The sequence below is a fragment of the Neomonachus schauinslandi genome, chromosome 7 (genome assembly GCF_002201575.2).
Source record: "Neomonachus schauinslandi chromosome 7, ASM220157v2, whole genome shotgun sequence".
In the NCBI taxonomy this organism is placed as follows: domain Eukaryota; kingdom Metazoa; phylum Chordata; class Mammalia; order Carnivora; family Phocidae; genus Neomonachus; species Neomonachus schauinslandi.
The window spans coordinates 97299610-97371698 of record NC_058409.1 but is presented as its reverse complement, the minus strand read 5'-3'; positions in this window follow the sequence as shown (position 1 = coordinate 97371698).

Below are 72089 nucleotides of genomic sequence, written 5' to 3'. Positions count from 1 at the left end.
AAATGATGTGTTTCTTTAGTTCTTTTGTACATATGATTTATTTTAACAAAATGAAACTCTATACATTCCATTCTGTAGATCACTTTGAAAGTTTTTTAAAATTTAAAATTTTAATTTTCATGATTTTTTTCAAATATCTGGAGACCCAAATACCCATCACCCAAACTTAGCAGATGTTGCCACCTTTCTATATTTTCTTAAATGGGTTCTCTCATTTTCAAGCAAATGTAAAGCCATAGATACTATTTAAACACCATAATCAGTAACTCTCCCCTGCTTCCATTATTTGGAAGTTAAAGGTATCAATCCCATAACTCATATCTATCCTCTTCTAGGTTTCTTAATTGCTCTTTCATGCTTTTATCTATTTATCTGCATGGACATTACTTGGGGTGAATTCTTTACTTACTAACTATATGTTTTTGAGCAAGTTAATCTCTTACACAAATCTTCCTCATTTGTAAAATATTGATAATAATAGTATACCTCATAGGGTTGTTAGGAAATTGATTCATTTATGAGGCACTATAAAAAGAACTTGGGGGCACCTGGGAGGCTCAGATGGTTAAGCGTCTGCCTTCGGCTCAGGTCATGATCCCAGGGTCCTGGGATCGAGTCCAGCATCGGGCTCTCTGCTCCTTGGGAGCCTGCTTCTCCCTCTGCCTCTCTCTGTCTCTCATGAATAAATAAATAAAATCTTTAAAAAAAAAAAATTGGTATAGCACATATAAATGTTTGATAAATTACTCATAATATGTTTCAATTCATTATGTCTTTCTTTGTCTCCAAATTAGAGTTTATCCCATCTGTTGTGATTTTCCTTATAATTTCAGTATTTTCTTCAATCTTTTTCACATCTATTTTATTTTTTCCTGTTTCACAAATTCTTACCCTTTTAAAATAGATGTTATCTTTTAATTTACTTGTTCATAGAATTGTTCAGCAGGTTCTACAAATTTCATTTCATCTGGAATAAATTCCTATTCAGATTTTTACCTGTTGGCTGCCTTTTTTGTTGACTATTTTATTTTGCTTTTACTTCTTTTTTTCTTTTTTCTTTTTTTTATTTTTCTTTTTTTTTTCTTGATTCCTTGCTCAGCTTCTCCTCAAATCATCTACCTCTCCACAAACCTATGTTAACAACCTTGTGTATCTTTTCTGTATTTCACTTAACACACATACATGCACACGCACATGCACGCACATGCACATGCACACACACACACATGACTGGAAGACATATTTTTATAAAATAACACATCTGTGTTTTGTAGAATACTTGGGGAGGATATTAATAGATCTATGAGGAAAGTATCCTGTAATCAAATAGTTTTGGGAAACACTAGATACAACAAAATTGAATAGGTTTCTCTGCTGCCAGACTTCATAGTGCATTTATCATAGAAATGTGAACAAACTGTGTATGCCTCCAAATCATTTGACAACAGAAAACTTTCTTAACAGGGAAATTCATATACTACTATTATGAGAACAGATTTTAGGAAACTCTGGCCTAACCCTTGCAAAAAGTATCATTTACTCTTTAACTATAAATTCAGCTTTCATCTATTTGGAGACCAGATGTATTCTAGATCAAGAGGCCAAGCAGCTGTTACTCTACTCCAGCTTATTTTGCATGCAGAACCTGGATTCTTATCCCTTTGCCTGGTAACCAAGCCCCTGCCTAAAACCTAAGGATCAGAAGCAAAGTATCTGTCTTGGTTTCCTGTCCTAGCCTTCGACCTAAATTGTCCTTCCAAGATCCAGGGTACTGACTCTAAACCCAAGCAGTCTACTTCGTGGTCCTCCTACTAATGAACTGTCTCCTCATTATGTGACCCAACTCACAAATTGCTATAATATCCAGATCTTCATTCTTAGTTTACCACTTATCAATACATAAATTCAGAAGAGAGTATAGATTACAGAAGAAAAATAAAGAATGTAAAAGAATCATAGAGAAAGTGAGTTTTGACTTGGGCATTTATCAAAGTCGGGATGCACAGGAGTTAAAAGGCTATTTCTTTTTAGCCATCTTTAGTTTTCCCCATACATTGTGTTAAATGAGTTAACATAAAATGAATTAAGTGAGTTAACATATAAGAGTATGTAGCATTATGCTAGTGCAGTATAGGCAATAAATGTTAATTCACATTCTGTTCTTCAAGTACGATCACATAGCCAGGAATTCTTCATTTATAATATGAAGAATGTCTAACAAGCATAGTGGGTATCACACTTTTATGGATCAGTTCATGTATCTTAAAACATAATTGCCACAAATTACTAGACAATAGTAAGCTATTTTCTGGTGTATATTATGATTAATAATATTCCTATATTATTAGGATATTTAGGTAACTTTAATAAGTTTGCACATAACTTCCTTAATGGGTAATGGGGAAAAATGGGTAATATATGAGAGGTAGGTAGAATTATTAGCATAGATACAAATGAAGAAACTCCAAATCAGAAAAGTTTAACAACTTGTCCAAAGTAATAAATTTAGTAAGTCAAGCAGCTGGGTCTCTAACTCTAAAGCTCATGCTGCTCCCACTACACCATATTGTTTTCTCACATTGTGGTTAATTTATTTTTTAAAATTTGTCCCTTTACGGGTAATTTGTTATTTTTGTCATTAATAGGCATCTTGCAAATTGTGTCAATATTTTCTCTGCTTTTTAAAGTTGCTAAATGTATATTCATCATCAAGGCTGCTCTTTTTGTAAGTAAGCAGTTCCACAAATATACTCTAGTAATTATATAGTTAGTGGTAATAGCAGTAGTAGTTACAGAGTGTTATGTAAGCATGTGCCTTCTGCATGGTTTGAAATATAGATTATGGTATATTCATAATTTTTTTCTTGGTACATAAGTAAACTGAATTTATCATTATAATGACACCTTCATCATTGTGTATCATCTTATATAAATAAAATGTTCTTTAAAAAACATAATTGTATTTAGCAGTAACTTAATATACCCCCAAATAGCATGAAAACTATAATGGTCAGGTGTTCCAGCTCTTATGGATCCTATTTTATTTATTATTACTTATTGTCATAGGTACCTTATATGCTTATACTATTTAATAAATACAAAAATCCTATGAAGTTCACCAGGGTCACAGAGCTAGTACATGAAAGTGACTGGATTCAAACCCTGGCAGTTGATAAAAGAGCCCTTATTTTACTCCGTATGCTACACTTCTTCCATATCAACTCTCACTGAGTAGGGGATGTATATTCAATATGAGGTTGCTTATAATTAAAATAAATGGAGGGGCACCTGGGTGGCTCAGTCAGTTAAGAATCTGATCTTGGTTTCAGCTTAGGTCATGATCTCTGGAGTCATGAGACCAACCCCCATGTCGTGGGCTCCGCATTCAGTGGGGAGTCTGCTTGAAGATTCTCTCCCTCTGCCCCTCCTCCCAGTTGTGCTCTCTCTCTCTCTCTCTCTCTCTCTCAAATAAATAAATCTTAAAAAAATAAATTGAGGGGCGCCTGGGTGGCTCAGTCGTTAAGCGTCTGCCTTCGGCTCAGGTCGTGATCCCAGCGTCCTGGGATCGAGCCCCGCATCGGGCTCCCTGCTTGGCGGGAAGCCTGCTTCTCCCTCTCCTGCTCCGCCTGCTTGTGTTCCCTCTCTCGCTGTGTCTCTCTCTGTCAAATAAATAAATAAAATCTTAAAAAAAAATAAAATAAATTGAAAACCAAAATTAAGAGGAAAGTTGTATCATATTATAGTCAGGTAGACGATGCTTCTCATCTCATGTTGTCTCCAATCTCTACAAGAGTGACTAAATCAGATACCTATACAATTCTTTTTTCAAGAAAATGTCAATTCTGATTATATTTTAAGTTTGGCATTTCGTATGGCCAACATTTTTTGGAGAATTTCCTCTTTAAGCAGAGGAGAGATGGAGATGCTAGAAAATTATCTAAGCAGAAGGCAAACACTTTAAATGTATTGCAGAAATTAGAGTCAGTAAATACTTGAGAGTAATTGTCCAAAAAGGGAGAAATAGTGACAAATGCAATAAATTCCAAGAAATGAAGTCTGGTCAGATACAAAATCTGTTCCTCTGCCAAGAGTAGAATATTTCTGAGCATTGAACATGAGATTCATGACTACAAGGAATCAAGAATACAGTTGACCCTCGAACAATGCATGGGTTAGCGGCTTTGATCCTCTGCATAGTTGAAAACCTGCTTATAACTGTTAACTCCTTAAAAACATAACTACTAACAGCCTACTGTTGACCAGAAGCCTTACTGATAATACAGTCAACACATATTTTGTTTGCTTTATGTGTTATATACTGTATTCTTAGAATAATGCATTTTTCTGCATTTTTTCAGTATTTCTAGGACACACAGATCATCTGACAGTTTTTTCAAATCATTACAAATGTCCCAAAATTATTCCAATATAATTATCGAAAAGAAATCCATATGTAAGTGCACCTGCCAGATCAAACCCATGTTGTTCAAAGGTCAACAGTACTAAAAAAGATAAATAACAGTCAATGGTAGAGAAAATAAATAATATTTCAGTGGCAAATCATTTACACACAAAAAAATCAATACAAGTTTTGTCACAGATGGTGAGTGAACAGTGACTACTGATACAACCAAAGGATGAAGCATTAAGTTTTTGTCATTGTTGTTTAAAAGTCTGGGGATGAAGCAAGAAGGAAAATGGAATGTTAAAGGCTTGAACTCTGCATAGTGGTAGGAGTCTTATATTCCGCAAGATTGTTACTCCCACATGATTATATCTACATATAAACCTAGCTGAGCTGTCTTCAAAATGATCAATAAATCTGACAGAGATGCATTTGCCAATTATTCCCAGTCAATGCAAGGAAGAATGTGTTAGAGCACAGCAAGCAATCAAAATTCTCTTCTCTCCTGAATACCACAAGTACCTCCAGTTTTTCAAAACAATTCTTAATTTGTTCTCATTCTCAAATGAGAGTCTTTCATTTTGTTATTTAGTGATAAAAATTGAATATATGCTAAAACAATGGAAGTTTAAAACTAACAGTTACCTAAGAAATAATCTGGAGTCTAAATTCTAGACTAACATCCTCGTGAGGAAATCAAAATCCTTTTAGGCTGTGACTAATTGAAGCTCATGAAGTCAGTTACTTACTAGGTCCTCAGTCTGTAGTCAGATTCTTGTATAATATTAGAAGTTAACTTATTCAATTATCTGGAGCTAATCTCTCTCCCTCCTTTCCTTCCTTACTTTCTTCCTGCTTCCCTCCCTTTTTCCCTCCCTTCCTTCTTCTCTACCTTTTTCTATTCTCTACACCTCTCTCCCACCCTCAACGTAGAAATTAAGGGAAATAACTATGCAATGAAATGGAGGGAAAATAATTTTTCCAGTGCTTTTAAAAAATCTTTGTATGTATTCAAGTGTACCGTAATCCAAGTTCTATTGACATCTCTTGAACTATGCTCATATTAAAATAATATAGACCCCAAACATAATCAAGACATGATAATAGTTATTTAAAATTATGGAGATTCATATTTACTTCTACATTTAACCATCAGATAGTTTAGTTTTCTTTAAAGTATGTCTGTGGTCTTCACCATGTATGTAAAATTTATATTAAAAATGAAAAAAGGTAATGGAACAATGTTATAGAAAATAAGATGAATTAAAACAATTAGTGAAGTTTGAATAGATCTTCTTACACAGTGATTTAAAACAGCATTGGCTTAAACCTGAGGCAGAAAAAGTAGAATCTGAATATAGCCTCTTTAGATGGGTCTCACCTTGGTGGTTAGTTAAGGTTTTACACATGTAATTTGGAGAGGTTCGGTGGTTTATGCTTATAAATTGAAAATCAGTAAACCTTCAGCCCCACAGGTTTATTTCTTTTTGCTCAGCATAGCAATAATGGGAATCCCCAGGAAGTATTTGACTTGAACCTTTTGACCTATCTTGAACTCTAGTTCAGTGTTCACTATGAATATCACTTGATCACTTTTTCTCTTTTGCTTCACTTAGCAGCCAATACACTCTAAGATAAATTTGAGGAAAAGCCATTTTTATGTCATAAATTCCTTTGACTTTAATTATACAATATCTTGGAAAACTTTCACATTTCTTTTCTCCATTTACTTTCCCCAAATATTCACTCTGTCGTTTATGTTAACCAGGTATTTAGAAAGGCTCCATTATACTTACATGTCCTGCTTATATTTTAGAAAGAGTGAGACATATTTGTGTCCATTTGTTGTATACCAAGACATGGAAAATGAATAGTATTTTGCTCGTTGGGGTTTGGCAGTGTTGTGTGAATTATAACATAAAAGCATTTTCATTTGCTTAATCTTTCTCTTCCTTTCCAATGCCCAGTACATTCAAACAAAACAAAACAAAACAAAAATCCAAATAAACAGAAAATGTCTTGTTGAGATAATAGCAGAGTGACCTCATTTTTATTGTTACCTTCAGATTCAGCTATGTCATTTTTTCCTATATGAAAGCAGACTGGATTTCTTGGCTTTTCCATTGCCCAATTTTTACAGATGTTTTTTGCCTCATTTTGAACTCAGCTTGAGAAAACAATGGTTTTCTAAGATTTTCTTTTTTCTTGAACCCATGATAAAAATGAGTCAAACACATCTGGAATAGTGATGCTGTTTACAGAAATAAAGGTAATCAAGAGAGTTTTAGATTTTTTTTTTCATCTAGTAAATGTTAATAAGAAACACACATTTTTCTTCTTATGGTTACAACATCACTAATTCATTGTACAGACTGTGACCTGAGCATGGTCAGTATGTTACTTTAATATCAGTAACCACCACAAAGCAGTTTGGCCAAATTATTAGGACACTAAGACACAAGTCAAAGTTTTTTTAATATAAAACCAGTGTTCTTACTCTGTCCTATGAAGTTTGATAATCCAACTGCAACTTGTTTCTTGTTACTGCTAATCAGTCCTTTTATTTATCTCCTGCTGGCTTCTCAGTATGTACCCAACCTAAGTTGTTTCAGACTTTTTCTCTTCTCTTCTAGGATCTAATATCTACTTGCTCTTCTCAATATGTGGTCCCACTACTATCTGCCTGGAAAGGCTGAATTCATGAGCTTCAGCTTTTATGTTTGTCCCAATTCAATGTTTTGTTTGCACCCATCGTTTGTCTCTCTTTCAAGCCTCAGAAAAATCCTCATCTGTTTTTGTTGTCTAAAGCTAAACCTTCCTTTCTGAGCTCAGATTCCATCATGTCCCAACTCCAGAGACACTTTGCTACCATTTGTAATTCCTCTGGCTTTGAGCTGAAGACTGATGTCTTTTAATTGGATCTCTTTTCTCAACTTCATATACACACTCACTCTCCCTGATGTTCTTACTCTCTTATCTGTGTGGCATGTGAACTGTCTGTAGGACACCTTTCCTTTAAAACTAGTTGACAGGGGCACCTGGGTGGCTCAGTCGTTGGGCGTCTGCCTTCGGCTCAGGTCATGATTCCAGGCCCTGGGATCGAGCCCCGCATTGGGCTCCCTGCTCTGCGGGAAGTCTGCTTCTCCCTCTCCCACTCCCCCTGCTTGTGTTCCCTCTCTCGCTGTGTCTCTCTCTCTGTCAAATAAATAAATAAAATCTTAAAAAAAAAAAAAACTAGTTGACAAGGGCTCTCTCCTTTATCAATAACTTGACTTCCTTGGTTGCCCATATTTTTTCTAAGAACTACATATGGGTCCTCTTGTCTCTTTTCGTAAAATATTCCCTAAATATCCAATATATTCTGATCCCCAAATCGGTGTTGCCCAAATCTAAATGTCTAATCTGTAGTCACTCAAGCTCCAGTTCATATCCCCATAATCCCTCAGATATTTCAATTTTCTGTGATTTCTAAATCAATATACACACAGTTCCATCATGTAAAATACCTAGTTTAGTAATTATAGTAGTAAATAGGCAATTTATTTTTTATTTGGTATTAACCCTATATTTTAACATGTTATGGGTAGGTGAGCCTTGGTTTCTTCTAGGTTTTGAACTTCCAGGTTTTCTGTCCATATCATTACCTTTAAAAGATGACAGAGTTTTCTATTTATATTCGTACACTTACTCTGAAAGTAATAAAATAGTGTTGGACATAATGAGGGTTCAGATCCCTCTTACCCTATAATTCTATGATTCTGTGTTTCTCAGCACTGTGTACTTAGCTATGAATTTAAATGAAAATCAGATTCATGTGAAAGAAAAAAAGGGCAGGTTTTTCCAAGATTCTTAACTCAGAGTTATAGATTTTTCATAACGTATAAAAACATGTAAGTGCATTCTGACAGGTTAATATACATGGCAGTCATATCATTTTTTGAGACACTACACTAATCTGAAAAATAGTTTGAAAATAAAAAGATGCACATACAAGTTTAACCATAATAAAACTTTTCATTGATTATTTCTAATCTACTATTGTTAGCTCTATTTTTATATAATTTCATTATGTACATTTATTTACTATAAACTACTTCCTTTCAGTAAGATGATGCATTAGTTCTATTTTGACCCCAAAGTTCATTACCTTTCAGTGCTTTTTTACATTGGGTACTTCCTCATATTCTTGATAATTTTATTTAAGAGTTTTCATAAGAAGTACACTTGGTCCCAGAGTCAATGGAGCCAAAGAATATGGACAAGGAAATTTTCACCATGCAGGATACAGAGCCTTACCACTATCACTTATGTACCCTAAATCTTTTGTGCCCATCCTGCTAATGAAGGACCTCAAGGGTCAGCAGGCATTTCAAAACATGTTATTCCACATAAGTTCACATATATTTTTATAGTATTAATTTCTTCATTGCTGTATCCCACAAAATGCACAAATCAATTGTGGTAATATAGAGATGCAGAATCTCTTTTTACAAAAAGATTTTCTTATAAAGGTAGACTTAGACACTGAAGTGTATCTTAACTTTTATCAGTTACTGCCTAATCTAATTCTTGTCTTCTCAGCAGGCTTGAATGTGGAATACTTTTTTAAACTTTAATCTTAGATCATTATATCTAGAATAACATTTAAATGGAATTTGGTATTCAAACAGAGGTATAGTTTTTTCATCTCAGTGGGCAAACTGCCCTCATCGTCCACTTTTATCACTTTTCTCTCTTCCTCCCAGAACTGAATCTTCATTGTTTGCAATTCCATTGTATTTCATAGTCTATACTTCACAATTTAGGAATAAAAAAATGTGGCTTTACAATGATGATAGTTATTTCATACCTAGTCATGTTTCTCAACAGAACTAATAATCTACTTTAGGATGGAATTTATCTTTTATGTCCTTATAAGAACAAGAACATGGTTGAGCTTGCATAATATATTTAAGCATGTATGAAGTGTCAACAATAACAGGTCACTCAACAAATTATGTGCAAGTAGCCACTTGTATTCCACAAATGTCAAATGCCGGGCAAATTTCACTGGTATATGCCACAATGTTTCAACCAAAAGAAGAGCAGAAGTTTGGAGCCTATAAAACATGACCTTCATTTGGCAACAAATGAGGATTTTGTGTTCACGTGAATTGTATTGAGCCCAAAGAAAAGAAATAGGTATCTTGGCTTATGAAGAAGTATAAACATTTAGTCTCCTTGTTTTGAATGGACACAGGTCTTTCCTTTCATGTCTATATGGGTTTAAGACCTTGGCATTATTCCATTCTCTGTCCCTGTACCTGTCCAAACTCAGGGGTATGCTAAACTAGGGAGATTCACTTAGGTCAGTATGGGAGGGGTGATGGGAACACATCTGCTGAATGGAAGTAAAACAGAAATGGACCAGATGGCAGGAGTATTGAGGGTGAAGAGCAGAAAGGAAAATTCCCCAAAGATCTACCAATGGTATTACTACATCTGCTGAGGAAAAGTTGACTAAAAAGGGAGCCAGCATGGTCTCCAGACATCTGAATGAGCTGACTCAGTCAGGGGTTACTCTGCAGGGGTAGAATTAGAGTTGTTTAGGTACAGGGAAGGAATGGAACAGAAAGAAATGGACATTTTGCCTGATTTCTTTTGTAAGAACATTTCTCCATCTTTGAAAACTACAATTATTTACCAGCAGTTAATATGCTTCTGATTCCAATCAACATTATAAACTCTGTAAAAAGTAATTTTCTTTAAAAAGGCCCACTGCTACCATCACAACCAATGTAAGCTTTTGCCTTCATTAAAGCTGTCTACAGCAAAATTTCCTACAATTTATAACAGGGAAAGAAAATAGCTTACTTAGTTTCCCACAGTCTGCAAAAATGAAACAGAAACAGAGATTCTGAAGATATTTAAAGATTAAAACAAAGATATTAAAAGATTATTGGTTTTGCATTGTTTACTTGATATAAAATTGACAGGAAACAAACTCTTTTTTTTTATTATGTTATGTTAATCACCATACATCATTAGTTTTTGATGTAGTGTTCCATGATTCATTGTTTGCGTATAACACCCAGTGTTCCATTCAGTACGTGCCCTCTTTAATACCCATCACCAGGCTAACCCATCCCCCCACCCCCTTCCCCTCTAGAACCCTCAGTTTGTTTCTCAGAGTCCACAGTCTCTCATGATTCATCTCCCCCTCCGATTTCCCCCCTTCATTTTTCCCTTCCTGCTATCTTCTTCTTCTTCTTTTTTAACATATAATGTATTATTTGTTTCGGAGGTACAGGTTTGTGATTCAAAAGTCTTACACAATTCACAGCACTCACCATAGCACATACCCTCCCCAATGTCTATCATCCAGTCACCCCATCCCTCCCACCCCCCACCACTCCAGTAACCCTCAGTTTGTTTCCTGAGATTAAGAATTACTCATATCAGTGAGATCCTATGCTACATGTCTTTCTCTGATTGACTTATTTCGCTCAGCATAATACCCTCCAGTTCCATCCACGTCGTTGCAAATGGCAAGATTTCAGTTTTTTGTTGATGGCTGCATAATATTCCATTGTATATATATACCACATCTTCTTTATCCATTCATCTGTTGATGGACATCTTGGCTCTTTCCATAGTTTGGCTATTGTGGACATTGCTGCTATAAACATCGGGTGCACATACCTCTTCAGATCCCTACATTTGTATCTTTGGGGTAAATACCCAGTAATGCAATTTGCTGGGTCATATGGTAGCTCTATTTTCAACTATTTGAGGAATCTCCATACTGTTTTCCAGAGTGGCTGCACCAGCTTGCATTCCCACCAACAGTGGAGGAGGGTTCCCCTTTCTCCGCATCCCCACCAACATCTGTCATTTCCTGACTTGTTAATTTTAGCCATTCTGACTGGTGTGAGGTGGTATCTCATTGAGGTTTTGTTTTGGATTTCCCTGATGCCAAGCGATGTTGAGCATTTTCATGTGTCTGTTGGCCATTTGGGTGTCTTCTTTGGAAAAATGTCTGTTCATGTCTTCTGTCCATTTCTTGATTGGATCATTTGTTCTTTGGGTGTTGAGTTTGATAAGTTCTTTATAGATTTTGTATACTAGCCCTTTATCTGATATGTCATTTGCAAATATCTTCTCCCATTCTGTCAGTTGTCGAGACCTGGCGGGCCAGAAAGGACTGGCATGATACATTCAGAATACTAAATGAGAAAAATATGAAGCCAAGAATACTATATCCAGCTAGGCTGTCACTGAAAATAGAAGGAGAGATAAAAAGCTTCCAGGACAAACAAAAACTAAAGGAATTGGCAAACACAAAACCAGCCCTACAAGAAATCTTGAAAGGGGTCCTCTAAGCAAAGAGAGAGCCTAAAAGCAACATAGACCAGAAAGGAACACAGACAATATACAGTAACAGTCAGTCACCTTACAGGCAATACAATGGCACTAAATTCATATCTTTCAATAGTTACCCTGAATGAAAATGGGCTAAATGCCCCAATCAAAAGACACAGGCTATCAGATTGGATAAAAAAACAAGACCCATCAATATGCTGTCTGCAAGAGACTCATTTTAGACCCAAAGACACCCCCAGATTGAAAGTGAGGAGATGGAAAACCATTTACCATGCTAATGGACACCAAAAGAAAGCTGGGGTGGCAATCTTATATCAGACAAATTAGATTTTAAACCAAAGACTATAATAAGAGATGAGGAAGGACACTATATCATACTTAAAGGGTCTATCCAACAAGAAGATCTAACAATTGTAAATATCTATGCCCCTAACATGGGAGCAGCAATTATATAAGCCCATTAATGACAAAAGCAAAGAAACACATCAACAACAATACAATAATAGTGGAGGACTTTAACACCCCCCTCACTGAAATGGACAGATCATCTAAGCAAAAGATCAACAAGGAAATAAAGACTTTAAATGATACACTGGACCAAATGGACTTCACAGATATATTCAGAACATTCCATCCCAAAGCAACAGAATACACATCCTTCTCTAGTGCCCATGGAACATTCTCCAGAATAGATCACATCCTTGGTCACAAATCAGGTCTCAACCGGTACCAAAAGATTGGGATCATTCCCTGCATATTTTCAGACCACAGTGCTTTGAAACTAGAACTCAATCACAAGAGGTAAGTCAGAAAGAACTCAAATACATGGAGGCTAAAGAGCATCCTACTAAAGAATGAATGGGTCAACCAGGAAATTAAAGCAGAATCAAAAAAATTCATGGAAACAAATAAAAATGAAAACACAACTATTCAAAATCTTTGGGATGCAGCAAAGGCTGTCATAAGAGGAAAGTATATAGCAATACAAGCCTTTCTCAAGAAACAAGAAAGGTCTCAAATACACAACCTAACCCTACACCTCAAGGAGCTGGAGAAAGAACAGCAAATAAAACCTAAACCCAGCAGGAGAAGAGAAATAATAAAGATCAGAGCCGAAATCAATGAAATAGAAACCAAAAGAACAGTAGAACAGATCAACGAAACTAGGAGCTGGTTCTTTGAAAGAATTAACAAGATTGATGAACATGCATTTTTATATGTGTATGTATGTAGGAAGGAATACAGTTGCCAGGAAAAAAGGAAGCCAAAGCAATAGTCTTATTGCTCACTCATCCCTAGAATTTGGATTATAAAAACTTAGAGGCTTCCAATCAGGATAGCTTTGATACTTAGGAAGTATTATTTCAGTGTTCTGCCTCTTTCACTCTGAATACAGGTTGTATTTCCCAAGGTTAATCTGTGATGTAACATCAAAAATTCATGTATGTATTAGTCCAGTGAATATTTATTATCATAATCATAGCCATGTCGTAAATGATACATGCAATAAAAATAAAAGATTCTAAGCTAGCTAAATACAAAGATTTAGATTTATCAAATGGAAAACCAGAGTTCATAATAATTTGTTATAAAATATAATTGATAGAATAAAACTATTAGTTTAAGATCCAGTAGCAGAAATATGTAAATAGGAAAGAACAATTTTTGGCAAAGCAGTTTGGATAAATACTTGGCCAGATAAATAGCTTGGCCAGATAGGCTAGATTTAAGGCAAAGAGACAGTAATAGCTTATGTGTTCTACATAATAAAAAATGAGGAGTTTTGAGTTTCCCAAGTCAGTCCTTCAGAAAGAAGTGAGGGAGCCAGAGAAAGAGGAAAGGAGAAAGAGAAGGGGATGAGAAGACCTATTCCCTACTTGGAATACAGCTACTGAGAAATTCCTGAAGATGGAAATGGTTAAGGGACTTTTTAATTAGGAAATCTATTTTTTCAATTTTAAGTTATCTTCATAGTAATGCAACCCTTCCCTGACCCTACCTTATTACTCTAAACAAGTGGTTCTCAAAGTATGATCTGACCAGCAGCCTAAGCATTATGCAGGACCTTGTTACAAAAGCAATTCTCAGGAGCCATTCTTAGGAGACCTAGTGAATCAGAAACTCTGGGAAAAAAGTTTAAAAAAAAACAAAGAAACAACTGGGTTCAAGCTCTCCAGAGGATTGTAATGTGTGCTAAAGTTTGAGAACTTCTGACCTACATATAGCAGAAGTCTGCTGTTTCTTCAGTGTTGTTGAAGTGGTACTTCAGAAAATAAAGAAACTGGGTCATAGTCCAGCAGAGATGTTATGAGCAAGAAGTGAGATGCAAAGTGAAGAGAAAAGAATTCATTCATCCTGGATCAGGAAGTGAGCCAACAGCAATAAGGTGTTCAATTCAATGAATACTTGTCACTCCCAAGAAATTCCAAAGATATTGTGAGAGACACTAAGTTTAACAGATTCTGTGGCATAGGGATTTGAGACAAGTTTATAAATATTAAATGATGAAGTGACTAATCATAAGTACATAGTATGAAGATTTGGGGAATATACATAATATCTGATAGACATTCAGGAAATTCCCTATTTGGAGAACTATTTAGATTATTCATAAATAAAAAATAATTATCACTTTCTTTATGGTTTCATTAAAAAAAACACCTGGGGCGCCTGGGTGGCTCAGTCGTTGAGCGTCTGCCTTCGGCTCAGGTCATGATCCCAGGGTCCTGGGATTGAGCCCCGCATTGGGTTCCCCGCTCTTGGGGAAGCCTGCCTCTCCCTCTCCCACACCCCCGCTTGTGTTCCTGCTCTCGCTAACTTTCTGTCAAATAAATAAATAAAATCTTAAAAAAAAAACAAAAACAAAAATAAAAAAAACCCACCTAACTCACTGGAAAACAATTTTGTACAGGAAGAGTTTTTGAACTTAGGCATATTTCTGAGAGTAGAAGTAATTCACACATGGGTAGATGGCCTCTTGTGCTTAGTTTAATACAATTTAATAGTTACGGAATTTTAGTTTTTTAAAAAATGTATTGACAATGATGTGTTTTAAAACAGCTTAAAATGGTTGTTACAATTTGGGGGGTGTACAAATCCCATTTTAGTTATGTGAATTAAAAAATATTCTCTTAATGCTTAAGCCATTCCAGTTGCATCTTCAATATTTGAGAATAAAAGAAACATAACTGATAGGCGAGTAAGGAAAGAGCAGCACAACCACTGACAGGTTGACTAGGAAAACATCTCATATTGGGCTCCAAGAAATGTGGGAAGAAAGTTTTTTTTTTCACTCAAAATAGGTTGTGTGAATAGGCTACAGAGTTTGAACACCAGTTTCTGTGTTTGCTCATTAGGGATTGCTGAATACACTGGGCACATTTGTATGCCTATTGTTGGGCTAACTGGAAATATCAGCGGTCCAGCTCTGTAATATCTAGAAATAAAAATCAGTAAATTATCCTAAGTTACTTCAAGCCAGATCAATAGTTGTTGCTTTATACTTTATTGTCAAAAACTTAAGAGCCACAGTTGTTGAAAAGGGAATCCTAGTATTGGTAACTACTGTGAAGCTGTCTGTGTCTCCACCCATTTCTGGGGTTAGCTGGCTTTAGCCCCAGTTGTCAACAACATAATAATTATTTCCTTAACTCATCCTTTTTTGGCTGCTTTCCCTTCTGTATCTCACTTTCCTACTTCCCTAAAATTGCTCCTGGGATCACCTCAAAAATGAACTTCTTACTCTCAAATCCTTGCCTCTGGATCTGATTCTGTTACTAATGTGGGTAACTAAAATAAATGACTATATATGAAATCAGAAAAATAGGAGACACAACAAAAGTTTAAGGTAAGAAGAACCTGAGAACAACATAAGCTGAAAAGTTCAGAACTAGTCCACGCAAAGATAAGGTATGTCTTTTAAATGAAAATATGTACTTAGAAGAGCTTCAGTCAACAGGCACCCAAATATACAGCCACCCACATTTTAATAAACAAATTATTTTCCAATCTTGAGGGTCAGTATGATTGCATTTTTCTCCCTACCCAACAAAGCTTATTTGGATATTCTGCAACTTAGTCTCTGTAGATAATGAGCAGATACTCAAAGAAATTGACAGGCAGCTTGTATCTTTGCAAAACCATCCAATAATATTTTCTGTAGTGGAACACTATAGTTTTTCCAGTAGACAATAGAAAAGAGTTACAATAAATAGGAAAACTTTGCTATCAGAAATCTGGAAAGAAACGGTCAAGAAACTTCACCCTGAAGTTTAATAGTTTGTGAACCATAACTTGTTTCCAGTAACTAGTTCTGTTGGTAATTATCTGCTATAGGACCAAAGAGAACAGGGCCTTCTGAATTCCCAATTTTGAAGAAGTTATAAAGAAAATCCCAGAGGAGTAAAAAAGCCTACAAATATCTATGCTTGAAATAAGCAGAGATTTGAATACCTGTTCTCAGGAATAGTAGGTTAAATCCTAGACGAGAAACATTCACTATGGGATAATAATAGAGCTAGCAACAGGCAGAAAAAGAAATGCATCAGACATAAACATATTACCCACAGGAAAAGATCATCTTTATTGGGCAACTGGACATTAACTAGTACAATGCTTTCCTACCCTACCCCCAACCCTTTAATATTTTAATTTAATTTCAAAAAAAGGACCAATGCCACATCTTAAGCCCACTGGAAAAAAATAAACATAGTAATAAAATCTAATTTCAATAGCCAGTGACCATTATACTTTCCACTTTGTAACCCCATTATATCCATCTTTTTTTTTTTTTACTCTCTGCTCTCTCTTCAAGTTGGCACATTGATTTGAAATTCAATGAAAATCTCATTAAAAATATTTTTGGAGGCAATTCAGATAGCAAGAAGGAGAGAATGACCTGTGGGTGGTCTAGAATGCACTGGATATAATGCTGATGAGGACTCACTCTTTCTGAACACAGCTGCTCCTGATCTGTAGTTTATGTACATCATTATTCCTGGGACTTGGCTGACACATCTATCTCCTGAAAGAAAAGGGAAAATCTTAAGCTCCCAAAGTCTACATGACCATTTCTTGCAGTGATCAGCAATAAACGCCCAAGACTTGCCATAGTAATTGGCCCCGACCCTGGGATGATACAGGCAAGGTTCCAAGTTGAAACCCTGCCTCCTTACAGTGACTACATTGAAAACACAAGTATATGTCTAATAGGTTTGTTGGATCAGCCTGATTCCATAGCATACAATCTATGTACACATGATAAAAAAGATGAAAGAACCTCAATTCTAAGTTAGAAATAAATACACAGGAGACATATTTCACCTAATTCATATAGGCTTTGTCGGAAAGTAAAAGGTAACAATTTCTCTTTTTCACTCTTATAAATTATATTGTAGAATTACTATAAACTCATGTAAAACACACACACACACACACACACACACACATCCCTGGAAGATTTTAATCCAAAGCTAAATCCTTTTAGAGGAAGGAGAAGAGGTTATATTGAAGTGCAGAAAAAACAGTTTTGAATTTGTTTAAAAGAAATTATGGGACAATAACAAGGTATTATAAATTCGCTCTCTTTTAATGGACATGAGACATAAGAAGGTAAAGGTGATATAATGCAATTCTTCATGATTGAATTTATACTCTTCAGGATTGACAATTCATGCTCAGGGAGTGTGCATTATTTTTTATTCAAAAATGATTAGAATTTTTCTCCCATTTTAAAAGTGGAGAAAATGAGTTGCAAAAGGTGGTGTTGCCAGATCATTATCTTTCAGGAAAGAACTCAGAATAAAACTCTTGACCCAATTGTGGTACAAGGTTTTATAAATTTGGAGGTTTTTGAATTTGTAATTCTAATGTTGGGATGAGAAATTGATTTATCATTTTCAGACTAATTATCTGGCAAAAATAAGATATATTCAGATAAATTCAGGAGATAGTGAAAACTAACTTTAAGAAAGCACATCTTAAGATGTTTAGAGCATACTTAGTTCAAGAAATCTCTAGATTCACTAGGAATTAGAACCTTAGTTATATAATTAATTCTACCACTCCTCTCTAATATGCTATCACACAGTGCTCTTTCCATTTATCATGCAAATTTTCTCAAAAATAATGGATGTAAGAGCCATATGGCGAACATTAGTTTTAGGAGGTCACCATCTTTTGATTTAGTTCATGATGCCATTGGTAGAGCTCTATGTGTAAATATTTTCACAAAATGTATCTTGTTTAACTTATATGCTTCGTTTTAATACATTTTGTTTCCTCTTCGATATGATCATCAAGGTGCTCAGAAATGTTTTTTTTTTTCAAGATTTTATTTATTTGACAGAGAGAGAGCACAAGTAGGTAGAGAGGAAGGCAGAGAGAGAGAGAGAGAAGCAGACTCTTTGCTGAGCAGGGAGCCTGATGCGGGACTCGATCCCAGGACCCTGGGATCATGACCTGAGCCAAAGGCAGCCTCTTAACCAACTGAGCCACCTAGGTGCCCCTCAGAAATGTTTTTAATCATTTATAGTTTCAGCTTTCTATCTTTCCTTTGCATACTTTTCCTCCCCTATCCCACCACAACTAAGATATTTTCTATCTTCCCTGTTTAGTGGTGTTCTTAGTTCTTAATATTTTAATATAAAGTACCTTATATCATCTTGAAACAAATATGTACTCTATTTGCTACTGATACAGTCATTGATTATCTCCTAGTTTTCATATATTGGACATATATTCATACCTTATCTTGTTATTTCTATAGCATTTCTTTTTCTTATTCTGTAGTTATTCCCTCCCCTAATTTTTCTTTTAATTGTCTAGAATCTGACCTCCAGTCTCCTTAAACAACCATTTTTTCTACTTACTTTACATACTGGTATTTCCAAGTATTCTGACGTTAGCTGTTATTCTTTCTTACTTCATAGGTGTAGGTAATATCATAATATCATACCTATGCTGTTGGTATCTATTCTCCCACTTTATAAATGAAGAAACCGACACAAAGAAATTAACAAAATTGTTCAAGGATATATATTTGATAAGAATCAGAGCTTTAATTTTAACGATGTTTATATTCTACCATTTCACGTATGTCTCTAGGATGGGTTGCCATAACAAAAGCCACATTAGCTCTGTGACTTGGATGATATCTGTTTCTTGTTTTTGTTACATGTTCTACTTTAGTAGAAAACCTCTACTTTCCTGTGTCGTGGATCCCAATTAACAGAGGCTCTACCATCTGGAAGGTTGCTTCCAGATTTGATGGTTTTAGAGGTAGGAAGAGGAGAATTGGAGAGTTGAATACTGTAATTAAACACTTAATGGAGATATGAAACACATCACTTTTGCTCACATGGCCAAAGAAAATCACATGACAATGATTCCAGTGGATGAAACGTTAGGAGAGCCAGGTAATTGTGGAAATAATGCTGACCACAATTTCCCCATGAGGTAGGCTACTCCTTGTGTATATTATAATTGTAGTGGAGTCTTTCAGTTTTAGGGTACCAATTCCATTACTTCCTTTTCAACAGCACCATAATTATTAGTGGGGGAGAACTTCCTCTCCCCCATTTTGTGTGCTCCTCAAGGGTGGATGCAAAAGTGGACAGTTCCTTCCTATCACTCTAGCACAGCAAGCAGTCAGACACAGAACCTAAGGGAGTCAGTCAATTAGATGATGTGCTACTGAACTTGAAGCCTGTGACTTGATAGGAAAACAGGAAGAAGAATGAAACAATTCTGACAGAGCAAGCTGACCCAACCACTGCTATTAGAATGATCACTGTTCCATGGGGACCTCTAGAAATCTCTTATTTTATGTTTCTAAGCCTGTTCCACACATTTATACTGTGAACTTCCTTATAGCCTTTTGATAAATTTTTTTTTTTGCATAAGGGGACAGAGTTAAAATCTGTTGCTTACAACCAGAGAACCCAAACTCATACATACTACTTACTAATATTCTGAAGATATGCTGAGGGTATTTAGGAGATCCAAATGTGAAGTTATAGATGTATGTGTTAATATATAAAATTTATAGAATAAGATTCAGGAATAAACTAATAGTGGTGTTGATATTTACATAACTTTACAACATAACACAGTAAAAGGTGTCAAGAAACCATAAGAAAGCCAGTGAGATCCTGCTAAAGAAGTATGAAGACTCCTTTGCTACAAGATCCTCCAACTCAGATTGCTTAGCACCTAGGTTAGAATCAGTTTAGTGATAATAGGATAAGCACTTCACTAATGTGATTCTGAATGAGCAATTTTCATATTAATGGCTTTCTCACTGTATTAATGAAAACACAATTTGCCACTATAATGGGAACATCACTTAAATTAGATCAAAATTGCTAACATGAACAAGGCTGTTAATAAAGCAAAGCTATTGTATGTGCTAATGGTTCTCCTATTGTATTAAGAATGTTCTTATATTCCAAAATTTGTATTACATTAGAAAAAACTGTGCCATTTTATTGACTGCTTGGTAATGTCTCTTACTGTATATACAAGCCATTGCCATCACATTAACTTTGTATAGATATGCCAGGAGCTGAGTAGAAGTCATATAGAAAGAATTCCACACACAGCAACTAACAATAAGCATTCTCCCTTAACCTGGGACTGTTGTCCTCAGTCATTTGGTATACATTATAAACTACTGAAGAGATAGAAAACACTGTAAGAAAAAGAAAAATTTAAACACTAGAGTCATAAAAATAATAATGACTATATTAGTTTGCAAGGGCTGCTATGTAAAAAAATAATACAGATTGTTGGCTTATACAACAGAACTTTGTTCTCACAGGTCTGGAGGCTAGAAGTTCAAGATCAAAATGTCAGTAGTATTGGTTCTTTCTGAGGGCCACAAGGGAGAGATCTGTTCGAGGACTCTCTCCTTGGCTTATAGAGGGCCATCTTTTCTCCATGTCTTCACTTAGTCTTCCCTCTGCATATGTCTATGTGTCCAAATTTCCTCTTCTTGTAAGAACGCTAGACAGATTAAGGCCTACCCTAATGACTTCATTTTCATTTAAGGATGTCTTCAAAGACACCGTGTCTAAATATGGTCACATTAGGAAGTATTAGGGGTTAGCATTTCAACATAACAACCTCAGGAAAGGAGACGCATTTCAGCCCATAACAACTTCCTGAAGTTTTAATTTTCCATGCATATATAAACACGTATTTATGAAATGTTTATATGCAAAGTTTGGCACAGGTAGGATTACCAGGTTATTTACAATTATTTAAATGGTTCTGATTTATATGATATATAAATATCCCCCAAATTAAACTTGAACATGAAATATAACTAATGGTGGAATAATTATCTCACTACTTACAGCAAAAGATAACTAAAAGATAGTAGTAGAAGTAGCAGTTGTACTATATGTGTACCTAGGAAAGGAAACTCAAAAAGAGGAAATATTTTTTTTTAAATTTAAATTGCAGTTAGTTAACATACAATGTAGTATTAGTTTTAGGTGTACAACTTAGTGATTCAATACCCAGTGCTCATCACAAGTGCACTCCTTAATCCGCATCACCTATTTCACCCATTCCCCCACCCACCTCCTCTCTAGTAACCATCAGTTTGCTCTCTATAGTTAAGAGTCTCTTTCTTGGTTGGCCTCTCTCTCTTCTATTCGCTATGCTTGTTTTGTTTCTTAAATTCCACATATGAGTGAAATCATAGGGTATTTGGGTTCCTCAAAAAGTTAAAAATAGAACTACCCCATGATCCAGCAATTGCACTACTATGTATTAACCCAGAGAATACAGAAATACTAATCTGTAGGGATACACGTACCCTGATGTTTATAGCAGCATTATTCTACAATAGCCAAATTATGGAAATAGCCCAAATGTCTATTGACTGATGAATGGCTAAATAAGATTCGGTAGATATATGCAATGAAATATTACTCAGTCTTCAAAAAGAATGAAATCTTGCCATTTGCAACAACATGGATGGAATTAGAGAGTATGCTAAGCAAATTAAAAAAGGAAACATTTAAATGATAGCATCATCTCTGTTAGTTTTATAGATATTTATATGTTCCCTGGTATATAACTTTTTACTGGGTTAAATTTAAAAAAAAATTAAAACTCCTAATGCTCTTCATAAGGACTAAAAGATGGTCTCATCACTACTAGCTGAGATTAGGCATGCATTTCTAACACAATGTAATGCCTGGTTGTGTATTGCAGACCCAGCCTGAACTTCCAAAGGAGTCACTTTCTCATGATAGGAAGTAAGTCATATTTACTTGGCTGTAGTCTATTCATTCATTCAATTAAACAAATATTTAGTAGGCATCAGTATGTGCCTGATGCTGTTGTCAGTACTGGGTGAAAGGATTCAGTAAAAGTCCACACAAGAGGATCTTTTAAATATTTAAATATATGCAGATATTTCTTCATATTGGTAGGATTAAACAGAATCACCACAGGACTATTTAGTTAATTTTAAATATGTTGCCAATAAAATAGTCAGTTTGAAAGTAATTCACAAGACTTAATTGCTATTTAGCTAAAAAGACCATATGCCTTAAATATTTTTATTTCAAGTATTCTCTTCCATTCTATTCCAATAAACTTGGAACTATCTGAGAAAATCTCAGTGTACTGGTGTTTAATATTTGAAATCTTGTAAATGAAAGCAAAGAAACCTAATTTTTGCCTCAGAATGAGTGGTTGAATAACCATCTTTTCCCAACACCTTTTTACCTAAAGCCATGAAAGATGAAATCAATAATTAAGAGACTTTAAAACCATTTGTTTAGCTCTTTCCCCTCCAGTGTTTTATCAATCCTAATGAAAATAAGAAATAAAATGGTTTTTAACATTATTTATTTTTACTTCTTTTTATTATATATATAAACTGGGGATATCATCCAATAATAGAAATGGCACACAAACAACACCCAGGTTGAAGAAGAGAAATGAGAATTTTAGTTGATTTAAAACTGAAAAATCAGAACAATCATAATAAATTAATTTTATAGATACAGATTTTTTCATTAGATCTTAGATTGTATTTTCATATAAATCAACAGCCAACATACACCTTTTTCATAATGCAATTGATTTTTAAGAAAATTTTCATTGATACCTGTGGAGGATCATTTTTGTGTCATCCTGGTTCAAAGGGAAGATCTTGGTTATTGATTGGACTGAGTAACTTGTACCAACTTATATAAAACAGTTGTAATTTGAGAAAACTGGATGCAAGGTGTTTAATTGTGAAATGATATAATGTAACATAATCCTCAAAGCATGTACTTGAATATAGTGCATATGTATTTGCATAGTAATGAATCCTCAAAATAAAGTATAAGGAATTAGGTGAAAGCTAAAAATGAAATAAGATATTGCCAGAAAGAAAACATGTGGCTGCATCACATTAAATTTAAATGGAAACTCTTTCTTTGAAACTCATTCTCAATGCATTTTTGTACTTAAAGAAAATAGTATTTGGGGGAAATATTTTCTAATCTTAGGGTGTGACTGATTGTATTATATTACACATTATATTCCTGACTAGAATAAGAATCAATAAATGTCTTAAATAATAATGTTTTCATTAATAAAGTCGTTTCTTTCATAAAGCATTTTCATATGTAAAATGAATCAAAAGAAAAGAAATACATCTACTGAACATTTATTATATGCTAGAAACTGCCTTGGCATTTTACATGCATTACCTCATTTAATCTTCACAACTCTGTGTGATAAAAACAATTCTCAATTTCTAGATGAGAAAAATCAGGTACAAAGAGACTAAGAAACTTTCTCAAAGTCACACAATTAGTAAGTTTAGAGTAGAGAGTTGAATCTTAGCAGCCTCACTGCAGAGCCGAAGCCCTCAAACCATCAGACCATGTTGTCTCTATGCTATATTCATGTACTGCCCTTATTGATCTTTGGGAAACGCCTATAACATTGTTATGAGTAAATATTAAATTCTTTCAGAGAAATTTTGAAGCTTCCCTATGTCACATAATTAGTAAATAGTCGAGTCCATTTTTGGTACCAAATCTTACTGGTCCAGATCCTTGACAAAGTAGCCTATTGAGACAGCATGACTCTTTCTTCCCTTATGCTCAGGGCTCGATGTACAGGTAATTCCCTAAAATGTGTCATCTTTTCCAGGTACTTCGAGATCTGTATTACAGAGTGATCTATATAGCCTACCATTCCAATCCTCCAGAATCACTTCAAGGCATTTTAAGTTTTACATGAAGGTAAAACAAAGGGATGCTTTGTACTGTCTTAAGATACCAAACACTGAATGGGACACTGTAAGATCCTTTTCTTTGTATCTATACCAGTCTTTGTTCCATACTCCCAAGGCTTTCAGAAATACACGTTAACAAGGCTTGAGCAGTAACATGAGTAATAAAAGTGATCTGTCAAAATATATGACTTCTGGCCATGTTGGCAATTTCTGTCTCAATTAAGTATCATCCATCTATCCATTCATACACTCAACAAACATTTATTAATTCACTGTGTGAAGGAATTTTTCTAGGCACTTGGTTTGTAGCATTAAAAAATAGAAATCTCTATTTAAATAGAACTTATATTTTAATGAGAGCAGATAGTTGATAAACAGAATAAACAGGTACAAAATATAGAGCATCAGATGGTAGTAAGAGTTAAGGAGAGAAATAAAGCAGGGGAATGTGACAGATATATCAGGGACATGACATTGTTAAATACTGTGATGAATTCCTTTCCTACCACTGTGTAACATCTTACCACAAATATATTGGCTTAAAGGAACCCCAATTTATTATTCCACAGTTTTTGTGGATAAGAATTCCAGGCATGTTTTAGAAGGGTCCCCTGCTCAGAATCTCACAAGGATGAAACCAAATTGTTGGCTAGGCTTCAGTCTCATTTAAGGTTTAACGAGGTAAAAATCTGTAACTAATTTCCTTGCAGCTGTTGAATTCACTGCAACTTGCTTCTTTGAAGCCAATAATGGAAAGATTCAGAGAGTCTCTACTGCTTTGAGTCTCTGACTTTAGAGAAGGTTTAGGCCCTTTTTAAAAATCTGGCTTGATTAAGGTCAGGTCAACCCAGTATAATTCCCATTGTGACTACCTCAAAGTCAACTGATTAGGAACCTTAATTACATTTGCAAAATCTCTTTATCTTTACCATTTAATATAACAATAACAGAGGAATAGCCCATATCCTTTGCTATATTCTATTGGTTGGAAGCTGATCATAGGTTCCACCCACCCTCAAAGGAAGAGGCCTGATCATCCTCAGTTATGTCACCACCGGTAATCAGGGAAGGTCTCTGAGAAGGTAATGTTTGAGCTAATACTTGGAAAAGATGAAAGAGGCCTATGGATATCTGAAGGAGAAAGAATACAGACAGTAGAAACAGTATGTGTTAAGTTCTTGAGGCTGTAGTTTCCCTTGTGCATTAAAAACAGCAAGAGGGCAAGGTGGCTGGCTCAGAGTGACAGGAAACATAGAAGGGGATAAATTCAAAGTGATAACAGATCATGCAGGGCTTTGGTAAGGATTCTGTATGGGAGATAGGAAGCCATAGAATCTTCTTAGTGCAGGGATGACAAGATCTACCTTACAAATTTAGGAATATCATTTTGGATGCTAGTAGACATAAATGGTAGGAGTCATGGGTGAAAGCAGAGTGGCTTGAAAGGCTATTACTATAATGTTCGCATGCAACACAGTAGTGGTGGTGAAGGTAATGACAGTTTGTAGTTTCTGATATATTTTGAAGGTGAATACAACAGGATTCCTTAAATGATTGGATGTAGGAAATGAAAGAGCCAGAGATAACATCAAGGTTTTTTCATAAACCCTCTGTCACAACTGTTTTGCTTAATAAATTCTCAACACACAATAATACATACTATCGACATGATATCATTTATGATGTTAATTTTGATTACCTGGCCAAGTTGGTGCCTGCCAGGTTTTTCTACTCTAAAACTATTTCTTTCCCTTCTTTCCATACCCTCCTCTTTGGAAGCATCTTACTAAATGCAGCTCATACTCAAGGAGTGAAGAATTAAGCTCTATCTCATTGGGATGGTGGCAGATTTCTTCTACACTGGAGATTTGTATCTATCCTCTGTTCATTCATTAATTCACTCAGTCAGTCATTGATTTATATTTATGTGCATTCATAGATATTTATGTTATGTTTTATATTTCTTGTATAATTTGTATATAAAGCTTTATGCTTTATAATCTAATACTACTTTATTGATTTTATTGCTCAAATTGTCCCAGCTTTAGCTACTGGGAGAGCTTTCCAGTTTACTCCTGTGTCCCTTTGACATGACCCTAATCATTTGTTTTTTGAGCATTTCCTTACTTTGGGACATTACAAGATGCTTCGGGTTTATCTTGTATATTCCTTGTCTTAGCTCTAGAATCAGCTATTCCTCCAAGGAATCCTAATTCTTTTTTTAAGTAGGCTTCATGCCCAGCATGGAGCCCAGTGCAGGGCCTGAACTACAACACTGAGATCAAGACCCAACCTGAGATCAAGAGTCATATGCCCAACCAACTTAGCCACCCAGGTGCCCCCACCCAATTATTTTTATTGGACCGTGGTATTAGAAATGAAGATTCCTAGTACTGGGTGCTGTGTGTATTCATTGCTACACAGGACCATTCTTTTTTTTTTTTTAAGGTTTTATTTATTTATTTGACAGAGAGAGAGAGGGAAAGAGCAAGCATAAGCAGGGGGAACAGCCAGCAGAGGGAAAAGCAGGCTCCCCACTGAGCAGAGAGCCCGACGGGGGGCTTGATCCCAGGACCCTGGAATCATGACCTGAGCAGAAGGCAGACGTTTAACTGACTGAGCCACCCAGGCGCCCCTACACAGCACTGTTCTTAATAGGAAAATATTTTTTAAATGGTATACATGACCATTTACAGTAAATTAATTAAATAAATATAATAAATCTGTATATCATGGAATATTATGCAATATTAAAAATAAGAAAGCACTATGTTGATATTAAATAAAATTTAGCTATAGCATTACATAAAAAAAAGCAGTGTGTGCATAACAGGTTATGTATATGCATGTATGCTAACATTTGTATAAGAAGAAAGTAAAAAATAATTAGGTATGTGTACATACACAGTATCTTTAGGAGAGTACACATGAAATTACTAAAATAGTTTCTATAGAAAGGAAAACTTGGTAATTATGGGGTCAGAGGAGAGGGAGGAGTAGCACTATATACACACTTTCATACCTTTTGAATTTTAAACCTATTACACATTCAAAAATATCTTGACTATACTTCAAACATGGGACACATATTTTAGATGGAGCTGTGTGCCATACTATCCAATATACCAAGATACTAGGTAAATAACAGGAGACCAAATCATGGTCAACCACACATCATTCTTGGTTATTATCTCTCCGACTAGATTATACATTATTTTATAGAATGGCTGCCTTAATTTATTTTTTATGCACATCTCAGTTTCCTCCTTCCATATCACAGCTTCCATGAACTGAGGCCAAATTAGTTGTCTTGCCTACAGTAGGCAGTAATTTCTTTTCCCTTGTATTTAACATGAAAAGAAAAGTGTGAAAATTCCTTATAGAAAATTATGTCCTTTCAATGGTATAATTTGCCATTTTCACTGTCCAGAAGCATCTCATCTTGAACAAAAATATCACAGAATGTTATAAACATACAGATTTGAGGGTCCTTGGGACATGTAAACTAGTTATAGGGAGAACCATATTGGACATAAGAAGACAGATTATCCGTAAGGGAAATGTGGCTTGTAGTAATGCAGCTTGGAGTTGGCAGCCAAATATCAGCTAAGAAGGATCTCAGACCCAGGAAAATTTTGCAAATGTTTTAGTTACAGAAGCAAGTAGGCCTCCAAGATACAGTACCATGAATGAAAGCCAAGAGAATAATTTTAAAAGATGAAGGCATCCAAACCCTCTTCGTGGAAAGCTTCTACTTAAGCCTTTAGCATCAAGTGCACTGTTACCTGCCTCAGAGTGTTGCCAACTCCAGTTATGAGTGTCTATGTGTTTGTTTCCTTGAGGTCTGACCACACTGGATTGCGATTTATCTATCTATATGGCCATGTCCTTGCCAGATTGTGAACTTTCACAGCCAGGGGCTATGCTAGATCTCCTGTTACAGACTTAGAGCTTAGTACATGACTGGAAACATTTTCTAAAAATGTGAAGAATAAAGAAATTTAAAAAGGAGAGAAGAAACCCAATACACAGTTTCAAATGCAATTGGCTTTGGGAAGAACAGTCTTTGGGTCATGTACAACTATGCATAGAAAAAAAATGCCACACTTAGGCTTACAAAAGATAAGAAAAAGACAAGAGGAAAAAGAAGAAGTATAGACACAGATGGGAAGTTTAAGAGAAAAAAATGTGGAAAGGTAATTGGGAGAGAGAAAAAACTGGAAGAGATAACTGTGTGGGAAATGGTAAGATTTATTTTTCAATTCCCTTTCTTATTTAAGAATAATCAAAAAAATAAGCTAGTAAGTTTAAATATAGTGGTTAACATTTTTAGGGCACTTACTATAGGAGAGCTTTACCTAAAATAACATCATTTGGTTCTCACATCAGCCTTTTCTGGGAGTAAATATAACATCTTATTTAACAAAAGGAATATGCCAAGAGGAAGTACAGCAAGTCACCATCCTTCCCAATTTTCCTTCTGTACTCTTCTGGATGAAAGAGGATTTGATATTCTAATGTGTACTAATCAGTACTTCTACAGCTTCCTGTTTTAATTTCAAATCATGATTACCTTTTTCATCTATAGCTAATAATAGTTCCTTGGTGTTGAATGTATATATCTTGGGCAACGAACATACCACTTTAGTCTTAGACTTTTATGCCTATACATTGCATCTAAATTTCTTAACTAGACCTTCACATTTTCTGAATTGGTTCTAGGACTGATTTCAACCTAGTTGTATTGGTATAACCAGTGTCTACTCTGATGAGTTGCTGACTTAACTGTACTTGTCACTGTATATTATATGACCCCAGATCTGGCCTAATACCATCTCCTTATTCTTATGTCCCATCACTTGGAATACAAACCCTTTTATCTTTTTACATGCCTCTAATACTCTGTTAACTTACTGTTCTATTTTTTGCTGTTGGCATTCCCTGATCTAGAATGTTGTTCTATTCATTCCCTATTCATATCTTTCCAGGATTATTCAGAGTTTTCTATAATCTGATATGGATTGTATCCCCACTCCCAAAATTTACTTGTTGAATCTCTACCGCCAAATACTTCAGAATGTGACCTAATTTGGAAATAGAGCCATTGCAGGTTTAATTACTTAAGATGAGATCATACTGGATTGGAGTGGGCTCCTTATCCAATATGACTGATGTCCTTATAAAAAGAATTCACACGGGGAGAACCTCATAGAAAGACTGGAGTCATGCTGCCAAAAGCCAAGGAACTACAAGAAGCTAGGAGAGAGGCCTCTAGAGGTAGCATGGCCCTACCAACACCTTGATTTCATGTTTCTGGCCTCCATAACTTTGAGATATAGTACAGTGAGACACAATACATTTCTGTTCTAAGCCACCTATTTGTGGTAACTTGTTTCAACAGCCATAGGAAATGAAAACACCGTCCATGAAGCCGTATTTTTGGCCCTTCCTTCCTTCCTTCCTTCCTTCCTTCCTTTTTTAACCTCATTTGTTGCCCAATGGTAATATTACTTAAAGAGCAAAACAAAACCAAAAAAATTTCATGAGTTTTACTGAATTTCATACTTTTCATGAATTCCAGACACTATGCCAAGAACTTGACATACACATTATTTCATTTTATTCTTATACAGACCTGTAAGACAAGTACTATTATTATTCAAATTTTAGTTATGAGAAAATAAAGCTTCAGAAAGCTTCAGTAACTGTGTTCATAGAGGTAGAGGTAGGACTCAAATTGACATTTCTCTGACTTTACTTTCTAGACTATTGTTCGATTTTTCTTAATGCCACATAACTAAGCATTTACTTATATATATTTTTTGTATTATTCTCAAGATATTTACACATCTCACACCAAAGGAAATAACAGCAATGAGCCCTGTAATCTACATTTACTTTGCTAAGTGTACTTTTTACAACAACCCTTTGTGGTAGGTTCTATAATTCTGTGTAGGTTCAATTTACAGATGAGGAAATTTAGGTATGGTATTTTAAACAGCTAGCCTAAAGCCAGACAACCTTGGAATGCCAAGGCCTGTATCAAACCCCAGAGTGTCCACTCCTAACCATTACCTTGCTCCAACTCCTTATTGGTATCTCTGAGGACAAGGACCATGTTTGATGTTTCAGTTGTTTCCTTCTAGACCTACCATAAAGCTGGAAAGAGAATAAGTTCTAAATAATTTTTTTCAGTAAGAACAGAAGAGAACCCCAGGGGCAGTATGACTGGAACTGCTCCCAGTGCCTTTGGAAACAGGTCTGGGTTACTCACTATAAACTCTATGGATTGCCTTTTCTCTCATTTGAGAATCTCGTCCAAACCTGGTATAATATTCCACATGAAATGCCATTTAGTCAGTATTTATGGTTGACGGCTTCTACGAAAGTATTGCCTTTATCAGGAGAGTCCTTTCAAACAATAGGGAAATATTCATCTCCAAAAAAGATTTACTAAAATCAACAAGTTAATCGTTAAAGAAGTTTTTTTTATGGCATCACCAGTATAAATGAAAAGATACCATAGATATTTTAGAAAGGGAAGCACCCATTATAGATTTTGATTATTTAGATATTTAGATTATTAGATATTAGATTTTGACAAATGGACACTCAGAACTGCATAGAAAATTGTGAGTATCTCCTACTAAAGTGTGTGTGGATATATTTCTTAAATGAGTTCTGTAAGTATGCTAGCCCAAGGAGCAGGAAGTGTTGTAAGTATTACATAAACTCAAGGTGCATTTCTTTCATTCAACTTTTCCCCAATAAAACTTTTTTTAATTACTATACATGTGACTCCCATGTACTCCCTAATTTCATTTTTAGGCCAATGGGAAATATATTTTCTACTGTTGTTATGAAACCTCCAAAGTTAATTACTGAAGATAGCTGGATTATTTTTTTGCTTATCTTTATTCTATTGGGACTATACACCATTTGCATGTAGCAATGTAGGGTGAGTTCACTTCCGACACAGTCAATTATATAAGTCTATCAACTGCTATTTTATTATGAGAACAATAGAGACAGACGGCTTGGACTCTGTGATGAATGTAGATTAGAGAGAGGTCACCCTGACATACATAATTAGTTTTAGAATGTTAAATTAATAGGTAGAACGCCCCTAAGGCAACCATACATTAAGGCTGAAGCTGCAGGATCTGGAGTCCAGCTCCTGTCTGCTGTTGTCAGCACTGACATGGCTCAGCGCACTGCTTGTGAAATGGCATAAGGTATTATGGCAAAACTAAATGGCTGTAAAAACAAAATTTGCATAATACTATGGTCATACTGCATATATTTCCCTCTAGAAACATTTATGCAGCTAAATTATTATGCAGATTCCTAATAGGGGGTTGGCTTAAACAGATAAATCTTTGGGTGCCTTATGAGAACTAAATAGATGTTAAACAAGGATTCGATAAGCAATCAATGATAATATTCAGAGAAATACTATATTTCTAGTCTGTACTTGCTGTAAATATTAGCTTAAAATGTGAAGGTGAAATAAAAGATTTATTTGTTTTTCCATCTATATGTAGGTAAAATATAATATCTGTGGCAGAACTCATCTACAAAAGAGAGATGAAAGATGATAACCAAATTTGACTTTTGTTTTAATCAATGGCTGACAATTTTATAATTTTTATTAACAATAATATATTAATAATAATAGTAATATTATTATTGTTATTAACCTGGCTGAATGATGAGAAGGATGATTTTTATAGAGAACAAACAATAGGATTTTCTAGATACTTCTAGGAGAAACTTGAAGCAATCCAGAGGCATATCTGCAGTATAATTTATACCATACATTATACTATTTTTCGTCAATAGTGTAATTTATTTGTTCACATTTTAGTATTTATTATGTAGCAAGTACTAGAGTAGACAGCCTATTATGCTATCTACATTAATATGCAGAGCATACCTTAAGAGATCGATACTATTACCCACATTTTACTGACAAGGTAAATGAGATACCTATTGGTTGTGAGACCCTGATCACACAACAAAATGATGACAGATCATGGACTGCCTGAATCTGAAGCCCATATTCTAATGGCTTTATATGATATTTTTTTCTTCCTATCATTCAGATCCCAAATGATTGAGCTAGGCCATACACATTTAGGTTTAGGTTAAGTAAACAATGAGTAAGCATATTCTTTGTTTCCAGCACCAAATTAGATACTTTCCTCAATAATTCTATGGGATGTTTTCTGAATCTATAGCCCAGAGACATTAAGCAAGGTCACTGATCAGAGTCCAAAGATCACGCTTAATTTGTAAATGTTCAAGTTTATCACAGCCTCTGAGAATTCAGTGGATACCCACCAGTGAAAGCTTCAGTGTTTCTAATGCTACCATAAAAATATCAGGTTTGTGTTTGTATAATTTAGGTTGATTTGGGGTAGTGGTTTAAACAGACCAATACACTCTGCTCCAGGCAATTATGAAAATTAAAATAAAAAGCTGATCATTATTTTCTCAGAGATAATGACAGTAAAATAAAATAACAGAGAATAGCTATCCCCTGATGTTAGATAAGTGCCAAGGTAAAACCAATTATTTATTTGATAATCATTATCTTATGGAAAATAAATATTGGAAAAACACTGAGGTATTTTCAAAAGCTGAAGATTCTAATTCTATAGTAACTGAATATCATGGTGAAGCCTTTCATCTTATACTAAATGATTGATCAACTACAAATTAATTCGTATGTTTTATACATATATATATATATCTCAACAGTCACACTGTTCTAGTATTTATTTCAGTTCTTTCCTTCTTTAACAAAGTTTTTAGAAGAACTAATTCTCTGAAGTCTTATGGACCTCACAAAATCTAAGTGATCCCTAAATCAACCATGTATTTCTTAGCAGAAATGAAACTTTTGTTTCTGTTTTTCCAAGGAGAGATATACAAGAGGATTTATGCCTGTGTTCAGTCAATAGGAATTGAGTAGCATTTTTGATATCCCAAGTTTTGCCCCTAACTTATTTGTGCCTAACCCGAGAGCTACCACCACCACAAAAAATTAAATTTAAAAAAAATGCCCGTGTTGCTTCTACATACAGGTGTGATAAATCAAGCACTTGAAATGTTACCATGTAGGAGATGACACTTTTGCCTAATTTTCAAATCTGCATTTGCAAATACAGGATTTTTTTTTTTTTTTTTTAGTGAAAAGGGCAAGCTGGCCCTGATTTTCTTCTTAGCAAATTGCTGAGCTTTCATTTTAGACAGAGTACTGAAATGCTATATCCAGGTTATATACCCAGATATCAGAGTTTGGCATAAGGATGGAGTCATACTGCAAGAGCAAGAAGTAATATTTTAGCAATAGCTCTGAGGATAAGATTGAATGTTTTAGGTAAAGACTTAGAATCTAGAATAAGGCTATAGAGAAAAAGATACGTGTACATGCATGCACACATATGTGTGCACACACATAAAGGTAAGAGCATTTGAGGTTTCCCTTCTATTGTAGGTATAGGGGTGTTTCTGGTCTAGACAGAGTCAGGGTTCATAGCTTGGTGAGTGGAGCACAGAATGGATTTCAACCCTAATACTCCTTTAGTACAGTTTATGATCCTTACAACCCTATATAGTGTCTATTTTCTCAAACCATGAACCTTCAACTATAGTATTTTGTCAAACACTATTTTCTGCATGATTAAAACAATATATTTTCCCCATATAAAATTGTAACACTGAATAAATCTATTTAAACAATACAACACTCTGTCCTCCATGAAATTCAGATATGTCCAACCCCCTACCATTCCAAACAGAATCATAATAAAACTGAAGAAAATAATAAAGCTTTCAATAGAAAAAGAATAGAATCATTACTGTAGAAAATGCATTAGAATATAACGCTAAAATATTGAATCTTCTTGACTTCCACAAAAGGTGTTTTTTTTTGTTTGTTTGTTTTTTCCCTTAATGTAGTTTTACCATTAGGTGCTTTCCTTTTATTATGATATGTTTGGAGAACATCTGACCCTGTTAATCTTGTTGATAGACCCAGAGAGTCCTACAATAACTGCTCACTGCCTCTTTTGGAAAGCCTTCCCTTCCTCCAATAGAACATCATGTGTTACTATAACATTTGGCAATATCTCGTAAATTTAACACTGTTTACAACATGCAGCTGTGTTTTATTCCTGAATACAAGAAAGTAATTGTGAACAAGTTTAAACTACAAAGAAAAATTCTTACGACTACCAATAAAATGCACCTATTATTCAATAGGCAATAACCCAATTGAGGGTTCTTTTTTTTCATGATTGATCTCATTTTCTATTTTATAGTTCCAAGAAACTAATGGAAACATGCACAGAGCTGTTTTTTCTCTAATATCTAGATGTTGCGAAAATTCTCATCAAACACAGTAGGTTGATGACAGGTACAAGGAAATGGCAGACATTTAAATGATCCAAATTATAATTGGTAATTAGCTCCCCAAATTATTCTTGTCTTTTTCAGTTGAAAAGAAGACATTTTTTACAGTTATGTAATTACCACAAAGAAATATAAATATCCTGTTTGGACCTAATATTCATGTGGATTATAACTTACAGTAGCTGAGAATGTATATTTGCCTCTATTATAAAAGTAATATATATAAAGGCATTTTAATAACCTTGAAAGGATATTTCCTTTTAAAAGTTACACCATCATAAATAAGCATCCTTAGAAAAAACTAACATCAAAAAAAAAAAAAAGAAGAAGAAGAAGAATATAGCAGGAAGGGAAAAATGAAGGTGGGGAAATCGGAGGGGGAGACGAACCATGAGAGACTATGGACTCTGAGAAACAAACTGAGGGTTCTAAAGGGGAGGGGGGTGGGGGGATGGGTTAGCCTGGTGATGGGTATTAAAGAGGGCATGTACTGAATGGAGCACTGGGTTTATACGCAAACAATGAATCATGGAACACTACATCAAAAACTAATGATGTAATGTATGGTGATTAACATAGCATAATAAAATTTTTAAAAAAAGAAAAAGAAAAAACTAACATCATAAACTATCATTATAAGTTGTTAACGTTATCTAGAACATCTCTGTACTAGGGAAATTTATTTCTTCTGTGTGATTTCAGCTACTGTACGTATTTTTTATTTTAGTCACGATGTTCTGCTAATCAAAACTAGCAATATAATCTAGAGAGATCTGGGGAATTAATTAGGTACATCTCATTTCTACTCTGCTAATCTCTGTGTCTTCAGCTTAGGGAAAAGGAGCCCATCATTGACTGATAAACCAAGGAGATTCTATTTGCTTTATAGAAGGATCTGCTAAAAATGCTGGCTATGGTTTATAAATCTTTTAGTCCCATTCTGATATAGCAACGTTTGAATGCTGACCTTAAGATGGAAAGCATTGTACTCTGTGGAAATCAGGTAGAGGTATTACCATATTAGCTGATTTTATTTATATTTTTTTGTCTGTTTTGACCAGAGAGAGACAGAGGGAGAAGTATTAGTTAAAGCTGGAAAGGGGGGCACAGAACCTCAAAGGATGTGGAAGGATCCTTCATGACCATATACCACTTTTATTTGCGAACACTCTGAATGAAGACATGGCAAATCTATCTGCCTGCTAACTGCAATAAAATGAATCTTATCAAGAGGAAAGTTTGAAACATAAATCCAGGTTATAACCTTTTCATTTGAAGGGGAGTATTTGAAAAGGGAAAAGGACAGTTTTTTTCTTCCTTCCCCAAGTGGTCAGAAATATCCCAGCAATCAAAGACGTTGCTCTTTCTAACTCAGATTAGAGAACTGGGAAGTCATGTTACAATAAATGGATAGATGCCACAGGTGTATCGTGGATCCTTAAGATGACAGTGAGAGTTCAGTGTAATCTCTAAAAGTTTGGATAATTAGGTTTAGGAATCTGGAATCTGTATTCCACTGGCTACACATATCCCCCAGTAAAGGAACCAACATTTTTCTTGATGGTTAAATATTGACTAACTGGTATTTGCAATCCTGTGTGTGGTTTCTTAGCCAAAATACATGCTAAATTTTGTCTTGGAAATATTTACTTTAAGAAATTATAACATAAGCATTTGCAGTTTAAATAAATTACAGTTCTAGAATTTAAAAAGAGAAATTTTTCAAAAAATATATTTCAGAAAGTCAGGACATAGGGCTTCTATTTATAAAATAAGTACCATACTTTCATTAACTATACTAAAATGCAGTTTAGTGTCTTGTGTGTGTGTGTGTGTGTGTGTGTGTGTGTGTTGCAGATGTTCATGTGGAGGGACAGGAAAGAGGGAAAGAAAAAGGGAACATGGCAGAGACACCCAGGAGTGCTAGAGAGGGCCTGGGTCACAGTGCTCACTCCCAGGGCAGGGAGGAGTTCTGCTTTGGCCCATCCTAGAAGGGCTGTGGCTTTCCTCCAGCCAACAGTTTAATGTCTTTAAAGTGGTTCTCAAATACTTCCCTTTCAAACAATTATTAGGAAAACATTGATTTCAATTACTCATGAGTCCAACATGATACAGATATATTTTGTAATTTAAGGTGTAAGAAGTGGCATTTGCCACTGAACTATATACTTAAAAATGGTTAAAATGGTAAATTTTATGTTATGTATATTTTGCCAAAATAAAAAAAATAATTAAAAAAAGTGATAGAATAAATATTCAAGGTATAATAGCAGTTTGATAAGTTACTAGAATTAGTTGTTTATAATGTCTGATTCCTGGGAACTGCCCAAACTCTCATCTCATAATTACAAGGAGGTCTGCAGAATTTCTGCACACAAATGGAATGGTTTTTATTTAAAATTTGTTTTCAAATTTTACCATCTATAGCAGGTTTCGGAGAACTGGTTTTCACATCCTTTTGTTTTTGTTGTCACTTCCTACCCTGCCAGTAGCAATTATATGGCAGTGGTAAAATGAACACAGAGATATTAAAGTTTTGACAAGTTCATTTCATGTTTTTTTTCCTATAGTTGTAGCTTCTTAAATCGAATTTCCTGCAGAATATAATAAAATTGTGAGTCTCATGTCCCCTTCTGAAATTGGGAGTAACTTTGTTACTGGCCCTGAGAAATTTGTTCTCCATCTAGTAATGGATCAGTTTCACCCCTTGACCCTGGATATGAGCAATGTCCCAATCTTTAGTCTGATTTTCCTAGAGACTATTTTTGCATTGCCAGAATAGAAATGGCCCCAGAGCAGTGAATTTATACCTCCATAATGAATATGGTTAGTCCACAATCTCATGCCAAGTACATGTTCATATCATCTTTATGACCCACATAATATATCATGGAGCTACAGGCTGAAAAGAAACTAATTAACCTTTAATGAGATGAGGACACTGTAGGACAGTTGGCACTAAAGAACGGCTGCAATTCCCAGACTGAGACATTCACCTGGGCTCCATGCCATTGTAGATCTGCTACCTATGTTTGGCGCCAGGCTTCTCTACACTACCAAGTCTGTCCACAAAAGCAAAGCAAAATAAGTCAAAACGTTACTCAAGAGAAGCCTATCCAGCTGGGCTAATACAGAGGATATGGAAATAAGTAAAATGTCTAATATAGCTGTCCTCAAAGTCTTCTCTAGTTAAAGGAAATTATACACTTTGTGACCTCATCATAGATCATTCTGCTTTAAAGGACTTTAACCATGCAGGTATGACATTAAAGGAACATTCTCAAACCAAACAGTGACATTAATATGCTCCCTCTTATCACGATGGAACATGACACATGTTCAATACTGTTTGATTCATATTGAATTTCAGTTGAAGATAAAGGTTCAGTGAGTTGATCTATACACAGTTTCCAGGATTCCCATAATTTCTGGAATTACAGATACAGGATTGGTTGTCTGACAAATGTGCAAAAGAATAATGCTCACAAAGTGTCTATTAGCATTCTGAAAGTCAAGAGAGTAGTCTCTTCGGAGTAGTTTGACCTTCATTCTAATTATGAGCTGACAGTTATTCTAGAAAGAAAATACAGAGCCTGTAAAACATCTTTCTGTTCATATTGATCTTTCCATTGAAACCGGATAAACATTTTTATCCGGTGGCACATTAATGTGGGAAACACTTAGGCATTTATCTGGGAAAGAGTAATGATATCATCCAGACTTCTCCACTATCACCTGTTCAGTTTTCCACATGTAAAAGGGGAGAATTCCATTTCCTTCTCTTAGCTCAAATCAGGCTGAAGTAAATTATAATGAATGAAACTTCTTCCTTGTATTTATCACACTTAAGTAAGACCAATTCTCTTTGTTTGTAAACTGCATACATGTTCTAGGATAGCATTAAGATAATTAAGGCCGTGAATTTTAAGGACTGTTTAATCTATAAAATAATGATATTACCTTAAAACTAGTGACTCATGTTTTTATAGCAAATTTCCTTCTCTCATTAATTCCCGTATCTTCTCAGGTCTAGTTTTGAAGGCCATATGACTAATACTTTGTTTTTCCCCAGTCTGCTTTACTGATTACCAGAAGTATTGGCTTCTCTGAAGTTTATTTAGAAGAATGGGAGAGGGGCGCCTGAGTGGCTCAGTCGTTAAGCGTCTGCCTTCGGCTCAGGTCATGATCCCAGGGTCCTGGGATTGAGCCCCGCATCGGGCTCCCTGCTCAGTGGGAAGCCTGCTTCTCCTTCTCCCACTCCCCCTGCTTGTTTTCCTGCTCTATCTCTGTCAAGTAAATAAATTAAAAAAATCTAAAAAAAAAAAAAAAAAAGAATGGGAGAACATGACAGGATTTTCAAGTTAAAAGTAGAGGAAAACATGCTACAGTTTTAAATCACTTTGGTCTTACGTTTAATGGCAGTTATGTGTAGGGAGGAATTATGATCCCAGGATGAAATAGTTTGTCGGTGCAATGTACTAGTAGAAGAATCCCTCAACCTCCTATCACCACACACACAAACTGAATAACACTTGTTATTTAATGGAAACTTGTCCACTAAAGGAGAAGGGAAATTTATTGACTATATATTGTATCTATTTCTTAGAAATATGGATCATTACAGTTATGTGTAAAGTGTTCTAAGCAGTCATCTGGTTCAGTGGTTCTCAAAACCTTGGACATAAGAATCACCCAAAGAGTTGGTTGAAAGTGAAGGTGTGCTAGGGCCCACCTTAAGAAATTGTGAGTTAGTGGACCTGGGATGAGACCCAGGAATCTGCCTTTTGAATAAGCATCCCAGGTACTTCTGATGCAGGTGTTCCATGGGTCACTGAAAATGTTAAGTTTATCCCTTCATTAAAGCATATGGTTCTGAATCCTAAAGTAAATAGGGCATGAGGAGATTCTTGCAGTCTTGGAATTAGGTTGTGGCAGAACCTCTTGTCTTGAGGCTGCTTCTAATAAAGATTGCTGAGACATTACAGATAAAGGGCTGGTATCCAAGATCTATAAAGAACTTCTCAAACTCAACACTCAAAAAACAAATAATCAAGTCAAAAAATGGGCAGAAGACATGAACAGACACTTCTCCAAAGAAGACATACAAATGGCTAACACACATGAAAAAATGTTGAACATCATTAGCCGTCAGGGAAATTCAAATCAAAACCACATTGAGATACCATCTTACACCAGTTGTAATGGCAAAAATTAGCAAGGCAGGAAACAGTAAGTGTTGGAGAGGATGTGGAGAAAGGGGAAGGCAAGTTGGTACAGCCACTTTGGAAAACAGAATGGAGGTTCCTCAAGAAGTTAGAAATAGAGCTACCCTATGACCCAGCAATTGCACTACTGGGTATTTACCCCAAAGATACAGATGTAGTGAAAAGAAGGGGCTCATGCACCCCAATGTTCATAGCAGCAATGTCCACAATAGCCGAACTGTGGAAGGATCTGATATACCCTTCAACAGATGAATGGGTAAAGAATATGTGGTTCATATACACAATAGAATATTAGCCATCAGAAGGAATGAATACATACCACTTGCATCAACATGGATGGAACTGGAGGGGATTATGCTAAGTGAAATAAGTCAAGCAGAGAAAGACAATCATCATATGGTTTCACTTATTTGTGGAACATAAGGAATAGCACAAAGGACATTAGGGGAAGGAAGGGAAAACTGAAGGGGGGAATCAGAGTGAGGGATGAACCATGAGAGACTATGGACTCTGGGAAACAAGCTGAGGGTTTCAGAGGGGGTGAGTAGGGGGAGGGGGTAGCCCAGTGATGGGTATTAAGGAGGGCATGTATTGAATGGAGCACTGGTTGTTATATGCAAATAATGAATCATGGAACACTATATCAAAAACTAATGATGTAATGTATTGTGACTAACATAACATTAAAAAAAAAAAAAAAAGACTGCCAAGGGCCAATGCTGATTTCTTGGGAGGAGCTACACAATTTGCATTGACCCAGCAGTAATGTTAGGAGAGAAAGGATGAAATTCAAACTTAGAGAGACTTTTCTGAATGAGAACTGTCTGACTCCCACCAAGGCTCTGGAGAAGAAAAGGACAAAGAGACCCCTACATGAAAAATACCTATAATGAGAAATGGTTAGGTATCTGAGCATAAAACAAGAATTTCAGAATTTGTAGCAGAGAGTGACTGATGTTGGTTTATCTTCAGGACCCATGTCAGTTGTTAAATAACTGAATACTTCTCATTTTGAAACATATCTAGTCTTTCTCTCCTTTTGGACAGGGTAAGTTCCCAGGATTAATGGATATTTAGGAAAGTGAAATGAGTCCTAAAGAGGCAGAGCTAATACTCTCCCTGCTAATTGGGATAGATCAGGATCAAATGAGTTTAGGAAAAATAAAATAAAGTTACCCTTAGTTTATGAACTAGTTCAGACAGTGTACAGAAGCTTAAAGAAAGAGAGGAATAAACCTGAGTTTATTTCACTCCTCTTTTCTACTGGCTAATTTACTGGAGTAAGAGAATGAGTATCAATTTTGTCTAACTTTAAGGTCAAGAGGAATGCCTATATGAATTCTAGCAATATATTCATTTTAGTAAAATTTGATCACCATAGAATAATTTTGAATAATTTGCATAGTTTGCTATTTAAGACTTTTACTGTCACTTAAATTTATATCAAGGTGACTATCAAATCCATTCAGATAACATCTAATCTTCTAAAATAATGTTGCAAATATTGATAAAGATACACCGTGAACTGATCATTTTTATTATGTTTTATTGACTTTCTTGGTCCTACAAATAAACCACCAGGGTAAATTTATCTTTCTTATTTCTTGTTACAAAAATCACTCTTCATCTTAAAACTTTACCTTTACCTGTGCTTTTATTTTTCTGCAAGGTATTTCTCTATCATATAATTTATTTTCAACAAGCGTCATTGGAATACAACCAATCCACCTGTTTATGTGTTGTCTATGCCTGCTTTCATACCGCAGCAATGGACTTAACCATTTGTGACATATACTGCATGACCTGCATATTTACTCATTGATGTTTTACAAAAAAAGTTTGCTAGCCTTCTTTTATAATGTCTAGTTGTTCTTTTATATGGATTCCAAGTCTCTGTTTAAATTCTCCATCTCTTCATTTTGTTCATCTTTTCTTCAGTTGTTTTAATATTTTTACAATAATTATTTTAACGTCCTTGCCTACTATTTCCAACAATGTGACTACTACCTCCAACAATTTCTAGGTCTGCTTCTATTGTCTGATTTTTCTCTTGATCTACTGCCGTATTTTCCTGACTCTCTTCAAGTCTCAACTTCTAAAAAAAATTATATTCTAGTAATTGTTTTTAAAAGAATAATAGTGACTAAAGTAATGTTACTATTATCCAGAGAGGATTGACTCTTTCCTTTAATAAGCAGATAATTTTAAGGACCATTTGTATTTAAACAAATTGGGCCTGAGATTCTTTTTTAGTGAGACACAGCCTACAAGTGTCTGAAGGGCAAGCTCTGCAGTGTGTTTGTCAGTATCTGTCTTCTAAAGGCACTTTTTTTTTTTTTTTTCCGTAAGCGCCATGAGGCTGTACTTTCCCCTCTTTCACAATAGCCTTCCCTACTTTTGGTTGATGTTGTTGTTTGTCTTCCCTGAAATATTGCCTTTTGGAGGTTTTAGGCTTAATAGTTTAGCTTCCTACCTCACACAGATTCAAAATCTTGCAAAGAGAGCATCAGTGAATTGTTTTGCAAGCCCCTTCCTTTAGAATAATTTCAATGCCAAAGCAGTTCTTTCATGGTGCTTTCCTGCCTAACCCCCAGGTTTCTGCACCACACTAAGCACTCAGCAAATGTCCTGTTGGGAAAACCAGCTGTACATTTGGGGCTCCTCTAGATTTCAATCTGTCATGAAGAAAACATGGCCCAAACTTGGTTTTCCTTTCCCCTATTAGAGTCTTTCTGCCTGTAGTTAGGGATCCTCAGTCTCAGCCTATTCCTCCTGGGGAAAAAATCTAGCTGATGATCTCAACTTGCCCAGGAAAGCTCTTCTCTCTCTAAAATTTAATTCATATAGTCTTATCTGGTTCCACAGCTGTACACTGCTTTTAGAAGTATGATTTTTATAATTTGCTCATTTTTTGCACTTGAAATGATTGTTTCACACTATTACATCTTATTTGGAGGTGGAAATCCCAAATTACATATAATCCTAACTGCCATATTTAAGACCTGAACAATATATGCTCCAACTTACCTTTCTGCCTTTCTCTGTTACTACTCCCCAGGTCACATACTATGCTACAGCAAAATTGGATTTTTTAGTGTTTTTAATAACACACCAAATTTTCTTGCCTCTGAGTCCCTGCCCATGTTGGTCTAAGCAGCTCATACCCACTGGAATTCACTTTCAAATACTATTATTCTATGCAGTCTTTTCTTAAATCCTCATTTGGAAATAATTTCTCCCTGCTTTAAAACACTTTCTAGATGCATTTTACCTTCCTTATAATACACATTTTGTATTATCTTCTCTCTTTTAAAAAAATAATAATCTTATTCTCTTCAAAACAAAGATCATAATGCCTTGTAAGTAAGATGGAGGCAATTCCTTACAAGTAAGGACTGTGCTTAACTTACTTTATAGGTTCTTATATCTTTTGGACATAAAAGGTTGAGACAGAGCAACTGATCACTTGATAAATCCCTGTTTTGTCGTGACTGTCTGTGCTTCTGTGTTAGGCATAGAACAGCTATTTTAAAAATAGCTTTCTTGAGGTACAATTGACTTACAGTAAAGTGTACATATTTGATGTGTACTATTTGACTAGTTTTGACCTAAGTATACACCCTTGAAACCATAACTACAATCAAGATAATGAACTGATAGGTATCTATCAGTGCAAAGTTTCCACAATCCCCTTTGTAATCTCTCCCTCCTACCCCCAAACCCACATAACCACTGATCTATTTTCTGTTACTAAAGATTGATTTGTCTTCCTGAATTTTGTATAAACACAATCATACAATGAGTGCTCTTTTTGTTTGGCTTGTTTAACTCATTGCAGTAAATATTTTGAGATTTATACATGTTGTTGCATGTTGATGGATATTTGGGTTGCTTTTATATAGTGGTTATTACAAATAAAGCTGTTATGAACATTCATGTATAAGTCTATATTTAAACACGTTTTCATTTTTCTTGAGTAAATACCTAGAATTGCAATAGCTGGATCATATGGTAGATGTATATTTAATTAAGAAGCTGTGTTTCATTTTACCTCTTTAAATTCTCACCAACAGTTTATGAGAGTTCCAGCTTCTCCAGTCCTTGGTATGGTTAATCTTTTTAAACTATCCTAATGGGTATGTAAAGTAGTATCTCATTGTAGTTTTACTTTGTGTTTCTCTAGTGATAAATGACACTCAGCATTTTTTGTGTGGGATTATTTGTCATGTATTCATTTTCTAACAAGAGGTACACATATGCATACAAACACACGGGCCACTGTTGATTAAACACTAATTAGTTTCCTGCCCCTGAAATTGGCCAGATTCCCTAATTTAGGAACATGTAGTTGAAATTTAAGATATTTAATCTCTTTGAGTGACGGAACATTTTATCTTTGATAAAGTCTTATCAAAGTCGCAGTGAGTAGCCTTATTTCTTTCTAAGTCTTTGAAGCAAAGGAAGCTAATTTGGAGAGAGACAGAGAGAGAGATACATAATTCAAGAGAGGGAGAGATGGAAGATATATACAGGATACTGTTTAGATTCCACACATATCTCTACATTCCAGTTCCCATTATTCCTGAATCCCAACTGTTTTCTGACCTCAGGTCTCAGGAAGCACTACTTTCTTCTTGTTGACTTAATATAGCTCCAGTTGTCTCCTGTAATTTTCAGCCAAAGTTACTCAGGAAATGCTTATTTAATTCATCAAATATCTCTGCATGTTGGCAGTCGATTTTAAATGTTGAGTGGTTATTTTAGAGCAGTTCAAACATTTATTCTTTAGTAAGATGCTATATTTAGCAAGTATAATTTCACTGCATGTAAATATGCCATACTTCATTGTTTTCATTTTGAGCTTATAATAATAACTTCTGTATATAGTGTTTTCACAGGATTAATGGCTGGTTAGGGTTAATGGCTCTCAGCCATGCTATGGGCCATCAACTCTTCTCAGTTGGCCATTAATCCCCAGGAAATGCCTTGTACCTCAATCATTATGGTTTAATTAGGTCATTAAGAAGCTGCTGGTTAATTGCCACATTACAAGCATCATGAGATAGGCAGGTGGCTTCAAAGACCAGAAGAATCACAGCAATCATAAAAACAACAAAAAAAGTAATTCACACACACACACGCATGCGTGTGTGTGTGTGTGTAGAATAATTGGAAAATGTTCACATGATAATTTTTAATTAAAATGTTTAAATTATTATAATTTTTTGAATGAGAAATATAATTGTATCAATAATCCCCAAAAAAGAGAGCAAATTTCAAATTTTATAAACAATAATTGGCTAAAAATTTTCTAGGTGTGATTTAACATTAGTACATAGAATTAAAATAGTTTAAAATCTAGATGTTCCATCAGCTGGCCACCTTGTCTTGGTGAAACCCTTTGTTTGTTCTGCGTCTCAGTTCTCTCTGTAAAAAGGGAAAGCAATGCTAAAATTTGGGGTGCTCTGAAATTCTGGTAAAAACTTAATTATTGAAAATAAATTAAGAAAAAGTTAAGTTTCACAGAAGAAATAGACTTCTGTTAAATCCTGTTTATCTTACAAACTCAAATTGAGATATAAAATTATATTTTTCACAAATCACCAATGTCAAGAATAAAAGAGTTTTCACTATACATCCTACAGATATGATGATGATAATAAGAAAACATTGTGCATAATGCTGAGTGAAATAAGTCAATCAGAGAAAGACATGTATCATATGACCTCACTGATATGAGGAATTCTTAATCTCAGGAAGCAAACTGAGGGTTGCTGGAGTGGTGGGGGGTGGGAGGGATGGGGTGGCTGGGTGATAGACATTGGGAGGGTATGTGCTATGGTGAGTGCTGTGAATTGTGTAAGACTGTTGAATCACAGACCTGTACCTCTGAAACAAATAATACATTATATGTTAAAAAAAAAAAAAAAGAAGATAGCAGGAAGGGAAAAATGAAGGGGGTGGATCAGAGGGGGAGATGAACCATGAGAGACTATGGACTCTGAAAAACAAACTGAGGGTTCTAGAGGGGAGGGGGTGGGGGGATGGGTTAGCCTGGTGATGGGTATTAAAGAGGGCATGTTCTGCATGGAGCACTGGGTGTTATATGCAAACAATGAATCATGGAACACTACATCAAAAACTAATGATGTAATGTATGGTGATTAACATAACATAATAATAAAAAAACATTGTGAACAACTTTATATCAATAATTTTAGCAGTTTATATGAACTAAACAATTCTCTGAAAGATAAAAACTATTAAAGCTCTCATAGGAATTAATGGATAACTAACATAAGCCCCATATTTATTAAAGAAATCAAATTTGAGGTAAAAATTTTTCCCAGAGAGAAAAATCCACAACGAGATGGCTTCATTGAACATTTAACAAAAAAATTATACTTATTCACACAAACTTTTCCAAAAGCATATATCTAAACACATGTTCTTCGGGGTGCCTGGGTGGCTCAGTTGGTTAAGCGACTGCCTTCGGCTCAGGTCATGATCCTGGAGTCCCGGGATCGAGTCCCGCATCGGGCTCCCTGCTCGGCAGGGAGTCTGCTTCTCCCTCTCCTGCTCCCCACTCTTGTGCTCTCTCTCTCTCAAAATAAAAATAAATAAAATCTTTAAATACATGTTCTTCTAGTCCCTTTCTTCTGGAAGAGAATTTGTATAAGAAGAGTCATCAGTTTGAATTTGGTAAATATGATTCTTCAGCTTTGACACTAAGGCTCTGAAATGATAGGCATATGATTTCTTTCAAAATAAAAGATTATTAAATAAAGACAAATACCCAATGTCAACATTGAGTATGAAAAATTGTGCAAGAACTTCAAGATACAAACTACTGACACCATACAATATAAAAAGAGTATAAGAAGGAAACATTGAATTCATATAAAGAATTTACTTTCTCATAATATGACACTAAGGAACTTATACATGAACTGTTTTTCTAAAAGATATCATAAATTGTGAGTACCAAATAAATAACTCAGCAAATGTTCAAGGATTTTTTTTTACATTTATTCTTTAATGTAGAAACTAACATATCTTAAAGTTAATTCAAAACAAACCATTTATTAAATGCTCATTATCTAATAGGTACTGTGAAAATTTATGCTGGGAAAACAAGATGAAATCCAAGAAATTTTTAGAAACTAGACTGTTTTCTCAGTCCACATTTTCTGAATGACACAGTTCATCACATTCATTAAACAGCACTGCTGTTTGGTTGTATATATTATGCTGGGAAACATTTTGTGCCCATGAGACCATTACTCTACACACGTCTGTAATGCAGATAATAATAATTGACAATCTCAGGACCAGAGAGAGGGCAAATACATTGGAAGGTTTCCGTTAATTAGTTAATGTGGCCATTAGGGCAAAAGTGTATCTGAATTATAAATTGTTTAGAACTCAAAGGAATAACAGTTCTACATTTTTTAAGCTAGAGAAGAGTTCATCTAGAGAACCAATGAGCCTAGTTGGAAATCTGTTCTATGGTACCAGAGATCTCTCTACAGTACATTATTCTTAATACTGAGATTTTAAAGGCCAAACGAAGGTTGGTATTTGGGGGCAAGGATGGTGAGAGATGCCACATCCTCTAACTAATCTCAGTGTGTTATGATGCTGACACTGTTTTTGGACTCTTTTCCACTAGAATGTACTCATTCACTCATTTAGGCAATATATGATTACCCACTATGTGACAGGATCTGTTCTAAGTCTTAGAAACATCGTAGTGAACAAGACAAAGTAGGTTAGCTATTATGATAAAACAAATAAACAAATACACTTTCAAAGAGTTTTAACTGCCATTAAGTGAAAGAAAGGAAGATTAATAAATTTAGATTGGGTCATCTGGGAAGACTTCTGTATGGTGCCATTTGAGCTGGGATTTGAATGGACAGAAGCAGCCCTGTGAAGATTGGTGTGGGAAAATATTCTGAAGGCAGAGGGAGTGGTAGCTGCACAAGTAGTGAAGCTGAAATGAGAAGATGCACCTGGCTAGAACATAGTGGGTAAGAGAAGAGCAAGATGAAGTGAGATCAGGGAGGACATTGTTAGCAGCTGAGGAGTTGGGGCTTTCTGCTAAGTGCATTGGCTGCCCTGTGAGTATGTTGAGCCACTGGAAATCTCAAGAAGAGGTCAAAGCAGACAATAGAGATTTGGGTGTCATTGACAAAATACTTGTATTTAAGATCATGAGATTGAATCAAAATGTATACATAAAGAACAGAAGTAGCCCCAAGATGGGGAAGAAGGCTATTCCTACAATGTGACTATGTGATCTGAGGCTCTGTAAGCACTGGTCTTAATTCTTTTTTATTTTTATCAAGTTTAGGAAGGGGAGGTTAGAGAACATGGGTAGTTACTGGAGGCTTTATTAAGAAGGTAAAGTTCAGTTTGAGAATTAATAGCAGTCCCAGAGATAGAGCTGAATTCTGTACTTAGGACAGAGATTTGTCCTCCATTCGTTTCTGCCACCTTGGAAACAACAAATACTTGTTTGAAGCTTGCCACACTATAGGCAGGGAGTAGCCAACTTCCTGCCCAAGATATCAGCCTGAGGGCTCTTCAACCTGGAATCTCAGATTGCTTTCTCCGCGTCTTGGAGGCCATTCTTGGAGGGAAAATCCACTGTTATCTCCCTTGATGCATGGTGCAATAGTCAGCAGTTCTTAGCAATTTATATTCAGATAAATTGCATTTGCTCCTCTGTGAATTTTTTTCTTTAATTCTAGCAGATACCACAATTGTATTTTAACTTATAAAAATGTTTGTATTTGTTGTCATGAATGGTTCTTTATCAATCTTTTTTTCCTCATTAGATTAGAAGTAAAAAGAGCAAATTTAAGGCAGACACAGCAGAGACTACTATTTACAGGGCTTACACACTCCTCCCTAATGTTGGAGTTTCCTCCAACTTTGTAATATCTTTTTTTCCAGTTCCAAATAATCTTTCTGCCTTTAAGATGGCCCTCTGGCTAGTGTTGACCTGGCCACATCTAGAAATTACAAATCTTGTCAGCTCAGAAAAGTTGCAGGCTAAAAAGCTTCTCAAAGCCATCATTACTCCTGCTCTCTTCCCAAAGGAAACCAAAGCAGTAAAAACCACACATCAGTCAAGGTCCAAACAATAAAACAGAAACCATTATCCATTTTGAGAAGAGACCAAATTTAATGGAGGGAGTTTGTTATCCATGTATAGAATGGCTGAGAAGCCGAAGAGGGAAATACTGGATAATCAACCATGTTCATCAAGAGCAGGGGCACAGTCATCCCAGGGCTGGAGGGTTGAAGAGAGGGGATAGTGTTACTGGAACCTAAAAGTGGCCCTTTCGGTGGCTGCTAAGGCTGCCTAAAGCAGAGAAGAGAATCCATACCCAGTTTCTCTCTTTCTCCATCTCTCCAATCTGCCGGTCAGTGTCTCCCACTGGCCAAATCCTAGTGAAGGCAGATGGTAGGGGAGGCTGGGAAGTGCAGGCTGTTGGGATTAGCCCCACTGCTGTAGGGAGGAAAGAAGGGGAAGGGCAAGGAATGGTTCTGAGGGCAAACAGGCCGAGGATTACCACAGAGTACTGAACTAGATTATAGTTCAAAAGCGATAAAGACACTCTAGCACTACTCTTTATTTCATAAGTATAAATGCATATATAAGAATATATGAAGGGGGCACCTGGGTGGCTCAGTTGTTTAAGTGTCTGCCTTCTGCACAGGTCATGATCCCAGGAGAGCCCTCCCTTGGGCTCCCTGCTCAGTGGGGAGCCTGCTTCTCCGTCTCCCTCTGCCTGTGCTCCCCTGCTTGTGTTCTTTCTCTCCCTCTCTTTCTGTCAAACAAATAAAATCTTTAAAAAATATGTATATATATGAAGGATTTGAGCTGCCTCTTTATTCAGTTTTAGGGTCTTAAATAAACCAAGTGTATTTTCCAATTTCCTAATTAAAAAAAAACCACCTTACTAGTAACTTAATGTTACTCAAATTCCTACACATTAGAGTATTAAATATGTATCAAAGTAAGATTGAGAAGAAAAAAAGCACATTTTGTGCACATAGTAGTTCCCTACAGGTTTGCTGAAACTTCTGACTTAAAGTTGGATTTTGGTACACATCTCTTTTCTTGGCAGAGATATACCAAGTAGAGCCTACTGCTAGTAAGTCTGTTCTTTCCTCTAGGTTTTTGTTGATACATAAAAACAGGATGAAACATCTAAACATCTGTGAAAGTCAACTAGTTTATTTTGATTCCTATGAGAACTGCTAAATTTAATTAGCAGGACAAAGAAAAACCAAGTTTACAGTCATGAAGTTTTTCATGTATTAAAGAGGTCTGAGTACATTAAAGTGCTCCTATCTGTTTATTTATATGTAAGATGTAGTTAGCAACACCCTAGCTACATCAGAGGATTATTGTGAGGACAAAGAAGTTCAAAATGTTTTGAAAATGTATAATTAGGTACAAATGTGAGGTAATATTATCCGTGTTAATTTCTTGTCAATTAATACTTGACATTTTCCATAGCACACTTACAAGAAGTAGGGCTTAAAAATAATATTATGTTTCCCCACCGTGACCGTGACCCATAAGATATGATACTTTAAAAAGAATGACTAACAGAAGTTACTAGTAGAAGAGATTGAGGTGGCAAATGTCCCCACATGCTGCAAATAGTCATTATGGATGACTGTAGTCCATGTGCTAAATAAACAAATGAATAAGTAAGTGATGCTCTGCCCAACTAAGGGTTTGTAGCCAAGTAACCGCTGCAATTTTAAAGAAATAAATTCTTAAAGGAATAGCCAAAAAAGACATGCTTTATCTTAATTTTCTCTTGCTCAGAAGGGAGTTTTACTCCTATACATAATGAATGAGAGTATTTCAAGGGTCAGATTGATTCCATCACTAAAATTACAACTCAGGTTATAGAGAAATTCATCTACATCCTGCATTTTTAACCAAATTCAGTCAACTATCTCCTTAACTACATTTCTCAAGGTTACTTAATCCTCTGTGGATAGCAACAGCAAAATTTTATATAGGCAAGGCCAACTAAGATTAAAGCTAAATCGAGGAACTAAAATTTTCATTTTACAGAGTTAGTAGAGCATCTCTCAAACTCTCCCAGTCTCACTGTAAAGGGAGTCAGGGTGCAGCTAAGGGATAGTAGAAGTAGAGACTATGGATGTCATCTCAGGTCCTTCTGAAGGATTTTAGTTCTCAATGTAGGTTTTGCTTAGTAGTGAAGTGGTGATCATTTGCTTTAATTCCTTTAACAAATAGTTATTCCTGTGTGCTAGCCCTGGGACTCTCATCAGAGATAATTTTGTGCATTTTGCAGTGCTTAGAGACATTTTTGTTTGTTTGTTTTCACATCTCTCTACTCATCACAGCCCTGGTGGCTAGAGGTCAAGAACGTTGTAGAAGTTTCCCATCCCTACCGCCAAGAAAAAATTATCAAGAAATTGTGGTTTGATACTGATATTTGAAATGATACAAAAAAATTTTTTTAAAAATAATAATAAAAAAAGAAATGATACCAAATCTGAAATGTCAACAGTGCTGAGATTAATATGCTTTGAGCAAGGCACAGTGCTAGGTGTTAGGTTATAATGATGAGCTAAATCAGACATAAAAGCATTTTGTTTTCATGGTGCTTAAAATTCGTTTTGGGGAAAATCCTTATTTGAATAATAGTCTAAAATATTTTTTCAAATATAAACTGTAATTATTGCTTTTTAATGGCAATGATCATCTTGGGAGAGCACATACAACAGAGGGATTTGACCTACTCAGGAAAATCGGTTATAGTTTTTTCTAAAAAAATGACTGAATAGCTAAAGTACCAGAATTTTTTAGTAATTTGCTTTTTTCTGTATTACAGATTCACGGTTTACTCATGTCACTATTGCTCAACTGCATTTTGAAATATATATATTTTTTGGTTAGGTTAATGATTATATATAGACAAAAGCTTACCTAATCTTTGCTATGGTCTGTAGTTCCATATCCTAAGTTTAAAATGAAGCAGTGAATAAAGCACTGAAAATGTTCTTTAGGGATAGCTTGCCTGGTTTTGTGCTCTATAAAGGACTTTGTTAACATTATATATATATTTAAGATTTATGCAAAATCTATCCTTGTATTTTTCAGGATCTTGTCTTTTTATCCTTTTTTTTCACACAGAACAGAATAAAAGACATTATCTTTTGAAGAAAATAATAGGCTTTTTTCAATAAAAAGAAATTACTATTCTTTGAGATAATCCATTACATTTTCTCATCTACTCATTTCTTAAGCTGATAAATCTGTTTTTCTGTATCCCTGTTTCTACTACAACTATTTTATGCAAGATCTTAAAGTTCAGGTCACATTTTATTGTCATTTTTAATTGTGGATCAAACCAATTCTTTTGTGAAATTCCTTTAGCTCTTAACTTTTATTCTATAACAGTTTCTTCTTTTTTCTGTTCCTTAGCCCATTCCTTCCCTGTCTCTCTTCCTAGTTGTGTTTCCTGTTCCTGCCCTGATATGTATTCAATCTATGTACCAAGTTCAGTTGTCAACAACTTTACTGTTTGGTTCAATACAGAGAACTCACTTATCTCTCTTGTTCATTTCATGTCCTTCTTGGGGTTTTGGAAATACATAGGCACTGACAGAAACTGTTTAAATATGTAAATAGCTAAACATTTAAATATCTAAATATTTAACATTCAAATCTGTTAATATACAAATAACCCTGGATACTGATGTAATTCAGCCTGAACCTATTCACATATTCTTAGTTGATCATCATTAAAATCTACATCTCCAACCTTTATCACCTTCACCTTCAAGATCTTCATAGTGTCTCAAATTTAACATTTCTATCAAAGCCTCAAAATGACCTTTAAAAAGAAAAAAAAATTTTCTCTTACTCCTCAGATGGAACTATCTCTGTCAATTAGATTCTCTTATGTCTACTTACCAAAGCTACCACATCAAGCCAGTCATGCCTGTTTCCATTGCCACTTCTCCAGTAGTGGTCTCATTATTTCAAACCCGATCAACTGCATCATTCCCCTAACTGGTGACTCCTGTCTATGGACCTCACTACAGCCTCTTCCCTATAATTTATTTCACACATTGTTAACAAAGTAATCCAATATTCCCCAAACACCATGTCAAACACAATAATTTCTTCTTCAAAAGTTATTTTCTTTGCCATCATAATAAGGTTCACATTTTTATTCCTTGTTCTATGTATGCCCTCTTACAAATCTTTCCCTTAAAGTCTTCTTTAAAATATCCTTCTTTAGGGGTGCCTGGGTGGCTCAGTTGGTTAAGCGACTGCCTTCGGCTCAGGTCATGATCCTGGAGTCCCGGGATCGAGTCCCGCATCAGGTTCCCTGCTCAGCGGGGAGTCTGCCTCTCCCTCTGACTCTCCCCCTCTCATGCTCTCTCTCTATCACTATCTCTCTCAATAAATAAATAAAAATCTTTAAAAAAATATCCTTCTTTAAATTCCTTGCAATATTTCTTCTCAGAGACTCATAAAAGACATTTATGAGTACAGTTCCTTTATGATTATTCCTTTCTCAATATTTATGACATGTATCATGGACAGCATCTGGAACTTCATGAAACTACCATATACTGTTAACCATCTTTGTTCTGTTCAACTCATTTCTCTCAAATTAGATTGTAAGATCCTATAGATGAGATGTTGGCCTTATACTTCTTTAAACTTAAAAAAAAAAAAAGGATACCATTTTCTCTTCCAACATCTAGCCATTGCCCCAAGTCTAGTGAGCATTGAGACTAGTTGGTGATTCTGTTAATGATGCTTATTGTTTGTTATAGGAAGAAAAAATATTGCTCACTATCATAAAATAACACAGGGAGAAAAGAAAAATTTAAAAAATAGAAACATTTTTAGTTCTGAATTAATTTAATGAATATTTTAAATTATCAAGAGTAGGCATTCTTTACTCAATAGTCTTTTAGGATAATTTCAGTTTGGTATGATCTGTTAGATTTCCTTTGTTTTTCAAAGAAATAGACTTCAGGATGAACCAGTTTTGAATAAAAGTACAGATTTCTTTTATTTCTTCATAGTAAACAAACTCATATAATACTCAAATAAAAAAGAACAAATTGCTTTCAGTAAGTATATTTTTTTTCATCTATATTTTCTTCTTTCAAATTCCAAAACACAGAAGAATTGAGATAGTCATCATTTTGTCAAAACCACCTAGCCTATAATTCTGCCAATAGAACTTCTAACCATTCTTCATAAAGCCCCTGATATATAGAATTAGGAAATCAAACTCATTGGCTTAAACTCCAGGATACAAACCCTTACAAATGCCAACACACTCACTGTGATACCAGCTCTTCTGTTTCTTTGCTAAGGATTTAGCGGTGAATACTACATCCTGAACATAATGGATGGACTGAGTTTACATGGCATGGACACAAGCACTACTTACTGGACAAGTGAGGAAGACACAAAACCACCTGAGCTGATTAATTAGTGTTTGATTAGGGAGAGGAGCTGATGACTGATTTTCTCTTTCCCTCTAACTCTTTGACAGCCAACAGCACATGAATAATATTTGTTAGACTATTTTACCCATGCAGTTTTTCACTTTGAATCAAAGAAATGAGAAATTACATTGTTTGTCCCCACATTGATTCGAAGAAGTTAATATGATAGTGAAAATATTGCTAATTCTAGGGATATAGAACATTGAAATGTCTCTAATTTTCAAATGGTCCTTATTATAGGGCCTGAACTTGAAAATTTTTTTTAAAAAGTAAATTATTGAGAACTCTGAGAAACTTTAAAATATATGGTGCTAAATTTTGAATTACAGATAAATCAGCAATGAAGAAGTCTATACATTATTGTCATTATATCATACATCAGTATATGGCAAAGAAAAATTAAGCATGATCCAAAATGATTGTGTAATTGTGACAATATTTATGTCACCAGTTATGAATGCATCATTATGGGTTTTTGGATACACCAAATACCAGAACATAGAAGAGAATTCAACTAAAAAAATTTTTGAAATACATGAATTGGACTATATTTTAGTGTTCCATCAGTTGTTATTTGATAGTTCAATAATAGTAAATTATGTTTTTGCTTTGTAACATTACTTTGGGTTAATCAAATCTCCATTCCTTCATAATCTTTCCATTATCTCTTTATATAGAATCCCAATATACACTACTATGGATTTACTGCTATTTAACCTAAGATGATAGAAAGTAAGCTTCATGAAGACATTCATGTCTATAATAGTGATAATCAATGATAGGTAATATAGATATCATCAAATATCTAAATAAATTTTAGCACACATCATGAGCTTAGTCCTTTTTTCATCTATTATTATTTTATTGTTTATCACTTATGATTCGTTTATTTCCTCACTTACTCTCAGTTTGTTTTGATGTATACTTGGAAGGACTCCTGCAAAGTTGTTTTATCTTTGCTTTGTCTCTGCAATCCTACCTCATTTCTTTTTTTTTTTTTAAAGATTTATTTATTTTATTTTAGAGAGAGAGCATGAGAGCAGGGGGAGAGGCAGAGGGAGTAGGAGAGAATCTCAAACAGACTCCCCGCTGAGCACAGAGCCCAGTGTCGGGCAATGTGGGGCTCTATCTCAGGTCCCAGAGATCACGACCTGAGCCCAAACCAAGAGGCGGGCACTTAACCCACTGAGCCACCAGGCGCGCCTCATTTCTATAAAATAAATCTGTTCCCATCAAACTGTGAGTAGTTTAAACATAGAAACTTTGTGATCTTCATCTTATATTCTTAGAACAGCACCTGGCAGCTGGCAGCCAGTGGGTTAATGTTTGAGGAAATAAAATGTTTGAGATAAACATTGGCAGCTATGATGCTGTGGAGAAGAAATTAATTTACAGAATTAAATTTGACAGTCCAGTGTGGTTTTTTTAAGTAAAACACTTTTCCCATTTGTAACTATGAACTGCTGTTTCACACACACAAAAAAAAGACGGTAATTACTTTAGATGCATATTTTAATGATTTTATGAATCACTAATGATTGTGACAAACATGCATTTGAGTATATGTATTTGTTAGTGTAGGGTATGCACGAAGACCTAGCAATAAAGATGTTCATCACTAACTTGTTTACGATAGAGGACAATTAAAAAACACAGTCTGGGAGCACCTCGGTGGCTCAGTCGGTTAAAAGTCTCCCTTCGGCTCGGAGCATGATCTTGGGGTCCTGGGATCAAGCCCCATGTGAGTTCCCTGTTCAGCGGGGAGTCTGCTTCACCCTCTTTCTGCCCCTCCCCCTGCTCGTGCTCTCTCAATTATGCTCTCTTTCTCACTTGCATGCTCTCTCTCTCTTTCAAATGGATAAATAAAAATCTTTAAAAAAAATAGTCTCCCTCTTGAACAACAGGGGGTCTAGGAGCCCTGTGCAGTCAAAAATCAGTAAATATATTTTGACTCCCCCAAAACTTAACTATCAATATCCTAATGTTTACCAGAAGACTTATGATAACATAAATAGTAGATTAACACATATTTTGTATATTATTTGTATTATATATATTTTTACAATAAAGTAAGGTAGAAAAACAAAGATGTAATTAAGAAAATCATGAGGAAGAGAAAGTACATTTATAATACTGTATTTATTGAAAAAAATCTGTGTATAAGCAGACCTATACAGTTCAAACCAATGTTGTTCGAGTCAACTGTATATAAATGACAAATAATGGAAAATTGGTTTGATAAAGTCATGTTAAATAATAAGACAAAAATATTACCATAAAGAATACTTAATGGCATGAAAAATGAATACTACATTAGGTAAGAAACATATGACAACATTTATATATAATATGATCCCTTATTTATAAAAGTAATATGTAGATATATGTCAAGTAGGATTAAAGAACAGAAAGTCAAAGGTAAATGGAAGTTTTCTATGGGTAAGAAAATTGCACATTATTTTTATTTTTAACCTTTTGCTTTTTAGTGTTTTCTGTAATAATCTCATAGTAAACATGTTGCATTTTAAGTGTTACTTTTTAACTGAGATAAATGATCACTGTTATAATGAAAAAAATTTATTTCATGTGGTTACATAATTCACCAGAAAATGTTTTATATACAATTTCTATATAATTTTGGGCAAAATGACTTTCTAATTTTCTTATTTTATCCTTTATCATCTCTAAACCAAACCAAATTTAGATTTCCTAAATTTGAGTTCTCACAATATAAAATTTAATGTGAAAATCAAGTAAGTTCAACAAAATATTTTACTTTAAGCCCAGTAAGTTCTAGACACAAAGATGACCAGATAAGCAAGGTACAGCCTTTTTCCTTAAAGGCTCACAATTAAGAAGGAATAAGACATGTACACTTAGAAGTAGAAAAACAAGAAAAGAGTCATCAAAAGCACAGGGTTTTAGATGTGACACTCTAAGGAATTTCTAAATGTTTGCCAAGAAAATCCTAAAATATAAAACATCAAAGAAACTCACAAAGCATCAGGAACCTGATACTATAAAAGATTATATGATAATGGCACTTCCAACTTATTTCTATCAGGATAATTATAAATAAATAAAATACATTGCATTCTGTTTGTTAGTTTAATGCTTTCTGGAGCTCCACTTCCCTTAAAACCACACTCATGGCTATTAATGGATTATTCTCATCCAGTGCTATATCAATTAGAGGAGCAAATTGGAAAAAGGCAGGATGTAAATCAATTCTTTTTCAAACACAGAGGACAAGTAGATGAACCAATACACATCCCCTGAAGTTTTAGCAGCAAAACAATTTCTGCGTCTAGAAAGAGTATTTGAAGAAAAACAGCGTAGCTTCATTTTAATACTGACTTCTGTTTGCTCAGTTTTTGTTTTAATAAGATATATTGGTATGTTTGATTACTATAATTTTAATAACAAATAAAAATTTGGGGAATATAATGGTCTGATACTTATCCATGAACCTAACAATAATTATTCATATAAGTTAAACTTAAGTAATTCATTAAACTTAACAGTAATTTTGCTCATGCCACCTTCAGAATATATTATTCTTAGTAACTCCAAAATAAATGTTTAAGTGCAACCAGCTGAGAAGACTAACCAAAATTGGAAAATATTAAATCTTTTCATTAGAAAATTAACCAGTTTTTCTTAGGGTACAATTTCTTAAGGTTCATCTGGAATTTGTCATAGGTCAATGAATATTAATGACTACTTGTTTTTTTTCCCACATTGTCCCATTTATCCCTATATTTACATAGAGCAACTTCTATTTCCTCATTGTATAATTGGAATTTATCCAGTTGGACAAAGACCAGAGCTAGCTCAATGTTGTATTCATCACCTAGAGCACCGTTGGCCTTCAGTCAATGTTAAATATTAATAACAATAAAAGCTTCCATAAGCAAAGCCAGGCAAAGCACAGGGGAATATAAGAAATCACTCACTCCAACACCAACAGCTTCACCCTCATCAGAAAAGATCACCCACAAGAGGAGAAGGTAGTATTCCTCTTCCTCTTTAGACCCACTCCCTCAGTTAGCTAGACTATACTATGACAGTTTTGTGATGAATCAACAATAAGGTCTAAAAATCATCCAGGAAATGAATTGAGACTATTTAACATTAGACCTCTCAAGGAGCCATATTTTAATGATGAAACAAAGGTAGATTCTAAGTTGGGATGCATATGTTACCCTGGTTTCTTAAATATGCACTGTTCCCTCCATCACTCTCAGACCTGCAAAGGACCAGAGATTAATGGTCATAATGTGAGAATTTAGTAAAAAAACAAACAGATTCCACAAAGAACTCCATTTCCAGCCTGGCTCTTACATCTTGTGTTCTAGGGTTGCCTTCTAACAACATATGGGAAAGACATCAAGTGTTCCCAAACAACCTTGGCAAAACTGTAACTGTCAAATCTCTAGCAGAATATCAAGGGCTGTATTTGGCAACCATTAAATAAATGAGTAGGTTTTGGCAGGATCAACACTTCTATGCTCTCTTTCTTTACAACAAAACAAAACAAAACAAAAAGTCCAATGACTTCTTTATATAGTCTCGATCCATATAATAAAAAGCACCCTTTCCTGTAATTGAATTGTCATTTTTTCCATTTATTTTCTGTAATGTCCTTGATATTTTCTATTTCTTTCCTTCAAGATGATAAATGCAAAACAGAAGGCTTGCACTAATTACTGTACTATAGTTGTCTTTCACTCACATCTACTCAACATATTAATACCTGCATCTTAAAGGCTAAATTCATTCCACTCTTTGCTTCCTAATTTGTTACAGTTCCTATAGAAGCATACTGTGACAACAAAACTCTAGCTCTGAAACCCTGTAGTGTGTTAACTAACAAATGCTTCAGGGAGGTAAAAGATGATTGTTAAGGATCAAGTGATTCAATTTTTAGTGATCAACAGATATCCAAGGTTTATAATAATCCTTCATTGATAACACCCATGCATACAAGAAACTCAGCACTAATGGAATGTACCAAATATAAATGAGAAAAAGAAATCTGACCCAATGATTGGATAAGATTTACATGAAATGTACATTCATGCTAGTAAAAATGAATTGTTCCTATACACTGGATATTTCACACAGTGAGTATTCTTACACTTGGACTACCTCACACACTGAATATGAAGCTCTATTTTGTGTAGGCAAGTGATCACATCGAGATAGCTGTCTCCAGAGTACAGCAAACTGGCATTGCTATCTGGGTCCCATCCTTCGTGCAGCCTCACATGCTGTTACAGGCTCTGGGCAGCTGCTATGCAGAGACCAAGCAGGCAGCATAGAGAGGAAGGGTGGTGCTTCCACCATCTGGTGATCAAAGACCCTTGGGGGGCTCATATTAGGTCACAAGCTTCTCTGCCACTGTATGACAGGAACTTGGCCAAACACACTTTTTCACTTCTTACCGTCCTCTTGAGGCAGAATGTGGGGTGGGTGGGTATTTTCCTATATGTGCATATTTGGCCTTTTCCAACCCATTCTCAACAGAGCAGCCAGAATCATCTTTATAGAACATAAATCAGATCAAGTCACACCACTGCTTTCCCACTGCACTTAGGAAAAAATCCAAACTCCTTTGGTCACAAGACCCTGCTTAATCTGGTTCCTGCCCAATATCAATTTCTTTTCACATCTCTTTCCCAATGATTTGTCAGGCTCCAGTGCCTCTGACCTCCTTGCTGTTTCTTGCATAAACCAAGATTTTCCCCACTTTTGGGATGAGGTACTCCTTCTTCCCTCTGCCTGGAAATGGTTTCCTGTTTCTGGTATGGCTCCTGCTCACCATTCTTTAGGTCTTGACCCCAAGGTCATCTCCACAGAGAGACCTTCTATGACAACACTTCCTGAAGCACCTCCTGTAGTTATTAGCCATAATTCATGTATTTTCTTACATGCTTATAATAATCCATAATTACTTTAGTGTTTAACAGTTTGGGAGAGGTTTGTTGTAATTTTTCAGGTGTTCCCAGTAGAATGAAGCTTCCTGTGGGCAGAAACCATCCCCTTTTTCTTTCCTATTGTAATCTTAAGGACCCCTTTTTCTTTACTGTTGTAATCTTAAGGCCCAGGAGGTCCTTAGGGGCAACTCAATAGAGATATGTAATTAAATGAATATATCAACACATAAACTGAATGACTTAATGGGAATTAAGGACAAGTATCCCTTGAATACAATTCATTTCAATCATGTTTTAAAAAATATAACAAATCCCACTTTCAACCAATGGATGGTTTATCAAATAAAGTCAGATTTTCCCTTTTATATTTATCATTCCTAGAATTTACATACTCTAGTTATGGAAGGAAAAATGTATTATGTTGAGCACCTAAATGTTAGTTGTGAAATTAGAGTTTAATTCAACCACCAGAACCACCCTGTGTGGAGGCATTCTGCAGATTGGGAGCACAGAATTCAAGAAGTGTTAAATATCTAGGTGCTTGTACTAGTTATTTACTACTAATTTATCACTATAAAGCTCAGATTCAAACTTAAGTGTACTTATCACCTTGGGCTGATTTTACACTACATCTTGGCTGCTTTTGTTGTCAAATAACATCAGGCAGAATCTGAGAAAGACTAAAATCAACTTAAAGAATTCTTGTTATGTGGATTTAAAAAAAAGTATGCCATGACATTAATAAGTGTTGTCAAATAAACAGTGACAAAATCACTGGGTACTCCATAGTGTCCTTCAGCAGAAGTTTTTGAGTTTTTAAATTAGTTTGTTATAATAATCAAGTAAACAGAGCTGCAAATAAGCATTTCCAGAAAAGTGAACTATATAAGCTTAGCTTAATAAATTATGCTCTTAATGATCAGAAAGGATGATTCACTGACATTCACTATCTCACAATGTCAAGGGACATTTTATTTATTGCAACCATCTATCCAATAATCAAATCCATATTGTTCCTTACTTTTATTGGTCATAGTAGTGAACAATAACATTTGTTTATAATTTAATGTCTTCTGTTATGATGAGTGAGAATGAGAGATTTCCTCAAGGGATGGACTAAAATTCCCTATCAGTAAATACTTGTTTTATTATGTTACAAAAATTTAAATTTTATAACAGTGTTTATATTGAAGGTAGCCTTTCTAAATAAATTACTGTTAGAAATATATTAAGGTAAAAAGCAAATGTATGACAAGAGGTAGCTTTTTTCCTAAGTATTTTAAAACCTGGAATAAGCCAGACACAGAAAGAAAAAAAACTACCTGATCTCACTTCTGTGTGGACTCTCAGAAAGTTGAATACATAGAAGCAGAAAGTAGAATGCTCTTTACTGGGGTGGAGAGGTAAAGGAAATAGAGAAATGTCGGTCAATGGGTACAAAGCTGCAGTTAGGTAAGATGAATCAGTATACAGATTTAATGTACAGCATGATGACTATAGTTAATAATACTGAATACTGGAAATTTGCCAAGAGAGTAGATTTCAGTTGCTTTCATCACAACAAAAATTTTTTAACTATGTGAAGAGAAGATATAAATTAGCTTGACTACAATAATCACCTCACTATGTATATGTATATCAAATCATCATGTTGTCATCTTGAATATATACAATTTTTATTAAAAAGTTAAAATTAAATTAAAAATCTGGGTGTGAGTACAGGGAAAAGAAGCAATAGTCAGATCCCCACAGAAATTTTAAAAAACCCAGCGTGAGGATAAACAGTAAGCCCAATATTCTGTCACTTTATAGGTGGATGGAATACCAGTTCTCCATTTCTTATCAGAAGTAGTCATGGGGAAGAGAACATTTCGGGCGTGGTGAACTTCCAAAAATCAGCTCCTCCTTAAAAACAGTAAGAACATTAGCAAAATTTGCCAATATCAACTTTTTCCGAGCTCTGGAAATTAACCAAAGGTTTGAAACAATCTGAGGAGCATTTATTCAAGAAAAATGGCAGAAAATGGTAAGAACAGTGACTCTGATATTTTAACTTGCTCTCTTCATATCCTTCTCTCTATAGTGGCCTTACAAACCCAAAGCTGCAGCCAAGGTAGCTGTGGAAATACAGCAGCCTAGTAGCTGCTGGAGAATATAGAATGGGTTTGGAGCTGCTTGTAAAGTTTCATCACTAAATAACTGTCAATATCTTGACCTTTCTGGAAGCTCCCTTGAAAAGCTTTATTCACAGGGGTCATCTTTATTTGACCTGATTCAGTGTTTGGAAAAGCCCCATCCTCCAGGCATCGTTGCAAAACAAGCATTAGCAATTTTTGTTTCATGTGGCAGCTGCCTGAGGTTGTGATAACAGTTGGGACAAATAAGAGGTTGACCACAATACATAGGAGGGAAAATCTGAGGAATGAGATGCCCAAATGTGACTGAAAATCTCCAACAACTTTCTGGGGATATAGAAAGCCATGAACATGTACACAGCTGAGTAAGACCTACATAAGACCAATCAAGGCTCTGCTATATCTTATTCTGGCTGGCCTTGAGCTCTGCGTATACAGAAGATAAAGGGTCAAGCAGAATTTTAAGCTGATGGAGCACTGAAAGTATAATCACACATACAGAGCTCCTTGGCAAATAGTGAGAGACATATTGATTCAAGGTCTTTAAATAAATTTATATCCAATCACTAGCTGACCACAAAGCTACCTTATCAGAAACCCCCAAAGTACAAACTTCAGCTGGAAGGAGCTTGTGCTAGTCAAAATCTTAAACTTATTCTGTGAAAAGCTGTCATTTCAATTTTGCTGAGCATAAATAAACAAATAAATACAAATATTGAGCTTGATTTAGCTACTAAAAGTTAATCTATCATGACAGTTAAAGAAGAAATAATACAAATCCTCCACAAAAACTTTCATAAAGTAGAAAAAGAGAAAAAAAATTCCCAATTCATTTTATCAGACCCTAATACTAAAACCAGATGGAAACACTGTAAGAAAACTATGACCTAATATCCCTTTTAAATATAGAAGCAAAAGTCCTCAAGAAAATACTAGCAAACTGAATTCAGCAAATAGACAAATGATTATACACTATCACCAATTAGAATTTATCCCACAAATGCAAGGTTGGTTTAGCATCTAAAAAATCAATGAAATACATTGTTAATAGAATAAGGGATATAAACCACATAATCATCTTAATAGATTCAGAAAAAAACAATTGAAAAATCAACCATCCTTTCATGATAACTCTCATCAAACTAGGAATAGATGGAAATTTAGATTTAATAAAGGGCATCTATGAAAAAATCCCACAGCTAACATTATACTTAGTGGTGACAGACTGAATGCTTGCCACCAAATATTAAGAACAAGACAAAGGTGTCTGTTCTCACCACTTCTGTTCTACATTGTACAGAAGGTTCTATCAGGGCCAATTAAGAAAGAAAAAGAAATAAAAGGCACCCATATCAGAAAGGAAGAAGTAAAACTTTCTCTGTTTGTAGATGACATGATGTTTTTTTATAGGAAATCCTAAGGAATCCACTAAATTGTTATTAAAACTAAAAACAAGATCAGCAAAGTTGCAGGATAAAAAACCAACATTAAAAACTCAATTGTACTTCTATGTGCTAGCAATGGACAATGCAAAAGTGAATTTTATTGTATGTTCCAATACAATATACATTTCTATTGCTTCTTCTCCCTACATTGTCTATACTTTCAAAAGATCTTTTTTATTTGAATGCTCTTTTAACAAATAATTCACCTTTTTCTAGAACTTTGAGGCATTCTACTTTCCCAATTAAAGGATGTTCTACTTTTCCAGTCACCACTGAATTTGGGGTTACAAATATTATTAATAAACACTAATATACACAACCACTTTTTTAAAAAATCGAGTTATTCTATGTGATCACTACTTTGGATCATAGACCTGATTTTAGTGAGGTGGATTACCTTGTACCCCTCTGCATAGTCTTGAGGGGGACTGTACCTCAGGGTAAAACTGTACCCAAGTGCCTTCATTAAGAGTCTGATGCCAGTTGAAATACCTTCCAGTTGAAATACCTTCTTTCGGTGGCTAATCCCAACTGAAAAAAGGCATGCCCCACTAATACCGAACAATTACATCTTTAAAGAAATAGTAGCTTTTTGATACATGATACACTTTACCATAAAATATACCCTTAAGTGTACAACTCAGTGTTTTTAGTATATTCACAGAGTTTCGCAAACCATTATCACTAAGTTTAGAACAATTTTATCCCCCCCTAAATAAAATCCTCAAACCCATTAGCAGTCACTCCCCATTCCTTCCTTCCCCTAGCCCCTGGCAACCATTAATCTACTTTCTGCCTTAATCGATTTGCATAATGTTTTCAGGTGTCATTCATGTTATAACATGTGCCATTACTTTATTCCTTTCTATTGGGGAATAATATTCTATTGTGTGGATATACCACTTCTGTGCATCCATTAATCAATTGATGAACATGTGGTTATTTCTACTTTTTACATATTATGAATAATGCTCTTATATAAGTTTTTATATGGACATACATTTTCATTTCTCTTGAGTATACAACTGAGAGTGTAATTGCTGGTTCATATAACTCTTGTTTAACCATGTGAGGAACTGCCAGGCTGTTTTTCAAAGTGACTATACCATCTTACATTCCAACCAGCAATCTATGAAGGTTCCAGTTTCTCCACAACATTGCCAATGCTGGTTATCTTTTTTATTATAGCCATCCTGGTGGATGTGAAGTGGTATCTCCCTGAGTTTTGATTTACATTTCTTTGATGGCTAATGATTTTGAGCATCTTTTCATATACTTATTTTTATTTCTATGTGTATGTCTGTTCAAATCATTTGCCCATTTTTTAAAAAAATCGCGTTATATAAAAATTGGGTTAATTGCTGAGCTGGAAGTATTTCTTAGGTATTCTAAATAGAAGTCCTTTTCAGAAATATGATTTTCTTCAATTTTATGGATTATCCTTTTCACTTTCTTGGTGTTGTCTTTGGAAACTCAAAAGATTTTAATTTTGGTAAGTCCAGTTTATCTATTTTATTCTTTTGTTGTTTGTACTTTTGGCATCATATCTAAGAGGTCATTGCCTAACCTAAAATCACATTTATTCTGCTTTCTCCTAAGAGTTTTTTTTTTTTTAAGATGTATTTATTATTTGGGGGGGAGGTGGTAGAGGGGCAGAGGGAGAGGGAGGGAGAGAGAGAATCTCAAGCAGACTTCCCGCTGAGCATGGAGCCTATCTCAAGGCCCTGAGATCATGACCTGAGCTAAAATCAAGAGTCAGATGCTTAACTGACTGAGCCACCCAAGTGCCTCATCACCTAAGAGTTTCATAATCTTCTCTTTTATCTTTGATCCATGTTGAAGTAATTTGTGTGTGTGATCTATCATAGGGGTCCAACTTTATTCTTTTGTGAGTGAATACTGAGTTGTCCCAGCACAATTTGTAAAACAACCAAGGAACCCCAAAACTATTCCTTAGTTCTTTTCCACATCTTTTACCCTCTGTCCAAAAACCAGTATCTTACCTCCTCTCTCCACCCCCCCAATCTTGTAATCAGTCAGAGTAGCTTACCATGACAAAAGGTACATGTCCAACTCAGTCAGCCTGTGTGGCTCTACTCATTATAGCCTCTAGATACCCAGGCACATGGAGGCTCTGTGCAAATCTGTGTCTCTGCAGTCCCCTCAGTGGTGTAAAAGAATACAGTGAATCACTCGCTAGTTCTTCATCCCACTGCCTGGAGGTAATACACATACATCAACCCCATTTATATCTCATTGACTAAATTTGGCCATGCCTAACTTTGGAGTGGGCACAGAAGTGCAATCCTTCCATTTGTCTGAAAGGTATACAGCTGGGCTTTTTATTTGTATTATTTTAAACAGCATTACTAAAATTTTACCTTTACACTACATTCATCCTTTAAGACACAGCTCAGGCATTGACTTAGTGGGAAGCTTTCTTAGTCCATTTGGGTTTTTTCTGCACATCTTTCTCAGAGCATATATCAAACAATTGCAATTGTAGACTTTGGTGGTGAGGGGATCATCCTTAATTGACTTAACTCCATGAGGATAGAGGCTATATTTTGTTTATGCATTTCTAGTTCCTATGTTATATAGTATCTGGCATAGAGCAGTTATACAAATATTTATTCAGTGAATGAATGAATGAGTGAATGAATGAATTTTTATCAATTTCTGGAGATCCAGTCATGTGAGGAAGACTGACCCATCAGGGCCCTCTTTCAGAAGAGTGCTGCACCTTATTTAAAGATAAGGTGACTCAAACTGAACCTAAAGCAAATTCTGATATATCAAATTTTGTATCTGAGAAAAATTGAAGCCATACATATTCTTTTTTTTGGAAAGATTTTTATTTATTTGAGAGAGAGAGAGAGAGAGAGAGCCAGCGAGAGGAGAGGCAGAGAGAGAAACAAGCTCCCCACTGAGCCAAGGAGCTTGACACAGGGCTCAATCCCAGGACCCTGAGACCGTGACCCAAGCCAAAGGCAGACGCTTAACCAGCTGAGACATCCAGGTGTCCCCAAGCCATACATATTCTTACAACCCTCTTCAGATATGGTTTCCTCTGAAGCCTATGTATCTCACTCTACCTCACAATGGAGACACAAAGGAAAACTGCTTCTTTGAACCATAAGCCTTGTAGAAGATTGTGAACCCAATTATACCATAAATAAAAATGAAAGATTTTGTGTAGGAGGTTTGTCACTGGAAAATAGGTCAGGACCTAAGGAATTGTTTTTGTTTGTATCACTAAATTGCAATAATTAGAGGTGTATGGAAATAAATAATTCTATTATTAAACACATACAAATACATACAATTATTGATTTATAATTTGGGGAGTATTTCTCTTACCAAACTGTATTTCTCATGCAAACCATATACAGTTGACCATGAACAACATAGGCTTGAACTGAGCAGATTTTTTTCGATGAATACAGTGTAGGACTATAAATGTATTTTCTCTTCCTTCAAACAATTTCTTTCCTGTAGCTTATTTTACTCTAAGAATATAGTTTATAGGGGTACCTAGGTGGTTCAGTTGCTTAAGTGTCTGACTCTTGATCTCAGTTCAGGTCTTGAGCTCAGGGTCTTGGGATCGAGCCCCACATTGGGTTCTGCTCTCAGCATGGAGTCTGCTTGAGATTCACTGCCTCTCCCTCTGCGCCTCCTCTCCCACTCATGTTCTCTCTCTCTAAAATAAATAAATACATCTTTAAAAAATAAATAAAAGTCAGTATCAAGTTCTGATTACCCAGAATTAGTAGTTCATATAAAGGATAAATTTATGTATTTTTTTCCAAGAACAATAAAGTAGCAGCCAGTACCTAATTTTTGAGTAATTATTCTGTACCAGGCTCTGTATACCTTATTTTGTTAAATCCTCATTTTGGTACTACTTTTATCCTCACCTTACACAAGAAGAGAGGAAGGCTTGGAAAGTAGAAATAGACTCCATGAGGTCATATGGTGCTGGGGTCCTACAATACTACACCATTCTGCCACTCCCCATCATATTTTCAGATGACTTGGATGATATGTCAGAGATGAACAAGGGTTTCAACTTCCATATCATTTAAATCTCTGCTACTTCAAAATAATAAGTTTAGAGGTAACACCCTGGCAAGGGACTTTTAGGGTTTTTTGGCAAATTCTGGCCTTGACCTACTGTGTTTCATTAGCACAGTATATAAGAAAAAGATTTTTAATGCTTTGAGGGTGGGAAAGTATTCATGTTCCATTCCACACAACTACTCCTTATTATCATCTACCTCTGTAAGTCACACATTATTTTAATAGCTTCTGAAGACATTTGAGTTTATCATATCTAATGACAATCAACAGCGTCTACCCACATGGTCTCCTTGGTTCCCCTCTTATATTCAGTTTAGCCTCTGACATAGTCCTCATCTCACTGGTAGGGTCCATAATCATTCTATCTTTAAATTTTTTTTAAAGATTTTATTTATTTATTTGAGAGAAAGAATGAGAGAGAGAGAGCACATGAGAGGGGGGAGGGTCAGAGGGAGAGGCAGACTCCCCGCTGAGCAGGGAGCCCAATGCGGGACTTGATCCTGGGACTCCAGGATCATGACCTGAGCTGAAGACAGTCGCCTAACCAACTGAGCCACCTAGGCACCCTATCTTTTAAATTTTTAATAAAAATCTCCTTTACCTCAAATTCTGTTAATATGGTCATAACACATATTCATTTAATGTGACTCTTTTGTAAGTTACATTGTGATTTTAATAGAAAAATTGTGTCAAGAGAAGAGAGGCAGAGAAAGCCAATCTCACAGGATGGAATTTCAGACTCTCAGGTTAATGTGAAGTTATTTTGAGGGATATGGAGCTTTTAGGGAGCCACTGAAATCCTAACTTGATACCTATTTCTGTATAAAATAGAACCCAGAAATGCCCAGAATACTACTGCTGACTGTTATCTATGGGGTTAATTTCGTCTCTTAGGTGAATCATTTTGAGATTCTTTCCTTCAACTAAATTGGAAACAGGAATTCTACTGAATTATTTTTCTCCTCATATTTATAATATGGGAAGAATTAATGGTTTATTTTTGCCTTTTTAAAGAACTTTGACCAGTTCTCAAAAAGTAATATACAGGTAGTAATTTATGTGCTATAATTGACTTACATATAATTAAACTTGTAGCAGAACTCGAAAATTTTCTTGGAAATCTTTATCTTATAAGGTCTAAATTCCGTAAGATAATGTCATAGAAAGTGTAGAAAATATTTATCAATACATGATTTCTTTTTTGTTTATTTTCTTTTATATAAATTAAATGGTGAAAGAGCTATTTTGTTCTAACTGCTTTCTTGATATTTCTTTGGAATACTTTTATAATCTGTAAAAGATAAATCTTATATGCTAGAGAATAACCATATAATAATGAAAACATTAGCCTTCCTGTCAGTTTTAAACTTTTTAATCTTTTAGAATTTAGATCAAATTCTCTGTTTGAATTGACAGTCCCTGCCTAATCCTTCCAAAATCTGGGAGCTTTACACATTATCATCTCAGCATTTAATGGAATAAAACTACACACAGTAAAGACAGAAATCCAAAATGCCTATAATTAAAGATAATAAACTCTTTTTTTAGAGATTGCATTTATACCCCAGGCTTTACCCAAATCAGTTGAGGAATTCCCTAAAATGTAATAAAATACTGTTTATCATCCATGTCCTCCACATTTCTCAGTTACATAAGGTACCTAGTTTAAGGGGTATTTGCATATGCAATATTTACCTTCCTTGCAATAATTTATTTAGCTGAGGAAGAAGATACTACCTGTAATAAAATAAAGAGGCCAGGAGATAAATAAATCCTCTTGGGACCTCATCCTCTTTGGTCAATCACCTTAGAAGAGTGACTTTTAAAATTCACCTGACTCTCTTAGTAGCAGTCAACCAGCCTAAAATTATCTACAGATTATTAATGCATCATTTCAAGCCAAAAAGGTCTTGATTCATCAGGAAAGCATGTATTTCTTAGTATGCAAGAGTTTTGCTAGCCAAAAAGATCAGTGATTATCATGTAATGTTGGTTAGACTTAGAATATCCTGGATTTTAGAGTTAGGAAAGGGTACAGAGTAAAGTGGTCTATACCCCATAGAATCAGTATCCCTTCCACCTCTCAGTTACATTTGCCTACATTCAGAATGAGGGTACTCATCTTTAAAGGATATGATTTAGATAACTGAATAAGGTGTGAATGAGATTTCAGCTTTTCAGTGGAAACACAAGGATTTCCTTCAGTCTAATACTTGATTTGGTTTCTTTTTGCTTTAATACAACTACAAATCCTCACAATGCTATTTTCTAAAGCTATATTACATTTTTCAGAAGATTAAAGTTCATGAGATTTTTAAATTAAGGTATCTAATTGAAATATTTTTTATTGATGTATATTCTGAAGATGTTTCTCCCTTACGCATATTGCTTAAATGTTTTCTAATCCCTCATAGCTAAAGTACCCTGAATATTTGAGGTGACAGTGCATGAAAATAGAAATATATGTATACATACTCATATATATGTATATATATTTTTTATATATATAAAAACTTGAACTTTATAAGAAGCCATTCTTGTGATATTATTGGGAGATGTTTCTTGAGTATTTCTTTAGCCTCCATCCTTGCAGATAGGAAAAAAATATATATAGAGTAATTATAAAATATGTAACTTTATATATAATTTGGTAACATATATTTATTATAATATAAAATTTATAAAATTTTAAAATACACCTGAAAGCTAATAACAAACTGCAATCCTTGAAAGCATAAGAATAGCAATCAAATTAATCTTAAAATATTTCTAATCACATTCCTTCCTTGTCCCCAAACCATTTGTGGATTCTGTTTAGTTAAAAAAAAAACAAAGTCCCACCAACTCCTTACCCAGACACCCAAAGCTTTCCCTGGTACGTGCCTAACTTCTATTGGCAAACACTTCTCACTCTGTCCTTTTTATGCAATATACAGGTCTTGTTCTATCATGGTAAACTTTCTCAGTTTAGTCTCCCTTCTCAAAGTAGCCATTCCTGGCTTTTTACATGTCTGAATTGTACCTACTCTCTAAGGGTCTGCATAAATGCTACTTTGATCAGAAAGCCTTTCCTGATTTTATCTGGAGGTATTTATTTCTCCTGCTTCTAAACGACCAAAGGACTTTATTTCTGTCTCTTACTACACTCATAACTTTTTATTTTTCATTGTAGTAATTTCCATTGTTAGCCATTTCTTTCTTCAAGCAAAGTTAGTATCTGAGCATGACTGACTTTTGTATTCTTCACAATGCTGTGCATAGTAAGTGCTCAATATATTACTTACTCATGCAAGACTATAATAGCAGAAAAGTCACCATGACGGTAACAGTAACGAATACGAATATTAAGTAGTTGTTAAGTACAGAACCCTGGGTTAAGCACTTTACACTCACCAGGGAGAAACTGAAATACACAAAGTATAAGGATCAATTCATTGAATCTAAATATTCTGGGAATATGTCTATCCCAAATTACCACTAAATAATTTTAGAGATGATCAACAAAAATGTAAAAAAAAAAAATGTTTTTTTGATTCAAAGTGAGCATTATAACAATGTGTGCTACTGCTATGATAACTCAGAGCCCTAAATGTTCTTCTCAATTTTATAGTTTGGGAAGATTTTTTTAAATCATATACATCGTTAAAGAAAAGACCATCAGTTTCTGATGCTGTTCACAACCACAGAGCCTGAGAAGCTGAAAGGAATGCTATTAAATGCCACTGAAGCTTAGAAAAAGTGTTTCCAGACTTCATTCATTTCCTCTGTCAGTAAGGAAATTCTGTCTTCAGACAATAGGAAAAGAAGCTTGTAATAGAAATTGCTGCAAATTCTGTTTGTGTTGATCCTTTAAGTTCAAACCTTTCGTTTCATGGGCTGCAGCCTTTAAGAAGAGAGCTGGTGGAGATGGATTATTCATTTCTATAATTAAAGAGATACTCAGCCATTGAAATATAATGCCCTTCTCTGTGACTGACAGCCGCTATGATTGGATGTTAGCAATGGGCCACATGGAAGATGAATTCAGGTAATCTCTAATTTTTTTTTCTCCTTCTCTCAGAAATGCCTCAAATTGACACTAATTTGATAGTCTCGAATCCCAGAGCCCCTTGGATACTGAGAATGGAATGTAAAGAAATTCTCCTTGGTGTCAGTCAGTAACTTTCTCTTTTCTTCAGGTTATAAAAGGTGATTGACAGGAGGAGGCCTGCTCACTGTTCCAAGGGAGATGAACTTGAAAACTGGTTTGGCAGACATCTGCTCTGGATTTTTTTTTCTAATT